The sequence below is a fragment of the Schistocerca americana genome, chromosome 5 (assembly GCF_021461395.2).
Source record: "Schistocerca americana isolate TAMUIC-IGC-003095 chromosome 5, iqSchAmer2.1, whole genome shotgun sequence".
In the NCBI taxonomy this organism is placed as follows: domain Eukaryota; kingdom Metazoa; phylum Arthropoda; class Insecta; order Orthoptera; family Acrididae; genus Schistocerca; species Schistocerca americana.
In genome coordinates this window covers 611,940,968-612,013,056 of record NC_060123.1, presented here as the reverse complement: position 1 = coordinate 612,013,056, position 72,089 = coordinate 611,940,968, and the positions used below count along the sequence as shown (strand labels likewise).

At 39.4% G+C, this 72,089-nt stretch overlaps 1 protein-coding gene across 4 annotated transcripts; it reads right to left on the bottom strand.

Annotated features, from left to right (window-relative positions):
- Window positions 1–29,571: 29,571 nt before the first annotated feature.
- On the bottom strand, window positions 29,572–62,040 carry LOC124615350 (stathmin-4). Of its 4 annotated transcripts, none has more exons than XM_047143160.1 (8): window positions 61,904–62,040; window positions 59,899–59,996; window positions 39,693–39,856; window positions 38,693–38,884; window positions 38,429–38,569; window positions 36,246–36,386; window positions 35,433–35,576; window positions 29,572–31,053 (listed from the first exon to the last, which is right to left on the bottom strand). In XM_047143160.1, exons 2-8 carry the CDS (start codon window positions 59,918–59,920, stop codon window positions 30,970–30,972), a joined length of 888 nt encoding a protein of 295 aa, XP_046999116.1. In that variant the 5' UTR covers window positions 59,921–59,996; window positions 61,904–62,040; the 3' UTR covers window positions 29,572–30,969. The 4 variants fall into 4 exon arrangements, with proteins under 4 accessions (XP_046999116.1, XP_046999115.1, XP_046999117.1 ...); XM_047143159.1 differs by lacking the exons at window positions 59,899–59,996; window positions 61,904–62,040 and adding exons at window positions 47,984–48,061; window positions 48,168–48,308; XM_047143161.1 differs by lacking the exons at window positions 35,433–35,576; window positions 59,899–59,996; window positions 61,904–62,040 and adding exons at window positions 47,984–48,061; window positions 48,168–48,308.
- Between the last annotated feature and the right edge of the window lie 10,049 nt (window positions 62,041–72,089).

The window sequence follows — 72,089 nt, the reverse complement described above, 5'->3', positions numbered from 1 at the left end:
GATGCCCAGTCCTCTGTAATATCTCTTCTCGATGAAAAAAAGCCCCTTTCAACCTCAGCATTCCTATTAAACAGAGCTGCAGCTGCTTTAACCACTCCGCTTTTCTTGGGATATTTTGATTCCTATTTATGCATTCCCCAGCCCGCCCCCCTCCCCCCCCCCCCCCCTCACAATGAACCATGGACCTTCCCGTTGGTGGGGGAGGCTTGCGTGCCTCAACGATACAGATAGGTGTACCATAGGTGCAATGGAGGGGTATCTGTTGAGAGGCCAGACAAACATGTGGTTCCTGAAGAGGGGCAGCAGCCTTTTCAGTAGTTGCAGGGGCAACAGTCTGGATGATTGACTGATCTGGACTTGTAACATTAACCAAAACGGCCTTGCTGTGCTGGTACTGCGAACGGCTGAAAGCAAGGGGAAACTACAGCCGTAACTTTTCCCGAGGACATGCAGCTTTACTGTATGATTAAATGATGATGGCGTCCTCTTGGGTAAAATATTCCGGAGGTAAAATAGTTCCCCATTCGGATCTCTCGGCGGGGACTACTCAAGAGGACATCGTTATCAGGAGAAATAAAATTGGCGTTCTATGGATCGGAGCGTGGAATGTCAGATCCCTTAATTGGGCAGGTAGGTTAGAAAATTTAAAAAGGGAAATGGATAGGTTAAAGTTAGATATAGTGGGAATTAGTGAAGTTCTGTGGCAGGAGGAACAAGACTTTTGGTCAGGTGAATACAGGGTTATAAATACAAAATCAAAAAGGGGTAATGCAGGAGTGGGTTTAATAATGAATAAAAAAAATAGGAGTGCAGGTAAGCTATTACAAACAGCATAGTGAACACATTATTGTGGCCAAGATAGACATGAAGCCCATGCCTACTACAGTAGTACAGTTTATATGCCAACTAGCTCTGCAGATGATGAAGAAATTGATGAAATGAATGATGAGATAAAAGAACTTATTCAGGTAGTGAAGGGTGATGAAAATTTAATAGTCATGGGTGACTGGAATTCGACAGTAGGAAAAGGACGAGAAAGAAACATAGTAGGTGAATATGGATTGGGGCTAAGAAATGAAAGAGGAAGCCGCCTCGTAGAATTTTGCACAGAGCATAACTTAATCATAGCTAACACATGGTTCAAGAATCATGAAAGAAGGTTGTATACATGGAAGAACCCTGGAGATACTAGAAGGTTTCAGATAGATTATATAATGGTAAGACAGAGATTTAAGAAACAAGTTTTTAATTTGTAAGACATTTCCAGGGGCAGATGTGGATTCTGACCACAATATATTGGTTATGAACTGTACATTAAAACTGAAGAAACTGCAAAAAGGTGGGAATTTAAGGAGATGGGACCTGGATAAACTGACTAAACCAGAGGTTGTACAGAGTTTCACAGAGAGCATAAGGGAACAATTGACAGGAATGGGGGAAAGAAATACAGTAGAAGAAGAATGGGTAGCTTTGAGGTATGAAATAGTGAAGGCAGCAGAGGATCAAGTAGGTAAAAAGACGAGGGCTAGTAGAAATCCTTGGGTAACAGAAGAGATACTGAATTTAATTGATGAAAGGAGAAAATACAAAAATGCAGCAAGTGAAGCAGGCAAAAAGGAATACAAACGTCTCAAAAATGAGATCGACAGGAAGTGCAGAATGGCTAAGCAGGGATGGCTAGAGGGCAAATGTAAGGATGTAGAGGCTTATCTCATGAGGGGTAAGATAGATACTGCCTACAGGAAACTTAAAGAGACCTTTGGAGAAAAGAGAACCACTTGTATGAATATCAAGAGCTCAGATGGAAACCCAGTTCTAAGCAAAGAAGGGAAAGCAGAAAGGTGGAAGGAGTATATAGAGGGTCGATACAGGGGTGATGTTCTTGAGGACAATATTATGAAAATGGAAGAGGAGGTAGATGAAGATGAAATGGGAAATATGATACTGCATGAAGAGTTTGACAGAGCACTGAAAGACCTAAGTCGAAACAAGGCCCCGGGAGTAGACAACATTCCATTAGAACTATTGACAGCCTTGGGAGAGCCAGACCTGACAAAATTCTACCATCTGGTGAGCAAGATGCATGAGACAGGTGAAATACCCTCAGACTTCAAGAAGAATATACTAATTCCAATCCCAAAGAAAGCAGATGTTGACAGGTGTGAAAATTACCCAACTATCAGTTTCATAAGTCACAGCTGCAAAATACTAACGCGAATTCTTTACAGACGAATGGAAAAACTGGTAGAAGCGGACCTAGGGGACGATCAGTTTGGATTCCGTAGAAATATTGGAATACGTTTGTCAATACTGACCCTACGACTTATCTCAGAAGAAAGATTAAGGAAAGGCAAACCTACATTCCTAGCATTTGTAGACTTAGAGAAAGCTTTTGATAATGTTTATTGGAATACTCTCTTTCAAATTCCGAAGGTGGCAGGGGTAAAATACAGGGAGCGAAAGGCTGTTTGCAATTTGTACAGAGAGCAGATGGCAGTTATAAGAGTCGAGGGGCATGAAAGGCATGCAGTGGTTGGGAAGGGAGTGAGACAGAGTTGTAGCCTCTCCCCAATGCTATTCAATCTGATATTGAGCAAGCAGTAAAGGAAATGAAAGAAAAGTTTGGAGCAGGTATTAAAATCCATGGAGAAGAAATGAGGCTCGCCGATGACATTGTAATTCTGTCAGAGACAGCAAAGGACTTGGAAGAGCAGTTGAATGGAATGGACAGTGTCTTGAAAGGAGGGTATAATATGAACATCAACAAAAGCAAAACGAGGATAATGGAATGTAGTCGAATTAAGTCGGGTGATGCTGAAGGAATTAGATTAGGAAATGAGACACTTAAAGTAGTAAAGGAGGTTTGCTATTTGGGGAGCAAAATAACAGATGATGGTTGAAGTAGAGAGGATATGAAATGTAGACTGGCAATGGCAAAGAAACCGTTTCTGAAGAAGAGAAATTTGTTAACATTGAGTATAGATTTAAGTGTCAGGAAGTCGTTTCTGAAAGTATTTGTATGGAGTTTAGCCATGTATGGAAGTGAAACATGGACGATAAATAGTTTAGACAAGAAGAGAACAGAAGCTTTCGAAATGTGGTGCTACAGAATAATGCTGAAGATTAGATGGGTGGATCACATAACTAATGAGGAGGTATTGAATAGAATTGGGGAGAAGAGGATTTTGTGGCACAACTTGACTAGAAGAAGGGATCGGTTGGTAGGACATGTTCTGAGGCATCAAGGGATCACACATTTAGTATTGGAGGGCAGCGTGGAGGGTAAAAATCGTAGAGGGAGACCAAGAGATGAATACACTAAGCAGATTCAGAAGGATGTAGGCTGCAGTAGGTGCTGGGAGATGAAGAGGCTTGCACAGGATAGAGTAGCATGGAGACCTGCATCAAACCAGTCTCAGGACTGAAGACCATAACAACAACATTATGCATTCCATACTGATGAATTGGTTCCAGTAACTGTCAGTTGGAGTTTGTGTTCAACTTATTCTGGTTTCCAACTGAAGAAGCTTCTATTCATCCACTAGCTGAACACAGTCAATATCCAGTGGTAATACTTTTCCATTACAATATTACTGACAGTTTCGGCTGATGTTCTATTATGTGGGTGAAGTTATGAAAATGCTGCAGATTCCCTCACCCTGCCAGGTTTGCTTTAAGAAGAATGTATTTACAGGTGTCTATGAAATACCTCTTAATATGGGCGAATAATTGAAGGACTTCTTAATGTGGGTCAAGAATTGAAGGCAGCCCTTTTCAGAAACCTGCTGTAACATCATCCCCACAAAACATATATTCCAGAGGCAATAAACTGGAGTTCTGTAAAATATCCTCTGATAGTTCACAAATCTTCAATACAAATAGTTTACAAATTATTTCTAGCAATACCAGAAGTAGTCTCTTTATTTCACTGTGAAGCAAATGTATCAGCGGCTCCTTTTTCTGGAATGTTCCAGTGAAATGGGTAAAAATGTGTGCAGTGGAACAAACCTACATCAGTTTCGTCTTCATTGTGGGTTTCTTCAGAAGCTGAACAACGCGACTGTATCCACTGTTGGAAGTTACAGCAGACTTGTTTGCTGGAATAATTTGTACGAAACATTTTTGACACCATCCCACTGCTGAACCATTCTCTCTGCAGCTGTTTCCACAGTTAACCATCTGGATTGGCTATGCTTTATGAAATGAAGCCTAGGAAATACCAATTTCTCCTGTATGTCTGAGAAGTCTTACTTCTTGATGGCCAACCACTGAAAAACTAAACAATTAGATGAGAAGCACACTCTTCTAGATAATGCAGTACCTTTAAGAGAGCATTATGTAGGAGATAAATATTACACAAGTCTATTACAATAAGTTTTTTTCTTACAAGACAAACTTGTTCATTAAGCAGTTTCATAACTCCAATATCTCGCATTTTGCTTTACCAATGATGGGTCACAATATTATTCTGAGCCACTGACCAATAATGAATGACCCACAGTTTCTAACTCCTGTGTGCCAGCACAGTTTGCTGTTTCATCAAAACAGTCAATAATCCACATTATCCATGTCATTCAGCAGCTGCTTTTTAAAGTAAGGTTCTAGGGCTTCAGTTAGAATTTACTGAAATTTAGTTCTACTCACACTGAAACCTTAAGGAACATCTCCCGGAAATATAGCCTCAAGAAGATCACAAATACCTTGATATGAAGCAGCTGATCGACTGGAACAAACACTTTCTAATATCCATATTGTTTCAGCAATATTGGCACTATCCTTGAAATTATATAACTTTACACATGGAAGAGATGATGACAGACTGCCACTGTGAACATGATGCAGAAGTAAGACGAACTGCTGTGGTGCAATTTTTGTACGAAAAAAGTGTTTGTGGCTTGAAGTCACTTGTCAGAGCCTAAAATCTTTCTATTCCACATTAATAACAGTACAAGTGACCTGTTGGCAGCACTGTCAGACTGGAAATGAATCATCTCTGCACAGAACAAACACACTTTGTAACTTTTCCCTATTTGGACATCTAATCTATTACTGCAGCTTATAACATATTTGCAGGCCATGCCCATGCTAGTGCTGGTCACTGTTGTGGACTGTAGCACTGATTTTTGCTGGATGAGGGCTATTCTTCAGCCTGGAAATAAAAGAGCTAGTTTTCTTTTAATCCAGCAAAATGTTGGTGGTCTGGTTCAACCTGGATGAGTGATTTCTTAAGAATGGCTGGTGTTTCCTAATAACCTTTGGGAACAAACTTGCAGCACCTAACAGCAACACTACATCTATTAACACGAAATGGCTGATCGATGTGACTACACTGTCGCCAGATGCTACAGAAGGTCTAAGGATAGGAATGTTTCAACCTCAACCTCAGAAAAGAAAACCTCCCTGCCTCCCCCTCCCTCCCCCCCCCCCCACTACAAAATAGTGAATCTGCATCCTGTTAAGTAACAGCTCAGACCACTCTTGTCCTGGAAGAATTAAAACTAAGGTTATTTTTAACAAACCTGTCTCAGAATTCAAGCAATATGATTTAGCAGCCTTTCAGCTTTCATATGGGTCACAATTGAAAAATATCTTGAAATTTCTCTGGACATTGTGCTAATATATCAAACGTGGTATGTGTCTTGCACAATACTGCCTTTAAATTGTTCAAATGTGTTACATAATCATGTACAGTGAATAGTATTTGTACTGATGATGTACAACTTATTCACAAAATAATATTTCCACTCTGCATCGGCTTAAAACTGTGTCACTTGACAACTTAAAAGGTATTTGTACTTCTTGGTCAGAGTGCAGGGTGTTTAATCCGAAGCTGTCTTTACATGCATCCCCTCTATCATTTGTATGTGGGGGTAGGAAGGAGAGTGTTACTGTGAATTTAATTTCACATTGAGCTACAAGTCTGCCAGTAACAGGCACTAAAACAGTGTCTAGAGTGGTGATTGCACTCATCTTTACTTAAAACTTTATGCTAAATAATTTTCATTTCCTCTCAGAACCATTAGTGCTTAAATTACTTCACGCATTAAATGCAATAAAGGGATCAATCACAAAAATGTTTTTTTTTTTTTTTTTTTAGTACGCTTTCTTCTTTAAATGCTGTACGTGTTGTATTTAGCTCAATTTCTACCAGTTTTAATTTAGTCCCCAAAAATATTTTGAAAAGCTTTTTGCAAATTGTTCTTAGAAAAAGGAAGGAAAAAATGTATTTTGAACTTGTCTGTAGTTCCACAGATTATATTCCTAGCTGGCTATCACTGTACCATAGGCAGTTGGCTGCTTAGCACAGTGATCTCAGGAACAATATACATCATATTTCTTGTGACAACATGAACAGGTAGAGCTTCACAGCACTTATTTTTATTTTCAATAATTTTAATACTTTTCACATGTTTTACTGTCCAAAGGTAATGAGATATTATTAGGTGATGGTTTTAATATAAATTTTGATAACATTTCATGTACATTGAGTAATGTCATTAACCTTCTAGCCACACGAAATACCTAAAACACAGCAAAGGATTCAACTTGAATAACATCTTATTCAATAAGCTGTATAGGTGAAAATATCTTCCTTTTATTAAGATCCTGAATGGGTCGAATGGACAATTTGAACATAAGGATTTCTTGTTCTGGCTTAGTTTAGGACAAATAGAAGACAAGCCATCACCTAAGTTCATCTTCAGAACACAGATGAAAAACCTGAGCAATACCACCATTTTTAAAAATCTACTTCAAGGAAGATAATGCAGTGAAGATAACTTCAGTATTCCTTGAGATACTGGATCATCATTTCAATATGGCCTTTCCAGAAAAACAAATCAAGGTCAAAATTCAGCCTCAATGTGAACAATGAAGAGTAAGAGAATGTCATGTAAGGTCAAGAGGTCACTCTATGAACAAAATATAAAAACAGACAATCTTAACTTCCACAGTTATTTCAAACTAACAGGACCTTTCAAACTGACAAGAAGATCCTTCATAAAGTAATATCTAAAGAAAAGCAACTAGAAAATAAAGCCTACATAAACTATTCTAATAACAAATGTAAAGCTATGTGGGATATTGTCATAAAAACTTTACCAATTGATGTCAAGCAGAAAACACAATAATATCTTCAATATAATGTCCAACAAATAACGGACACCAATGGGTATTTGTGATACATTCAGATAAAAACTTTTCTGCAACTGCTAGAATCCTTTCAGTCGCTTGCTCTCCACCAACAAATTCTTTCCCTCCAAATGGTAAAAGATCTCACAAATCAATTTTTCTAATACCTGCAACTTTGAAGGACATCCTGCTAATTATTTTGAGTATGAAACATTCCCTCTCATGTAGTCTTGATGGTTACCTAGCTATGTAATAAAACAGGATGCTGAGGCAATGATACAACCACTACACAACACAACCAACTACTCCATGGGTACTGGCACTTTCCCTCAACCACCGAATATCTCCAAGATAGTTCCATTACACAAGAAAGGAGGCAAAGCATCAACTACTTACCTGTATCCCTACTCCTGACTGTATTCTAAGAATTAGAAAAAATTGTATATAATCGAGTTATGTCCTTTCTCGAAAAAAACTTCCTATTAACAGCCCAACAGTTCAGCTATCGTACAAATAAATCCATCAATGGGCCTCTCTTTTCATTTACTGACCAGATAATAGATACTTTTATTGAATAACTCTGTGCTGGACTTTTCAATGATCCAACAAAGGCATCTGATCTAGACAATCACACACAGCTAATGCATAAAATGGATGCTTACTGTACAAGAGAAGCATGTAATGAATTGTTTCAATCATATCTGTCAAACAGAGGGCTCCTGGTGGAAATAACAACACATAATGGAAGAACAAGATGTTCAGATATAATACTAGTCACATAAGGAGTCTCACAGAGCTCAAATTTAGGTCCCCTCCTCTTCCTTCTCGCCTCTCAGAACACTTACCCCTAGCAATATCTATGTTATTTGCCAATGACACAAACCACCTCTCTTGTAGCCTTTCTCAAGAGCAGATGAAAGCCCACTGGGCGGAAAAAACCAGCTCATATGGTATCCTGTCCATCAAAGATCCATAACAACACATATACAATTGTCAGTCCCAGACAAAAAGTTATCGAACACATCAATGAGACTAAGTCCCTGGGCAACACACTACAGTGGAACATCCACAGTTGTAAACTACTGTGTAAAGCTAGTGGCATCTGACTGCCTCTTAAAGTTCTCAATCAAAGGTGTGACTTGACCACCATTAAAAACATGTGCTTTGCAGTAGTTAACTCAGGCATCTCATGTTGCATTCTTTTCTGGGGGTCAGTACATAAGCAAATATTTATTATTCAAAAATGAATTGTCAAGATCATGATCAAATACCACCACATACACCTACCAAGCCAATCTTTACATAACTTGGGATGTTACCTGTCCCATCCATTTACACCTTACAGATGGTTTTCCTTACAAATTACAATATCCATCTTTCTAAAACAAATAATACCTGCATGACCATCACACCCGTGGTGATGGTAACATTTATCTGATTGTCATGCAGTCGAACATAGCCATTCCCATTCAGTGATTGGTTCAGTCGGACCAAACACAGCCCACACCATTGTGGAGTCAATACCAGCTTGCACAGAGCCTTTTTGACAGCTGGAGTCTATGGCTTCATGGAGTCCTTGACACACTCCAACCCCACCATCAGCTCTTACCAACTGATATTGGGATGCATCTGACCAGGCCACAGTTTTCCAGTAGTCTAGGGTCCAACTGATACAGCCACAAACCCAGGACAGGCGCTGCAGGCGGTAAGGTGCTGCAGGTGGTATCACGCTGTTAGCAAAGGCATTCGCGTTGGTCATCTGCTGCCATAACCCATTAACACCAAATTTCACCGCACTATCCTAATGTATATGTTCACATTGATTTATATGGTTATTTCACATAGTGTTGCTTGTCTGTTAGCACTGACAATTCTAAGCAAAGGCCACAGCACTCGGTCATTAGCCGCACAGGGTAGCCGTGGGGTCTGCGGCGCCTTGCCACGGTTTGTGCCGTTTAGGCTGGGCAACCTACTGCCTATATGGAAAGTAATGGGAAACTACTACATTACATACCCAAACAGTACACGGTTTCTCTCCAAGCTAAAGATTCTGAAGTTAAAACCTCCCCACATTTGGATCTCTGGGAGGGAAACACATTGAGAGTAGACATATTTGAAAGGAAGAAAGGGACAATGAAGGAAGGAAAGATGAGGATTGGAACATGGAATGTTAGGATACTACTGCAAGCAGGAAAGCTAGAGAATGCAAAACAGGGGATGAAAAGGAACAGATTAGATGCGCTTGGTTTATGTGAAATGAGATGGGCAGATAGAAAGGAAGATTATAAGCTCTTTTACTCGGGGGAAATCTAGAGTGGTGAAAACAGAGTAGGAATATTGATAGGGCAAAAGCTGAAAAATAAGGTAATGAAGGTACAATATATTGATGGAAGACTGATGACGATACAACTGAAGGGTAGTTCAAAAGATTTGGTGTTAATCAGGTATATATGCCAACCAGCCAGCATAGAGATGAGGAAGTGGAAGAATATTATGAGAAAATACAAGAACTCATCAAGAAATAAAATAGAAATGCCTGCATTATCATCATGGGGGACTGGAATGCAGTGATGTGTGAAGGAAGAGATGAAGATACAGTAGGAAAAATTGGATTAGGAATAAGAAATGAGAGAGGTGAAAGACTAATTAGTTTCTGTAAAGAAAATTCATTAGCAGTGGGTAACACATTATTTTAACACCACAAAAGGAGACGTTGCACATGGATATAAAATTTGAATAGGGAAAGATATCAGTTGGACTACATCCTGATACAAAAAAGATTTAGGAACTGTTTGGAGATGCCAAAGCTTATCCAGGAGTGGATATAAATTCAGACCACAACCTAGCAGTGGGAGAAATATGAGTGAAGTTGAAAAAAGTCTGGAGAGGTAAAGCAAAAGAAAGACTAAACATGGAAAGACTCAAAGAGGTAGGAAAGGCATCAGATTTATGGAAAAATGGGAAAGAGGTAGTACTGATGAAAGTGTTAATGACAAATGGATAAAAATGAGGAAAGGACTCATGGACTCTGTATCCCAAAGTACCAGGAAAGAATGGATAATAGAAAACATGTTGTAAAAGATGGAAGAGCAGAGAAAGTGGGAAAACGTAGAAACTGAAGAAGGCAAAAAGAGGTACAGAAAACTGAATAATGAATTAAGAAGAGGAACTGAAGAAGCAAGTGAAAAATGGATGAAACAGAAATGCGATGAAATAGAGAAAATGGAGCAAGAGGGAAAGTATGAAATGATGTATAGACTGGCTAGTGAGATAATTCTTGAGCATAAAAGAAAGAGGAATAACATGGAAATAGATAGAGCAGATGGTACTCTAGCAGAAGAACCACAGGAGATTTTGAACAGATGGCAAGAATATATTGAACGTCTGTATAAGGGGGATGAAACACAAAGTGAAATTAAGATTGAAGAGGAGCAATATGTGCCAGAAGATGGAAGGGGCTTCACTATCTTGGAAGCAGAAGTAGAAAAGGTGCTGAAGGAGATGAAGAATAGGAAAGCATGTGGAAATGATGATTTGCCAGCAGAACTGTTGAAGAGTCTGGGAAACAAGGCAAGAAAAGAAATAGTATACCTCTGTAACGAGATAATGACAAAGGGGAATGGCCTGAGGACTTCCTTGCAACAGTTACGATACCAATACAGAAAAAGAGAAACACTAAAAAAGGAGCATAGGAGCATAGGAGCATAGGATCATCAGTCTAATTTCTCATGCAGCTAAAGTCTTGCTGAGAGCATTGAATAGAAGGCTATATGGCAAGCTGGATAGAGCGATTGCAGAGGAGCAGCTTGGATTTAGAAGAGAAAAAGAAACGAGATGCTATTGGCCTGTTAAAAACTATAGAGGAAAGATATAAGGAAAAAGGCAGAGAAATCTTTGCTGTTTTTATAGATTTAGAAAAGGCTTTTGACAGAGTTCAGTGGAACAAGCTGATGCATATTTTGAAGAGGACAGGAGTAGATTGGAAAGAAAGACGACTGACACAGAATCTATATTTGCACCAGAAAGTAAGGACATGGATTGCAAATGAAATGTCAGAAGGAAGCACCATTGGACGAGGTGTTAGGCAAGGTTGTTGCCTTTCCCTACTGTTGTTTAACACATACCTTGAAGTGATTATTGCGAAAGACTTAAATGGGAAAAGAGAATTGAATGTAAAAGATTTGCTGATGTCATGGTACTAGTGGCAGAAAGTGAGTGGACAGTGAATAACATGCTGAAAGATCTGAATGAAGCTTGTGTGGAATGTGGGATGCAAATTAACGCAATAAAAACAAAGGATATGGTCATCAGTACAAGACACAGACTGTACAATATTAAAACAGGACCATCTACCATTAGCCAAGTAAGTACATTTACATATCTGGGAAGCACAATAACTGAAGACTTGAGATGTCACCAGGAGGCGAAAACTTGAATTGCCATAGTGAAGGAGGCATTCAACAGAAAGAGGAGACTCTTATGTGGCAAATTATACAAAGGTCTAAGGAAAAGGCTTGGTAAATATTTTGTCTTGAGTGTGGCACTGAAAGAGTACTGGAAAGGGTTGGTAAGAGAAGATGTCTGTTGAAGGTTGTAAGAGAAAGGAAAAAGAACTGGTTGAGACATTCATTGAGAAGGGAGTGCTTGCTAGCAGATGCTTTAGAAGGATTAGTTTGTGGGAGAAGACTGAGAGGAAGGAGATACAAGATGATGAACGACATAAAGGGAAGAGGAAATTATGCAGACCTGAAGAGGATGGCAGAAGACCGGACAGCCTGGAGAACTACCATGTGAAAACCTGCCTTTTGGTAGAACACTGATGATGATGAATCTCTTCCCACCCCTCACCCCCTCCACACACCAAAAAGACAAGCTATCAGTTTATGTAAACGCAGTCAACAATATAAAACAGGAATCAGCTATAGGGGGTGGGGGGGGGGGATACACAAACACACACACACAAAATTCAAGCTTTCGCAACCAACGGTTGCTTCGTCAGGAAAGAGGGAAGGAGAGGGAAAGACGAAAGGATGTGGGTTTTAAGGGAAAGGGTCCTTCCCTCTTTCCTGACGAAGCAACCGTTGGTTGCGAAAGCTTGAATTGTGTGTGTGTGTTTGTTTGTGTGTCTATCAACATGCCAACGCTTTTGTTTGGTAAGTTACATCATCTTTGTTTTTAGATATATTTTTCCCACGTGGAATGTTTCCCTCTATTGTATTCACATCATTAATTTGAGCCCAACAATTACGTTTGTTATTGTCACTGTTGCATTTCGAAATCTTTTCTGTCATCTTACTTTCTCTTTCTGTTTTTGCAGGTAGTTTCACTTTGTATTCGCCTTCTCCTTTTTACCGTAATCTACCATACAATTTTATCCCGCCTATATATACTCAATAATACGTAACCCACTTCCAAACCATAACCAAAATTTTTTTTTCCGCTTTCAACACTACCGCTGCTATAAAATCCACCGTTTCCAGTTCACAAACAGTTCCTTTCACCTATTAAAGAACCATTTCGGCTGGTTCTAACAACTTTCGCTTTATTTCCATTTCCGTTTTTCCCAAATCACTGATCATTTTTAGCCGCTTCCCACAGGTTTTAACGTCATTATTTCTTCGTCAGACAATTGTTAGCCTCATTTTCATAATCTGCCACCACAAAACCACTCCTTTTAATACATTTACACGCAGTTTTTTCGAAATTTTCCCAAATTTCTCCACCCTTTAATGCGTTTTGGCGGCAACACAACCACCTAACTTTTGTGTTCATCGTTGGTTGTTTACCAACCCAAGTTCACCACAGGATAGGGGTGTGTGTGTGTGTGTGTGTGTGTGTGCGCACGAGTGTATACCTGTCCTTTTTTCCCCCCTAAGGTAAGTCTTTCCACTCCAGGGATTGGAATGACCCCTTACCCTCTCCCTTAAAACCCACATCCTTTCGTCTTTCCCTCTCCGTCCCTCTTTCCTGACGAAGCAACTGTTGGTTGCGAAAGTTTGAATTTTGTGTGTGTGTTTGTGTGTCTATCAACATGCCAATGTTTTCGTTTGGTAAGTTACATCATCTTTGTTTTTAGATATATTTTTTCCACGTGGAATGTTTCTCTCTCTCAGCGAGAGGAGGGGGGGGGGGCACTGTCAGAATGCCCAGTCTAATAACCAGTGGTTGACAAGAGGTTCGCAAACTTACATCACTTACTGCCCAAATTGCAAGTTTGAGCCAAAAATTCCCTTGAGAATGGGGAGAGTTACCCCTAAATATATCATTCACCATAAGTGAATGAAAACAAGTAAAGTAGACTACTTTTCATGTCGAACTACACTTACTTCAGATTCCATTCTAATAGTAAAAATAACAGCATTAAGTCTTTGAACAAGATCCTGAACATGGGCTTTCCACAACAGTTACTATCTATCTGGTTAGAAACTATAAAAACTGACTCTTACTGTGATTTAGCATTAGTTTATTTTCTACAAGCAATGAACTTATGTCTTCAACTGCACTATTTGAAACAGTACGAACATTGCACACATCGTCGTTTACTACCAAGCTAGTGTCATCAGCAAACAGAAATATTTTAGGATAACCTGTAATACTCGAGGGCAAATCATTTATATGAATAAGGAACACGAGAGGCCTCAGCACTGATCTCTGGGGTACACCCCATTTAACCCCACCCCAATTGGAGCCCATCATAGCCATTCTCAGTAATAATGGTCCAACTTCTGGAGAAATATTTTGTGATCAACACAATCAAATGCCTGAATTAAATCAAAAAAGATGCCTAGTATTTGAATCCTTTTGTTTAATCCATCCATTACCTCACAGAGGAAAGACAGTATAGCATTTTCACTTGCTAAACCACTTCTGAAGCCGAACTGACTGACTGACACACACACACACACACCCCACACACACACACACACACACACACACACACACACACACAAAATAGGGCTAAAATTGTCTACATTATCCCTTCCACCTTTTTTATAAAGAAGCTTTACTACTGAGTAACTGTTCAGGAAACTGACCATTGCTAAATGATAAATTGTAAATATGGCTAAGTACAAGGCTAACATGTGCAGCACAGTACTTCAGTATTCCACTAGATACTCCATCAGATCCATTAGAGTCTTTGAAATCATTGTCCTTCACTCTCACATTGAGGATCTTTAGTTTAACTGTTCAATAATTTTAGCAGCCTGAATGAAATGTTGATGTGGCTGTTGTTTATAAGCTTAGTTTCTGTTACTTCACTCCTATTTCCTATTGTAGTGTCTCCCTCTGTTATCAAAATCTCTTGGTGGTCCCTCTTCTGGATTTCTATGATTATCATCATTCATTCTAGATGGCGGCGAGTATAGATGTATATGACGTTACTGCTAAATTAAATTACAGTGATGTAGTTAAAAGAGATCATTTGTGTGAAGTGCAAAGATGAACTTAAAATGTATAGTGAACGTATTTCAAGTTTACAATCAGTAATCGTAGGATTAAGAAGAGAAAATGGCAGCCTAAAGCATGAAAATATGGAGCTTAGGTCGAAACAAAACATGGGTGTACTGCCGAAAGTTAGCAACTATAAGTCAATGGAATGGAAGACAGTGAACGGCAAATGTAAAGCACAAGGCAAAAAAATGTCACCTACAGTGAGTTTAGAGTGTGAAAACAATTATAATATCCTTTAATCCAAAAACTGTAGTCAAGTGACTGGATGGAAATATGAGGTAAATTGGAGTGTATCTACGGAAAACATTACAAGTAATCTTCATAGCAAAAAGTGAAAACTCTCGCAAAACAGTTAGATTTGCCCTACCTGTGCCTCAGCTCTTACCAGAAACCAATAGTGATAAATGTGAAAGTGTGAAATGTGGCGAAAACGAATTTCATAAACTATGAAGTGGAGGGGGGAAAAAAAGGTAAAAAATACCCATTCTCTTATTAACAGACAGCCATGGAAGAAATTTGGCATGTGTTTTACAGGACCATTACAAAGATATCCAAGCAATAGGAATAGAGAAACCAGGTGCAAGTACGAAATCTGTTACTGATGTCGACCTGCAGGGAAACAAGAAAGAAGAGAATGAATATGTAGTGTGTATAGCTGGTGCCAATGACATCGCAAGAAATGAAGAACGAAACTGCCTAGCAAGCCTGGAAAACTTCCTAGAAGCAAATAAATCACGAAACACCATTATTACAACGCTGCCTCACAGGTGTGATTGCATGTACAATTTGTGTGTAAATAAGTTGATTCGTAAAACAAACATTAAAATGAAACAAATGTGTGCTCGTTTTGGCAAATGTAAAATATTAGATATAGCTAAACTGAACAGAAGCCTACATACCAGACATGGTACGCACCTAAATTTTGAAGGCAAAAAATTCTTGTGTGACAAAATATGGGAAATTATCAAAGAAAAAGACGAATTAAACAGAATTCTCAGTCACAAAGTAAACAATGATGTTTTTTTAGAGGAAAGCATAATAAATTAACCCTTGCATATCAGAATAAAAATAAGCAGCTGAGTGTTTACCTAAATGAAACTAAGCCACACCTCTTCCTAGCGAGTGAATTGGGATGCAAGAAAGAGGAAGCATATGGTTACAGGCTAAAAAATTACAAACTTATAAACTTGTACTGCAGAAAGACACACAAAAGTGGTGGGGTAGGCATTTATAGTAGAAATGATGTAAAATGTGAAATGGATAGATGATCTGAGTACTGAAATGGTATTTGAGGTTGCAGCAGTAAACCTAAAGTATGGAAACAACAGCCTTATTGTAGCAGCACTGATAGGTCACCTGGAAGTAACACAGAAGAGTTTCAAAATTGCCTAGAGGACTTGCTGGAGGGGACAGCAGTGTATAAAAAACATTTGTTGCTTGTTGGAGACATGAACATAGACTCATTAAATAATAGTGTTAATTATTTGCACTATATGGATGTATTACAGTGTTATAACTTTAAACAAATGAACTCAGAACCTACAAGAGTCCCTGAAATAGGAAAACATGTATTGACCATGTTCTCACAAATGTAGGAAAAGAGAAAATAAATGTAAACACCATAGAAAACTACATTTGTGATCACAGAGCTCTTACTATGGAAATTGATGTAGGGAACATAGATGTAACTGAAAATGGTAGTTATATATAAAAGAAAATTTAATTATTCTAAACTTAAGATAGCACTAGGGAATGAAAAATGGGAACCAGTGTACAATGCAACTGAAGTGAATGAAAAATGGGAATATTTCTACAAGTTACTCAGTAACACTTTAAATGAAACCTGTCCTTTAGTTAAAAAAAGTAAATAAAGCTGTAAACCATAAAGCCGAGAATCTCCCTTCTGAAATTATTGAACTGAGGGAGAAAATGAAAGATTGCTGTATAGTTTTTAGAGATACTAAACTACAATATTTCTCAACAAAATATAAACTGCTCAGAAAAACATAGTGTGTCCTTGAATAACCTAAAAGCACAGAAATATACCTCTGAAATAATGAACTCTAGCTGTATCAGTAAAACTGCCTGGAAAATAATGCATAAAGAAAGTGGGAAACAGAATTCCTGTGAACACAGTGACATAACATTAAAAGAAAATGATGAAGAAATAAATGACTCAAAAGAAGTGTGTGAGAAATTTATACAAAAGTTCAGTACAATTGGTACAAATGAAGTCCATGTCAAGCCACAAAATTTTAGTCTTGGAAAATCTATCCAGTCCTTTTCTATCCACGACATTACTGAGAGGGATGTCCTAGCAATCATATCAGCACTTTGACCAATGATGTCTTGTGGCTGGGATGACATTTCACCTAAACTGCTAAAGGAATGCAGGGATGAATTAGTGAAACCCCTGACTCAATTGATAAATACCTCCCTCAGAAATGGTATACTCCCTGACCTTTTGAAAATTACTGAAATTATACCAGTGCATAAAAAGGGATTAAAAACTTACACTAAAAACTACAGGCAAACATCACTAACCTAAGAACTAGGCAAATTGTTAGAGAGAGAAATCAAGTTGAATCATATTCCACCAAACACAATCTGTTAAACAACCTACAACATGGATTTAGAAAAGGGAGATCTACTACAACAGCAGTAGCATCTTTTATACATGAAATATTAAATAAGTTGGACAAAAAGTGACACGGTAATAGGCACTTTCCTAGATATGAGTAAAGCCTTTGATACTGTGAATCATACCATTCTTCTGTGTAAGCTAGAGGAGTACAGGTTGAGAGGACTGGCCTTGAAACTACTTACCCCCTACTTGAAAGACAGAAAACAGTGTGTAAAGCTAACTTGTAAAAATGATGAGCAGCTCCTAACAACCAAATCAACCTTCCCAGGACACTTCAATGTGGCGTGCCTCAAGGAAGCATACTAGGGCTTTTTCTGTTCCTTGTATATGTAAATAACTTATTTGAACCCCAAAATTGCATGGTTGTAAGCTATGCCGATGACATATCCTTCATCAGCTGTGGCAGTGATATGCAGTCTGCAGCTAACAGTACCGAGATCAGTTACGATTCTCTGTCCGCATACCTTACAGCAAACAAGCTTCTTGTAAATAAAGACAAAACGGTAATAAGGAAGTTCATCCTCAGTTATAATGCTGCAATAACTGATACTGTGTTTACATCCCCATTGGGTCTTGCATATGCAAATTTACATAAATTTTTTGGCATCGTTGATGATGAACACTTATCATGGAAAGAACATGTAGATAATATTTGCAAGAAAATCAGTAGAAATGTGTATCTACTGAAACAGGTCTCAGCCCTCTTGGGCCACGATACTTTAAGGCAAATACATTTTGGGTAGATTCATCCGCACCTTCAGTATGGTATTGAGATATGAGGTGGGGCATCAGCAGTTCATATAGATAGACTTTTTAGATTACAAGAAAAGGCAGTAAGAATGGTAGCCAAGGTAAAGAAGAGAGAGCCTTGTAGAGACATCTTTATAAAATATAAAATTCTTACGGTGTACTCCATGTATATACTGCAGGCAGTCATGTCCTGAATTTAATATGACAAACAGTAATGCACACAGCTATGATACAGGGGGGAAGGGAAAATTTTCATAGAATTGTGACCAATAAAAAGGCAACGGACAACAGCCCACATAGAATGGGAGCAATTTTCTACAATGAAGTACCCTGTGAACTCAAGAAAGCAAATCTAAATATGCTAAAGAGTAGACTGAAGCAATTATTAACAGAAAAGTGTTGTTCCTCTATAGAGGACTAAGTTGTAGTGCCATCTTAGAAAACAGTGTATATACACAATGTCTCCGATCTATCAGTGGTATGAAAGAATGTAATTATTCACTATATAATGTGTACTGTACTATAATAAAATAAGCTAAATTATGTTACACTATAGAGGAATCTACTTGTAGTGCCCTTTTGAAAAATAGTGTGTACAGACATGTGTCTGATCCATATGATGTTATGAAAGAATGTAAATATTTTACTGTATATGTGTAAAGTAAGCTAAATTTTCCTGACAATGTCCGAAAACTTTTGTTATATGGACAGAAAATAAATAAATAAAAAACTTAGTCTTCAGTGATTTAGTTACTAACTCAATCTCCCCCGTCAGCATCACAGTCATTGCCTGGGTGTTCATTTTGCAAATTTTGTATTAAAACAATTAACTGCATTTCTAGTGAAGTATCAAAAGAATTGCATTTCCATGTGTGAGAGCACCTTTGAAATTATGAAACTGCCATACAAAAAGACACAAGTGTATAAGTATAGTATCCAAATTAAGAAACATTATACCAGACAATTTCTGTACGTGGGGGCAGCTACTTCATATGTCTACAACATGATTTTGTAAATGTCTCTATGACAACATCTCTTCACAGCTCTATAGATCGCTATCGTTTTCATCTTCGAAGGAATGTATCAAAACTTCATGCATGATATAGTTTTTTTTCCCCACATATCTCATTGTTTATGACTTATCACTTGAACTGTGTGTTATATAACGATATATTTGTGTATCTAAATGGACACAGGCAGACAGTGTTTGTTGGTAATGAGGATCACCCTGTGGCTAAACACGCCTTGGTGCACGGCCAGCACATCTTGGCACAGTGTTACACCGTCCGGGTTATCTGGATACTTCCTACTAACACCAACCTGTCAGAACTCCGGAGATGGGAACTTGCCCTTCAGTATATCCTCTCTTCTCGTTATCCACCAGGCCTCAACCTCCGCTAATTTCAAGTTGCCGCCGCTCATACCACACCTGTCTTTCAACAATATCTTTGCCCCTTTACTTCCGCCTCGACTGACATCTCTGCCCAAACTCTTTGCCTTTACAAATGTTTGCTTGTGTCTGTGTATGTGCGGATGGATATGTGCGAGTGTATACCTGTCCTTTTTGCCCCCTAACGTAAGTCTTTCTGCTCCCGGGATTGGAATGACTCCTTACCCTCTCCCTTAAAACCCACATCCTTTCGTCTTTCCCTCTGCTTTCCTCCTTCCTGATTTATTTTTTATTGTTCCGTGGGACCAAATTAAGGAGAAGTCTCCATGGTCATGGAACGAGTCAATACATGAAATTATAACACAATATTAGAAACAGATAAAATGAAATACAAAAAAACATATTCAGGTGACAAGTCGTAAGTTTAAATGAAGAAAATCAACAATGTAACACTGGAATTTGCTTAATTTTTTAGCTCTTCCAGGAGCTCCTCGACAGAATAGAAGGAGTGAGCCATGAGGAAACTCTTCAGTTTAGACTTAAAAGAATTTGGGCTACTGCTAAGATTTTTGAGTTCTTGTGGTAGCTTATTGAAAATGGATGCAGCAGAAAACTGCACTCCTTTCTGCACAAGAGTCAAGGAAGTGCATTCTACATGCAGATTTGATTTCTGCCTAGTATTAACTGAGTGAAAGCTGCTAACTCTTGGGAATAGGCTAATATTGCTAACAACAAATGACATTAAAGAAAATATATACTGTGAGGGCAATGTCAGAATTCCCAGATTTTTGAATAAGGGTCGACAAGAGGTTCTCGAACTTACACCACATATAGCTCGAACAGCCCGTTTTGAACCAAAAATACCCTTTTTGAATCAGAAGAATTACCCCCAAAAGTAATACCATATGACATAAGCGTATGAAAATATGGGAAGTAGACTACTTTTCGTGTTGAAGTGTCACTTATTTCAGATACTGTTCTAATGGTAAATAAAGCAGCATTTAGCTTCTGAACAGCTTACTATCTATCTGAACGCCTAGGAACTTGAACTGTTCTGTCTCGCTTATAATATGCCTATTCAAAATATCAGTTCTTGTTGAATTGTGAGTTAGAAACTGTAAAAACTGAGTCTTACTGTGATTTAGCATCAAATTATTTTGCACAAGCCACGAACTTATTTCATGAACTACATTATTTGTTACTGTTTCAATATTACACACAAGATCCTTCACTATCAAGCTGGTGTCATCAGCAAACAGAAATATTTTTGAATCACCTGTAATACTAGAAGGCATATCATTTATATAAATAAGAAACAGCAGTGGCCCCAGCACCGACCCTTGGGGAACGCCCCACTTAACAGTGCCCCATTGGGACTGAACATCACTACCACTCTCAATATTGTGGAGAATTACCCTCTGCTTTCTGTTCTTTAAGTAAGAGGCGAACCAATTGTAAGCTACTCCCCTTACTCCATAATGGTCCAACTTCTGCAGTAATATTTTGTGGTCAACACAGTCAAAAGCCTTCGTTAAATCAAACACCTAGCGTTCGCAACCTTTTATTTAATCCGTCCAAAACCTCACAGAGAAAAGAGAATATAGCATTTTCAGTTATTAAACCATTTCTAAAACCAAACTGAACATTTGACAGCAAATTATGTGAATTTAAATGCTCCAGTAACCTTGTAGATACAACCTTCTCGATAACTTTAGCAAACACCGATGGCATAGAAATAGGTCTAAAATTGTCAACATTATCAATGTCTCCCTTTTTATAAAGTGGCTTCACTACCAAGTACTTTAATCGGTCAGGAAACCGACCACTCCTAAAGGAAAAGTTACAGATATGGCTGAGAACTGGGCTAACATACATAGAACAATACTTCAGTATTCTGCTAGATACCCCTTCATATCCATGAGAGTTCTTGGTCTTTAGTGATTTAATTATTAACTCAATCTCCCTCTTGTCAGTATTATGGAGGAGCATTTCAGGTAACAGTCTCGGAAAACTTTTTTCTAAGAGCGCTATATGATTCCCTGTTGGGACTAGGTTTCTATTTAGTTCACCTGCTATATTCAGAAAGTGATGATTAAATACTGTACATATATGCGACTTATCAGTAACACGGACATTCCCACTACGCACCAATTCTATATCCTCGACCTGTCTCTGCAGACCAGCCACTTCCTTTACGACTGACCATATGGTTTTAATTTTATCCTGAGACTTAGCTATTCTATCTGCATACCACATACTTTTTGCCTTCCTAATAACATTTTTAAGCACCTTACAATACTGTTTGTAATGGGCTGCTGCATTTAGATTTTGACTGTTTCTAACGTTTTGATATAATTGCCACTTTGTTCTACAAGATATTCTTATCCCTCTAGTCAGCCACCCAGGCTGCCTGTTTGTGCTAGTACCCTGTTTTAAACGTTCTAACGGAAAGCAACTTTCAAAGAGCATGAGAAAAGTCTTGAGAAAAGCATTATATTTATCGTCTACTGTATCAGCGCTATAAACATCTTGCCACTCTTGTTCCTTTATAAGGTTTACAAAGGTCTCTACAGCAACTGGATCAGCTTTCCTGAACAGCTGATGACTATATTTAACACGTGTTGCAGCACAAACATCTTTTAAAGTTAAAATTTGTGCATCATGATCTGAAAGGCCATTCACCTTTTTGCTAACAGAATGCCCTTCTAGTAATGAGGAATGAACAAAAATGTTATCTATGGTTGTTCTAATGTTCCCTTGCACTCTCGTTGGAAAGAATACGGTTTGCACAAGATTATATGAATTAAAGAGGTCTACCAGCATCCTCTTCCTTGCACAATCACTTATACAATTAATATTGAAGTCACCACATATAACTAACTTTTTGTATTTCCTATAAAGTGAACCAAGAACCTCCTCTAGCTTTAGCAAAAATGTTGTGAAATCCGAGTCTGGGGATCTATAAATAACAACAGTTAGAAGTTTAGCTCCGTTAAATTTAACCACACCTGCACAACATTCAAACACCTTTTCAGTGCAGTACTTTGAAACATCAATTGACTCAAATGGGATGCCATTTTTCACATACATGGCTAATCCCCCACACCGCAAAGAGCTCCTCGAAAAGCTGCCAGCGACCGTTTGTTGCGAAAGCTAGAATTTTGTGTGTATGTTTGTGTGTCTATCGACCTGCCAGCGCGTTTGTTTGGTAAGTCTCACCATCTTTGATTTTAGATATATTTTTCCAACGTGGAATGTTTCCCTCTATTATATTCATATCAGATATATTTGTGTAAGTACATTCAGCAGCATATGTGGATACTGTCCGCAAAATATATTGCAAATAGTAGCAAAGACGTCAAAAATTTTAACATCATGCACGATATGGCAGGTTTTCAACTATCTCATTGTTTATGAAGACGTATCTCGTGAGCATCAAAAGTTTCATTCCTCATAACAACATTTTAATCATTCAATACGCCACCAGTTTGGTTTTTTACAGAATCTGGAGGGCGGGGGGCAGTTAAAGAGTAAAAGGAAGCACATAGAACACACAAGCTGCAATTATCAAAGAACTTTCTTTGTCTCAATGTCCTAGCCAGAGTTAAATTTCTGGAAAAGAGAGAGAGAGAGAGAGAGAGAGAGAGAGAGAGAGAGAGAGAGAGAGAGAGAGCACGCACGCACGCTTGCGTTTTGGGGCTTACAGTCACTCAACGTTGAGGTCATCAGCACCCTGACACAAACGAATGTGGACAGACTTAGCAAAATCTAAGCATACACACAAAGAAAGAAGGAAAATGCTGTAAAAGAAAGTAAAACATAAGGAAAGTAAAAACAGGGCATCAATAATGCCACAGGAAATTGTCATTGGCTGGCCACTTAAATAAAATAAGGGTGTGCGTGTCACCCTGAGAACCAATTAACACCAACTCCCTAAAATCTTGGTAAAACATTGGACAAGCCACAAACTTTAACCACATTCGTGTGAGTATTTCCTAAGAGATATGGCAGATCAGTCAGCAAGTCAGCCGCAGTCCACTGGTCAGAAAATTAAACGCAATCCAATAAAATGTGGCGCACAGTGATCGGGACGTCACAAGCACCACACATTGGAGGGTCCTCTCGCCAGAGCAGCAACCCATGTGTCATAGGACTGTGGTCTATCCGAAGCCAAGTGAGGAGAAACTCGTCCCATCTTCGGGGTTGGAAGGAAGTACACCACACACATGTTGTGGGGTTGACTAAAAGGAGCTTATTGCCAGTCCTTTCCAGCCACTCATCTTCCCACTGATGCATGACTCATGAGCTCAACGGCAAGGTCACTGCATACAGGGGGATGGCACAATGAAATAGTTGTGAATCTAAACATGCCGTCTTGGCTGCGAGATCTGCCCTATCGTTCCCAGCAATGCCGATATGCCCTGGAACCCAGCACAAAGCCATCACCTTCCCCAGTCGTCGTCGTAGGAGGAGAAGGGCATCTTGGATGGTCTGGATTATTTGATCTGGTGGATACAAACGTCGCAATGAGTGAAGGGCACTTAGGAAGCCAGAACAGACAAGAAATTTATGACTGGAAGAACGTCTCATCTGCTCCAGTGCCCGTAAGATCGCAGACAATTCTGCATCAAAGACAGTAAAACGCCTGAGGCAGTCAGACCTTGAGGACACGATCCGGAAAAACAACAGAGCAACCAACGGAATCTGTAAAACATTTATCCGACAACACAATGAGTAGCAATCTATTTTAATTCATGTCATTCCACTTCAGACCTTCCATTGTTTGAAAGAGTTAAGATTTTCATTTGAACCTGAAGGGAGAAGCTGTGACAAAACTGAAGCATTACTCCCAACTAAACTATAGTATGCAGAGTAAATAAAATAAATTTAATGATCATCATAGCTCACCTCCGATTCAATCATTGACTTCCTGCTTGCAAATGTACCAAGAGACAACATTACTACTACGACTAGTCACAGCCCACATAAACTTACCTGTGAATGTGAAAATCTTGCTCAAGACTACTGACCTATGAGTATATTTGTCTTAGTTTCTAATAGGACATAAGTTCAGATTTGTTAACAAGGGACCAGAAATAATTTTTTACCTAATATTAAGTTAAATGTTAAGCATCATTTATACAATTTATACCACTGATAAAACGTTCATCACTGTTCTCCTCAGTTATGAAATACATACTTGACTTCAGTAATACCTAAAAGGCAACTTCAATTTAACTACCAATGTCAAAGTAATATCTTTGCTCACAGTAGGAATATTAATGAGGTGAGCATTCAGGATTTTTATTGCCAACATACATTGCACCGGATTTCACCTGGCTGATATTTATGTATGAAAAATAACTACACCCCATTTCACACATTTTGATTTGCATTTGTAGCAGTATCAATTATTCACTATTACAGGAACTAATAAATGTTTACAAACAGGACAAATGTGTAATATTAAGTTTCAGTCTCAGTGTGCAATGTCAAGACCCCACATTGTACCAATCCAATGCAGCATCAGGAATCTAAGGGCAAATGTTCTCAATTTTCAGGACGGAGTAATGCAAATTCTATGAATTATTCATAAATTGGACATCAGCAGTAATTTTACTGTAGAAGTATGAAGAGAGTGCTAAGATGACTGTTTCCAAGTGCAAAGAGACACCAGGGACTTTCAGCAGAAATGGTCCTTTTTTTGTGTGAACTGGGCTGGAGAGTTCCATTTTGGAGTTTACAACTGTGGAAATATACCCACACAATTCAAATACGTGCAGGGAAGGGGGAGGGGGGGGGATATTTACATATGCTAGATGACCATATGCTCTTTGATCCTTTACTGCCCATCTGCAAGTGAAATGTTATATGGTGAAAGTTATCTTCTCGACCAAGAAAGAAACTCCTAAACTGCATCATGTGTTGAACACATTTCTGAGAAAGCAGCAGAGGTCATGGAGAAATATCTTCAAGACAATCTGAGTAGACTGCACTTAGCAGCAGGGTGATCACACATAATGGAATTATAACACCAACCGGTGATGACACTATGAAGGTCGTAGCTGCCTCAATAAAGTTTAAGCACTGCAGACATCTTAAGGGACTCAACGGTAAACACACGGAACTACCAAAAGAATTACAGTGGATCTAGTGGGACAATTGAAGTAGCAGGCATGACAGGTAAGGTATATAATTTACCCTGCTGCCGTACATTTACTGACATCATACTGGAATTACACTGTCTTCAGTAAGCAGTAATACATAGGACTGAAGGGAAGGAGAAAAAGGAAGGATTCAAGACTGCAATGGTGAAAACCATCATAAAATGAGACTGACAAATGCAAAAACATGTAAGAACTGCTAAGAGATTTAATAGGCTGCAGAGAGGCAGTTAACAATAAGAAAAAATGCCAGCAGTATTGACATGTTTCTTCTTCCACAATATTAACAGAATGTTATCTTTTGCCTGGATTATGCCCAGACTGGCACTTTGTGCAAATACAATACAGTGAAACCTCTTTATAAAGTTCCTTCGTACGATGATTTCTTGCATTTTTTTGCAGTCCCAAGAACAACCTAGTGGTGCACGAACAACAAACTCAAGGTAACTGAAAACAAAACAACCTACACACCGCTGAAGTATATCCTGCACAGGAACCAAACAATCAAAATCGGGGACACAAACCAGTACTTACACGCTACCTTGGAGTATACATAGACAAATGATTGAACTTTCATGAACACATACGAATATGCACAGACAAAGCATAAAAAATACTTCATAAACTGACAAGGTTAAACTCTGAGCAATTCAGACTACCCCTGTCAGTTACACGGACATACCATTGTGCTCTCTTTGAGTCAGTACTATGCTTTGCTGCCAGCACATGGGCCTACAAACTAAGCCTTTCCAACAATAGAACTGTCTTATGTCATGGGCAAAGAAGCGTCCTGCTTCGATTAACGGGGGCTTGCAGCACGTCGGTCGATGCACTATGCGTTGTGATGGGAATCTTCCCGATAGATATAAGCATCAGATACCGTGCAGCAATGTACTGGCTTAAGATGAGGAGACCAGGTTCAGCAGATCAATGGTGTACCGTATGAGACAACATACCAACTCTGAGCATGGCAAGCGGATACCTGGCAGAGCGAATGGGACAATAGAGATAAGGGCCACCGAGTCTACAACTTCCTGGATATCAGTGAAAGACTAAAACTAAAGCATATCGATCCCAGCCATGGTATGATACACTTCCTCACAGGCCATGGCCCTTATCCCACACACCTGAGCCGCGTGAGTCTGCGACAGACTACTAGATGCACATGCGGGGAAGAATGTTCCCCAGAACACATTGTCCTCTTCTGTGGGATGCGCACTAACATAAGACACACGTCTAACGTCAACCACCTGAACATACAAAACGAACTGTACCACCGTACTACGCGACCCGGACCAGTGTACTGAACTAAACACACTGACCAATGAAACCTCCAAGATCCTACATATACAATACCTAGGTAATAGACCCTACAGAAGATAAGTCTGTTTACTAAGTCAGCTAAGTGCCCATGGGATGGATGACAGCACTAACACCCTTAGTCAAGAAGATACAGACACTGACTTTGGCAACGACACAGATACTTAGAGGTGTCTCACGCTGATGACCCATAGTGGCAACCTGCGTGACAGTACAAATGGTCCAGAAAAGCTGATACGAGGTGCACATGATCAAACACATTTAAACAACACAAACAGCACTACAACTGTTCATATGTAAATATTCAGCAGCATCTCCATGTCCAACGAAAGGTCAGTAGCAATCGAAACGGAGCTTAAAGTTAGACAACTCTTCCAGGGACCTACACCACCTTGTGAGCGGCGACACATGGCCTGGACTGAAGGAACACAATAGTGGTCCCCCTTAGTTGAGCCCAACCCGACGGATACATTAATGTAGATTGGGGAAAACCACTGACCAGGTTGGGTTGTTTGCGTAGCTGGGAGGTGCTAACAATCACTGGACTGTTGACCAGAATGAGCTAAGTAGGCTAGACATGGAGTACTTATCTGTTTTCTTTTTGTTCTCATGTTAGCTTAACGATGGAATCTTGAGTGAAGGCCAGCGATTAAGTTCATTCCACGAGCCTCGCCGCCACCCACAACCAGGTGGTGGGAACCTCTCACGGTATACTCTTTCCTATCTTCTTTTTACACTCTTAATTACCATTTTCTGTATTTTATCTTCCAACTTCTATTATATTAATTCTAAGGTTCCTTAACAATGCTATGCAACATAAAAAACAAATATTATATATAAAAAACAAAGATGAGGTGACTTACCGAACAAAAGCGCTGGCAGGTCGATAGACACACAAACAAACACAAACACACACACAAAATTCAAGCTTTCGCAACAAACTGTTGCCTCATCAGGAAAGAGGGAAGGAGAGGGGAAGACGAAAGGAAGTGGGTTTTAAGGGAGAGGGTAAGGAGTCATTCCAATCCCGGGAGCGGAAAGACTTACCTTAGGGGGAAAAAAGGACAGGTATATGTATTCCATTATATAAAAAACAAATATACAGATATAAAAACAAATGGAGCCTGCCTCGATGTGGTGGGAAACGGTGTGAGTGGGGACAGGAGTCAGGGTGGTATTATCAACCACTTCGTGCCCCGAACCCAGTAACAGCAGCCAAGTGGCACATACAGACCCACTTTAAGAAATAAGAGGGTGGGTCATTAAAAATAGCAGCAAGTGAATAAAAATCCCCAACCAAAAGCACATATACACAGTGCTACATTTTCCTCTGTACTACATTCCATCTATGCCAACAGTTCCTCAACTGTATTTTTGAAACCCTACTCAATTATTTCCCTCTTTATAACAGTTAAGCCACTGGATGTAGATGCTTTATTTTCCGTCCTGTTGATTTGCACAGGCACCGAAAGACCGTGTCCAGGGAGGTTAACATTCGTGTCATTCCCTTAGTTTAAGCACACTGTGCTCGTCTTGTTCGTACAATTCTATTTTTTAGTTTGAGCAAATGCCTGTAGTGATAGTTTAGTGCAGGAAGTTAGAGGTTGGCAATGTAATGCTTCTGGTAGAGTTTTCATTGAGTAGTGGACATTGCTGATAAGTGAAGATGATTTCTGTTTATCATGAAACAAGTAGAGGCCAATTCTAGGTATGTACAAGTTTTGTCAGTTCATAGATTTTTGGGAAAGTTTGACAAAAGGTGTGTTTTACTGTTTAATTATTTAAATATTTTTTGCTACTTTTTTAATTTGTACCCTTTACTGTGTTTACTGTAACATATCCTTGGTAAAATTTTGTTAGATCCTAATTATCAACTGGAAGTCTTTCTCTGTATGGTGTCCAGAATTCGTGGCGACTTAAAAACCATTATCTAGAGGTTTCACTGTATACATAAACCAATGATCAGAGCCTGTATATACATACCAGTTTACCATGGACAATATAAAGGAAATTTTCAGACATGCGCCTGACACTGAGTACACGTCTCCATGGTTGAACATAGAATCAGGACTGCATGAATAATTTAATTTTGTTCAGAATTACAAACAGTGTCTGTAATACTCGGGTATGTGATGTTATTGCAGATACAAGGAAAATATTGTCACACGATGGAGAAAATAGGACCAACACCAACCAGAAACACGCATGACTGGTGCAACATGGGTTGCAGATGGAGGAAAAGGAATGTTGAGAAAATACAGCTGCTAAAAAGACAAATAAGACAAGTTTTCTAGTGGTAAAGAACTTCACTAAACTTATATAAATGTCGAACAATCAGCTGCAAATGAGCCTTTGTGCCGTGTTAACATTTTTTAGTTAACTACTGAAGACCTAAAATTTTCAATGTTTCTACAGTGCATTAATTACACATTTTGTCATTGCCTTTTTACAATACACCAAAAAGATAGGTCAGTACCATCAGAAGTTCATAAAAAGTTACACATTTATTCCAGTTATAAAAAACCTAATTAATTACCACTGTATCTAAATCCCTTGATAAAACATGCCAAACATACCTGCCATTCTACACAAAAAGTTTTTTTGTATCTCACATGTGGTACAAGAGACAGTTCGTTAAACTCAACAAGTATGTTAGAGAAAGGTCTAAGCCCCTTTTATGAACAACAGGAATGGGTTAATACAAAATAAGACATTCAAAATAATGTTTTTAACTTTTTATTGAGTTTTACTAACTACAATACCTAATGCTCAGGCTTTTAATAGTTGTTTCTAAGACTAAGCACAAAATGTATCATAATAGAAAAACCAAATATTCAAACTAGGCAAAATTACAAAACAGTATGCAAAAATAGACATTTGAAGAAATCACACAAAAACAGACTCCATGAGAATGACCTCCTCCTCACTCATACAGAAAGGACAAGAACTCTCAAGGCAGCTAGTAATGGCCAATATTAGAAGGTGATAATTTTTGTCAGTAAAGATTAAACTAATGTACAAAGGATGGATTAGTTGACAGGTTTTGAAGATTGAAAAACCATCAGTCTCCTTGAATCTTTACTACAATGTGTGTTTTCAAAAATTCTAGACACTACATCCAATGGAAAACTTGGAGGCCTTCCCAAGACATTAATGGCACTTAAAAGCAGCAGTGGTCTCTGTGCATTTACTAGTATCAATCTGTAATGGTGTTATGACTACTAACATTTTCTCTTTGGAGTCAGATTTTGAAAAATTTAACATAGTACACGCACATAAATTATACTGCTGAATAGTCAAAATAATTACAGAAAAATTATTTTCAATAGGGCTAAGAGAATAAAATCTCCATGATTGTTTAGTTATTTGTCAAATGCTTTTCCTTCAGCATAAAATCATCACAGAAGCTAGCTCGTGCTTTACTTATTTTATTACTCTCTCTCACTCTCGTATGTGGCTTTGAATATAAATTTTCGCAGATTTAAGCAATACAACACTTATTTGCAATGATGCTAGGTGAGTAAATATTTATAAACAGAAAAACTGTACGAATTCACAGTTACGCAAATGTAGGCCACTCACTGATTATCTTGGGACCTTACAGGTTAACCTCAAAAGCGGGAGTTCAACATTTAATCTCACTAAACTCCAAATATGCTTTATCATCTGCTGCTCTGGAATGGCCCCTTTTCATTATACAAGGAGGTGAAAAAAGGCAGTGAATTTTCAACATTTAATCCGCAGGACCAGCAATTTGATTGCCACCATCTTCTCCCTATATGAGATCGCTCATGGTGCCGCTTGTTGCCTTTTTCATAAAAACAAGGAAAGCAACAATGTATTTTCATTACCATTACACATGAAGCTAAGTTTAGATTATTACACTGCTATTTTGAAATTTTTGAACAATGAACTACACATAAAAGTAGACAAACATTTAGAGGGAAGTTATGGCTGGAAATCGACATTTTTATCACCATTTAACTATATCATTTTAAATGAAGTGTCCACAACGTATTTATTTCTTATATGAAGCGGCTCAATGAACGAGACGAAAGCTTGTCTGTTGCTGATTCGGCGGGGAAGAGGGAGCTGGGCAGGCTGTGTGTGAAGGCCAACTAGCCAGAGGAAGCAGTGTGCTGTTCCTCAGACTGGCTGCTCAGTCGCTCCTTATTCTGCCGAACCATTTCTGCTCTGCGTTCCTGGAAAAGACGACACCATCAACTTAGTGCAAAATGTTTAAGAAGTTAAGATCTGGCAGTGTCTGCTGACAAAAAGAGTCAAGTGCCCAAGAGCCAAGAGACAATACAAACAAATCCTGTGCATTTATGAATATTATCAGACACCTTAAAGTCATTTCAGACTGAATTGTCTACTAAGAAGTGGAAAGACCACGATATATATATCATGCTCGAATTTTATGGATGTCTAAATCCAAATTGTGTTAATATACTGCACTGGCCACTAAAGAAATACATTGTATTTATGATCTCAAATTAACTTTTTTTTAAATTCATGTAAATATGTAGTAACTGTCATTAACTATTAAATGTTAAAGCCGAATTTTCCGTATCTTACACCTGAACATTAAATGTTTTTGTCAATGACTGCTGATAGATCTACTGGTATGACGTGCAGTGCATGAACTTGTGAAAATACAGTTTATTTGTTCTGACTAATTGTGGAAATAATTTAGTAACATTAAAACAGCGCAATGTCACTGACAAGTGGTCTGATAAGACAGATTTTAAGTATGTCTAAGACTATATTTGTGAAATTATTAACTGACAAAGCCTTCACATTGCAATAAAAAGATTTAATACATGCAAGGACAGTTAGAGAGGCATGCAGTATGAATAAGCATAGAAACAATTAGCACTGTTATTGCAGAAATAATAAATGTGGTCACTTAAGTTTCCTCAGTAATTTGAACTCTGATAAATTCTATGCAATCTGATACTTCAGGAATTACCTTCCATTGTGTAGTGCAGTTATGGCAACTTCAAATCAGCACATCCTTGTTTAGAGTATATAGATTTCAGGAATTTTCCCCTTTTACAAAAGTTTTGCAAGGGAGTAGTATACCCTGACATAAGTACCCAACAATAGAGAAAATTGAAGAGAAACAGAACTGCAGAATTTACATTAAGCTCACAATGTTTGATATTTCATTATAATTGGATCTTTCACAATTCCAAAACTAGCATTACATTAACATTTTCTTCGTGTAATAAGCATGTTGTGAAGTTTGAATTTCAGACAAAATTAAAGGCATTTAAAAGTATATTGTGCCCTACCTTTCTGTTTTTCTGTACAAATAAATGCTTGAAAAATTTAATCTATCTTAATATTTTCTGTCAGCACTAGTTTAACCCTTTCACTGTCAAGGTAACGATCTATTGTCACCCCCTACTGACACTAATACTGTCAGGGAGCCGATTAGTCTTCACTAGATGGTGTTAGCGTGCTGATTACAGATGCTCTTTGCCTCGAGCTACGTGTTAAGTTGATAGCTATCAATAACTGAGCATCATTTCGGTGAAATACTAGCATTCAATTATTCCATTTTTGCATAGTTTGTTTATTGATGCCGTGTTTCGCAGCACATGTTTACATTCTGTTATTGCATTCTACGTTCTTGTTTTTGCACGGTACTGTTATTCATCATTGTTTCTGCGCGTTTTTCTTCACATTACGCGTTTACAGTTTGTTTATTTTCTCCACTTTTTGTGAAAAATGCGACCTACACCAAGCCACACCAGAGGACTTACTGATGAAGAAATTTGTGAACTTTAAGAATGTAATAGTGATACGGAGTGTTTTAGCAAAAGTAGCAACAGTTCAGAAAGTGACAGTGATCTACTTGACGATAATGTGAACGAAAGTGAAGACGAAATGGAAGATGTACAATACACTGAAGTAATTGCACCTGAAACACTACAGCCATTACCACATCCATTTCAAGGGCTGCCAGGACCAAAACATGCCGCCAGCAGGATCTCCTGTGATTGAAATATTCTATCTATTCTTTACTACAACGTTGCTGCAGCTTATTGTAACTGAAACAAATCACTCAACTAAACAGTTTATAACTGAACATGCTACATTGTCCAAACCGTATAAGAAATGGAAGAATGTGACAAGCACCAAGGTAAGAGGTTTTATTGCTTGCTTACTAAATATGGGACTCAATAAAAGGCCCACAATGCTCTCATACTGGAGCACAAAACCATCACAGGCATTTCCATGGTTTGGTAAAAGGTTTTCTGCCCACCAATTTAGGCATCTTATGAAATTCAGTCTTGTGGATAGTAAGAAATGTCCAGCACCAGGCTATCCTGATTATGATCCATGTATCAGGTACCAGCCCTTGGTAGATCATGCTAATATATTTAGACATCATTACACCCCTCATGAACAACTTTGTATTGATGAGAGTCTAGTTGGCACTAAATGTCACTTCCCTGTTACAGTATTTGCCAAACAAACGTCACCAACATCACCACCGATGGGCAATCAAATTCTGGATGCTGTGTGACTAAAACGCATTGTTGTTGTGGGTTTTATACTTACAGAGGTGCCAAAAGCCAAGAAGATAAGGCTGAGATTGCAAGACATGGCTTAGGTTACTGTGTTGTCCAGAAGTTACTGTGTGCAATTATTTGAACAAGGGATATATCTTTGTGGACAACTTTTCATGTCAGTACCACTTTTAAAAGTCTTTATAAACTAGGTACATACATCACTGGCACTATAAGAAAGAAAGAAAGGAAATATTTGCCAGAGCAATTTAGAAAAAAATTTGGAATTGGGAAAAAAAAAAAAAAAAAAAAAAAAAAAGTATGTCTTGTGTACCTCTTCTCTCTTACTGTCAAGTGAAGTTGGTGCTGGTGACATTGAAGTCCAAAATAAAAATAAAACGGTAAAAAAGCCAGAAATAATACACCAGTAGAGCCAGTATATGGGTGGAATACACACATCCGACAATGCTGTACGTGTATTTGGATGAAAGGCGAACTCACTGTTACTGGAAGAAGGCAGCTCTTAACATAATGTCAAGAACGGTGCTCAACTCTTACATATTATACAAAGAGCATAATGAAGGAAGGCAAGTTGTTTACAGATATGTATATACTGTAAAGGTAATTGAAGCCTTTTCAGATGGCTGCAAGAAAAACATCCAATTCGTGGTTCTCCGGGTTTGAGGAAACTTCCAGAGAAGAAAGTCAAGATGCTGTGTGTGTGTGTGTGTGTGTGTGTGTGTGTGTGTGTGTGTGTGTGTGTGTGTACTAGTGAGGGAAGGAAAAGAAGGTCAAGAACTGTTTGTAATAGATGTAATAAGGGGTTGCATGGTGAATGTTTTCCTAAACACAAATGCTAAGTCATACTGTACCCATGGAAATTCTGTAATAAATAATTATCTTTCTAAATAATAACACAAAATTCATATCCCTCATGTCATTTTACTCGGAAATGTGTGTAGATCCTATGGACTGTAGTTAGCCTTCTTAAATTGAAGCATAGTGTTGGATATATAGAATCAAAGTCAAATTTATAATATTAAAAAAAATATTTTACTTGGACTGTCACAATCAAATCCATTTGAAACATCATCATAATCTGTGTAAGCCATAATATTCTACATACTTTTATGGATAAGTGGTATTTTTTTCATATTTTTAAAGTGAATACTGTGTGAAATATACCAATTTAAATGGAATGTAGCATAACGGTATAAATACGCATGACATTTTTAGCACACACCACTCCAAATCAGCTGACTGCAGAAGGGTTGAACATATGCAAACCTCACCTTTACTGGAAGATTTATTCCCCACATTCAAATGCAAAGTTTTGCTACCTATTATCAGGACAAACGAGACCTCCACATAAGTTTTAATAAATATTCATTCAATCCTCCTCATCTCAATCGAGCAGCCACACACATGGATGCTAACAAAGACAGACTGATGGGGTTCAATCTACACACTAACATTCTCATGAATGTTTGACTTTTTACACAAAATACATTAGCTCAAGTCCTGTGAAAAGTAACACACATCTTAATAGCTAGTATTTAAGCAAAGATTTTTATTTATTTTTTTTTTTAATATCAGCATCAATACAATTTCCTACTCTTGTCACCAATAACTTTTTTTTAAATCTTCAATTACAGTATTATATGGATTCTGTGCCCTCTTCTGGTCAAATAAGAGTTCACCTCAGAAAATGTTTCCAAATACGAAACCATTCCATTTAAGATTATTAGGAAATTTGCAAATACAGGTTTTCTTAAGAAATATGCATAAATTATGGTTTCTGGTATTATAGGAACCTGTGCTATGTCACTGAAGTTGTTAACGGTGTCTTTTCCCACCACCACCACCACCACCACCACCACCACCACCACCACCACCACCACCACCACCACCAAACATACACACTCACAAATACACCAGATTTTATCATGCAGACACAGAATAATAAAAGTTGTTAAGAAATAACACAGTAAAGCTGAACATTAAAAGCATGCAAACTGTACATGCAAGCTAATGAAAATTCAATATACATCATGACGTACATTTTCTCTGACGATTTCAAGCTTCTTTTGTATCTCCTTTTCACGGTTTAACTCTGCTATTTCTAGACGTTCCTTTAGTCTCTCCTGCACCTTCTTGCCTTGATTCTCGTTTACTTGTTGAACCTCCGCAAGCTTCACAAGATTCTGTTACAGATTTGAGAACATGCAAAGTCCATACATGGTGCAGAGGTGCAAAACACATTACCAAATGAAAGATCACAACTTTCAACTAATTTCAAAACAGAATTAGTTAGGAACATGCATAAGAAAATACCTGGTGTAAGGTAAAGTTAGTATACATTAAAGTTACAAGGGGGGGCATATACTAGAAGAATAATTCACAAAGACAAAGATCTGTAACAAATCAAATCCCCTACAAAATACTTTTGTAAACAATTTGCAAGCTGTTTTCAATGATAGTGCATGCCCTTTCACAGGTTATATTTTTAAGTAGATTTAATTGTCTACATAATAGATTAGTCACCTAAATAACACTGTACTGAATTCTATGCTATCCAAAAACTACACCCAATATTAAGTAAGGGGAGTGATTCAGCCCAAACAAATCTATAACACCTAAGTTAATGGTACAATTATCACACAGGCAGTTTGCCAGAACATTCTACGTATTACACCACTAGACTTTCCAAGAACCCTAAAATATATTGAAGTATTGACAATAGAAAGTAAGACATTTTCATTTGCCTCAAACGGAATTTATGTACAGTTCTTTCCACAGAAATGCCACTAACATATATACATCATTAAGAACAAATAATTACTTTTTGAGACATATACCAATGAATTACTTACGTGATTACGCAGTTTCTCCAGCTGTTCTCTTTCCATTTCCTCACGTCTCTGTTGTGCCAGATCTAACTTTTGCTGGATCTGACTTTCAAGCTGAGTTATTTTCTCCTGCATACCATTGCGCACTCGTTCTACATGGTCCTCCTGGTTACATCAGACTCAATACTAAGTCCACAAATAACATGCAACATTCATTCAGTAATGTTCAAATGCTAAGACAGCTTGCTTCAGCAATAAGGAAACCAAAAAGCAGTTTTCACCAAACAAGAATATAATTCCATTATCTAGAAACATTTTATTTGCGGGAAAATTTTCTACAGCAGAGCCCAGATTTTTTCCATTTAAACATTTCTTATCTGACTGATATTTATGGAAATAGTGGCAATTCACTAATTACTTTTCACATTCTATTATATTCATAATTTTATATTTGATCATTTATTTACTGCTCTTCTGACAGTAAAATTTTAACAAGTGTTAGAAATACTGTATACTCTATATTGTACTTCATGGAAACAATACGACACTGAACTGCAGAACAAGAAGCAGCCCTTACCAACTGCTCAGCAGGTACCTTGCGAAAAATACTGCAGTTTACTAAAAATGATATAGACTGGATGTAAGGCAAGGCAAGTAATGTAACGCTCACTTTCAGAGCAGGGGACAAATCTGACAAGCTCCTATTCATATCGAAATTACTGTATCAGTGTCATTATTTTCGAACAAACTGTAGCATACTGGCCCGTATTCACTAATCACCAACTACATTGACCACCATTTAGATTAGTGAACTCTAGACTTAAAAATTTCAGCCTTCCATTACAAGGGGGTATCTAGAAGTTTTAATTATCACTCTGAAATTATTATGTTATAATCATGAAATTTTCAGTTAATTTTTTTCCTCTTTTCTTCATAGAGTGCCAGAACTAAGATCGACAATGAGATGTCTACTGGTTATGGAAATGACTGCCCATCTTATGACACTACTGTGACGTGGCGAAGTGTCTCCAAACTGGAGGTATGTCCCTGACAGATGAGCCAAGGGCACAAGTTGGCTGTGAAGATCACACTTTCAGATTTTTATGGCTGCTGTGTAGTCACCCACGCACATTACCTTGCTAAGGATCACACTATCACTGGCAGATACTACAACATTCTTCTGGAAAAACTACGATTAATAGACTCTGGAGAGATGAACATCTTGTGGCTTACAATGCAACAGCTCACTCATGTTGCAGATGACAAAATCTCATGTGGCTTCAAGATCCTGCGGCATCCAATTTAGTCTCCCACTCTCACATCCAGCTACTTTTCTTGTTCCCAGAAATGAATCCGTTGCATAGTCACCAGTTTGAAAACAGAACAAGTTATTAGTGAAGTGTAAGGGCACATCAATGCAAAATCTGCAGACTTCTACAAATATATTTGCAATGTCAAGAAATGCTAGGAAAATGTATTAATCTGGATGGTGATTATGCAGAGAAGGATTAATAATAGTAAATCAACACAAACTATTACATTCTTTGTAGGTTGATAATCAGAACTTAGCAATAACCCCTTGTACAGCTGTAAGCTTATGTAAACAGGCCATCATTGGCATTTGATAATAGAAGGGCAAAATTACAAAGGGAAGTAGAACTATTTTTATGCACAATTATTTATAACCCCCACAAAAAATTTTCAAATAACTTCGCAATTGCAAATAACTATCCTTCAGTTCACAGTTTATATTACTTCATCTGGAACTGACCTTACAGTTTATTTTAGTTTTCATTAAAAATGAAATTTACTCCTTGAAAATCACAAGCACTTGACAATCTGTGTTACTTGTTGTTAACAATACTTTTCCCAAACTATTACTAAGCAGCTGAGCACTGGTGTTTAGAATTTTACAAACAATCACAAATTGCAGGACTGTATCTGAAGTGGAACCGTAATTCGTGTTTTATCCAGTGACTTGTGAAATTATTACCACCAAGAAACTAAACATTTTAACAGATAAACATTACTTTGCTGAAACAAGATGCCTAACATTATTATTTTTAACATAAACATTTAGCAATAATTTTGTTTTTGAAAATTTGTGCACGATATCTAGGCATGCTCCTGAACAAGCATCAACATTGATAACGACACAGCCAAAACACTGAAAAATTTATAGCTGACATTCAGCAGTGTTAACTCACATGCTCCCTAAGCCTCTCCAACATTTTCTTGATGTTCTCATCCCTCTGTGCTGCTGCAGTCTTTAGTTTCTCTTCTACAGCTGACTTAACTTCGTTTGTCTGTTGCTCCAGACTCAGTCTTGTTTTCTCCACACTCTCCAACTACACAGAAAAATAAAAAATACATGAAAATAATGTACTCAGAAAAATGCTTTCAAATATTAAGCTTGTAAGCTGTGAAACATTATGTACAGCTTCTTTGTGTATGGCAATCATTGCACTTACATGATCTTTAAGCTTTGCTTTGAGATCGTTTATGTAAGCCTCTCTCTTTTCAACGTGAGTTTCCATTTTCTGTTCCAGTGCTTCCCGTGTCTGTAGAATGAATGTGTTTGCTTGTTCATCTTTCTTCCTTGATGCTTCTTCAATCTTCGACATTTTAGCTGCCAAGGCAGCCATTTTATTTGCTTCTAAAGACTAAAAGAACACAGATATGGAAACATTAGAATATATATCATATATAACTGTAACACATGTGCACCACACATACTCCAGCAACAGGATACTACACCCTACCAGTCCAAAAAGTTTAGAGAATGGATAAGAAAAAAAAATTAATATGGTGGTTAATGCTTCAGTTGTTGTTCTGTCTCCAGCCATTTGAGTAAAATGCACAGAATGGTCATACAACCATAAGAAACAATTAGTAGAGTCATTTAGCACATTCTTCAGCTGACATCACATGGTCCAAATGTCTTCCATCATCAAATGACTGATCCTTCATGTGAAGTTCTGCACTTTGTCCTTTTGTGGTACATTCGTAATAATGACACAAAGTCTCATCACCCATAATGATTTTTGTCTGTATTTTTTACTTCCAAGTGCAGCAGGTGTCCACACAGTCAGTTTTGTACAGGATTCAAGACAAGTACGACAAACTTCACACACACCTTTCTGTTCTTCAAAAGATTCTCGAGACTATCTTTAATACTTCATTTATTGAAAATTCATTGCACTATGGTTGTACATTGTCTGTTCACAGCTGAATGGTCGACTGCACGCTTGTTCAGTAGTTAATGCCCTGGCATCACTTATACAACAGAGTTAAAAATCAGTCTCTGAACTTTTTGGACAGTGTGGTGTTAAGTCTCTCACTCACTCACACACACAGTTACCCCATCAGAGATTCACAATTATTTTGGCTCTCATGCTTAAGTTTATCTCACAAAAAGTGTTTACTTATATTTTGCGGCTTTCACATTAACTTCAGATAAACATAGCTTACCATTCTCCTTTCCTCAGCTGCTTTTAACTTCTCCTCTATGTTTTCAGCAGATGTGCTCTTGGGAGAAGTTGGTCTTTTTGGGGGTGTATCCGTAACAGGGTCAGCTAATATAACTTCATAAGCCAAACCACCCTTCGACCTCTCTTGGCACCTGATTTCTGTAGCTGTGGAATGAAAAAATTCATGGAGTATTTAAATATATTTGTAGTTCTACAAAAACAACACTTCAGTGTCACATGTCCTGCTCACACATGACATCCATTATTTTTGTACAACTAGTCACAAAGTAAAAATAAAATTTTCTGAGTGTGACTATGGAGTAAATCCTCTCATGCACAGACTATCTATGAAGCTAACAAAAAATGTTAAGCTTTGCTATTCATGTTCCCACATGGGAAACAGTCTTACAAGGTCTTGCAAGAGAAGCTAATGTTGTAGTAGTATCAAATATCTAATAATGTATGAAAAAGGTGGAAGTATAACATCTGTAGAAATTAACTGTTTTCTCCACTTTTCATCCTGAGACAATAGTGTTACAACAGAACTGTGGTATCTACTCTACACTACTCTTATGCAAAATTCCCCATTTTCCAAGGAATTTTAATAACTGCTGTTAAAATTATTTTAACAGATAAAAGGAAACACAGAAAACAGGCGAACAGTTTGTTTTTCACTTTTAACACACAAGAAATTAATAAAACTAGTTTACATAAAAAAAAAACCTGTGTCTCTCAGTTCTTCTTGGCATGATTATTAATGGTGTGCTTCCAGGTGTTCTGCTGATTTGTTTCAATTTTATGCACAATAAAAACTATTAAAGAGGATCAACAAATTTATCTAATAATATTGTGATAGAGAATAACACTAACAACTTCTTAATCACAATCAACAGCAATTAAGTTCATTTGTCATCACGAATAATTCAATTTGACATTTAGTTTCTTAAAATGGCCAGTTCAATTTGGGGCTCTGTTGGTGTTCCAAAATTAACTGGAGTTTACAAGTTGGTAAGTACAAATCCATTGATGCAATGGGGTATTTACTGGGCCTTACATAGAAGTACTTTTATTAAACAGACCATGTCATCCTCACAGCATTATCTGACATAACCCCTCCACAACACTATGTTTGAAATGGAAATGAAGTCCCATGCTTCTTTACAGAGCATAGTGGAACGATGCGGGAGACCCGCACCGCCTTACTAGGCAAGGTTCTAATGGAGGTGGTTTGCCGTTGCCTTCCTCCGACCGTAATGGGGATGAATGATGATGAAGACGACACAACAACACCCAGTCATCTCGAGGCAGGAAAAATCCCTGACCCCGCCGGGAATCAAACCTGGGACCCCGCTCGGGAAGCGAGAACGCTACCACTACCTTCAAGCTCACACGATTCTCCTCCTACCCCTCTCCTATACACAGATTGGTAATGACTTAATTTGTAAGTCATTCTAGCTGCAATTTCCTGCAGATGGAATTCATAGTCCTCTAACTTACTTCATGACAAACTGTCTGAGCAACTATCGGATATGCATTATGTTCATTAAATTTATACATTAAGCCAACTTTGAAACGGTCCAGGAAATTAATAGTAAACAATGTAAAGGAATTTTGACGAAATAACTTTCCTAAAACAGAGAATTATCATACCTTTCAACTAATTCTTTCCTAACAAATACAAACGAAGACGCCATTCACCTACAACTGACACAGACCTTGGCTGTGTGCAAACCATAGGTTGACTCCTTCAAAAGAGTAAGACAGCAAACAGCCACTATTGAAAATGCTACTCATTCACACAAATTCGCACTATAACCAGTTTCAAATTGAGAGGTTTATTTTCAGATAGTTGTTCACATTTACCCAAATGGCGAAAACTTACATGTGTGCATTGCTTTCCACAATGTGGTTATATACAAAGCAAACAAGTGCTGCATACACTGCACATTATTTCATGAATACAAACAAAATGACACAGGATTTTTGGAGGTACCACCATCCCAAGAACCTCTCACCACCAGAGAAAAACAAAGGGCCAAAAGCTTGTGTACACAACAATTGTGTATCTTGATGTGAACAGCCATCTGGAGATGGACTTGTCTGTTCTAAAATAGTTACAACAAAATTTGTGTAAATAAATAGCATTATCAGTAGTGGTTGATATCTGTGGTCCATTTCAAAAGAATCAATCAATATAACTAATTAAAATTGTGCCACAGAAGATGTAGATTATGCATCATATGGGCAATGTCTTACACAATGGCTGCAAGAGAGCTTTCATATATGGAAAACCAATATAATTCCTCCATATTCCACAAAACTCCACATTATAAAACTTCAATCAGTACAAGTTACGCATGTTAACCATACTTTGAAATATAGGCTGATGTCAGAACAACGTTTAGATTTGCAATTGTTCCAACTTAATTACTTCTCACAAGTAACCAGCATCAAAGCAAGAAACACTGGCAATTTAACAATTACCAGTACATCCTGGCAACTTCAAATTAACTGAGGGCTTCATTCTCAGCAGGTCAGTACAGCAAAGAAAAATCTTTACTGATATCTGTGTAAATCAAGTAATGCCTGGGAAGAAATTTTGACTGCATGTACAACACAATAGTTGAAGTATGTCTATTTGTGCAGCAGTTCTAGGTAGAAAATGAATAACTTACTAAAGGCTACAGTTGGAGCTAGGTGCTGTATCACTATATTTTACTATGCCTTTGCAATTAAAAAAAAAAGAGCATATATAGGCCTATGTGTATTTTATCTTTAATATTCACTTTGTGGTGAATCTCTGCGCAACACATCCAAAGCACTAAACTTTGGACAGTGCATTTAATCACAGATATCACAGATGACACAATGACACCAGGCACAAGTTTTCTGTCATATCAGTGGAGAATACAACTGGGACAGGGACCCCACAAGTGCTGGCACTGACAGGGCTGCATGCCACTCCTAGTTATGTACTTCCCTTAAGTTATTACAGAAATTGCATGCACCAGCTGAAGCAGAAATCAGCAATTTTTTTATGGATTGGTCAGTAATGCATTTGCCTGGAAGTCACCAATGAGAACTGTGCTATTACAAGCCTGTCACCAGTGGGGAGCCACAGTACAAAATCTGGCTATCAGATGAGTTCTGATGATTTATCTGATAGTAGGCTAACTGCATTTACACCTCGAGATAAACAGCACTCAAAATTTTATTTTCTACTACGCATACCTGAAGGTAAGATGGTAGAGAGAATTATCAAAACTGCCTCATATACCGACTTGACTCGACGCACAATGAACCTAAAACTAGTAATAAATAGATTCCACCTACAGTACAGCAGAATTACATGAAGATTAAAGTAATTACTTCGAAAAAAAGTGCATAAATAATGAGAAAGATTACTTTAGCGAACCAAGTAGTTCACTGCACTGACCTGAAGACAGGAAGTCCTCGGGGTGAACAGTAGCAGCCATGTGGCAGTTCAATTTAAAAAAAAGCAACAGCTATTCACAATGACTTGGGAAAACTAAATAATTCCCCATCATAAGTGCACCAAAAATACTTTCTCAAAGAGGAACTAATATGATTTAACTTTAGCAAAATGAGGTCTTGTGTGTACAGTTATCTACCCACAGAAAAGTATGCAGGCTTCTGACAAGTGTAAATTAAAATGTAAGGGTGACCATTACTTCTGCTTCAATATATAATACTGCAGGGCTTCAGATATCATCTACCATGTTGTTTTGGCAGTTTGTGATGGACACGACTACTGTTACACATACTAAATTTATTATGAAATGTTTGGGAGGAGTGTCCTTTCTGGAGCATTATATTGGTTTTCCTTATATGAAAGCTCTCTTGCAGCCATTGTGCAAGACATTGCCCATATGATGCATAATCTACACCTTCTGTGGCACAATTTTAATTAGTCATATTGACTGATTCTTTCGAAATGGACCACAGATATCTACCACTACTGATAATGCTATTTACACAAATATTGTTGTAGCACGTTAAAGCTCTGCTTCTGGGATACTGGCTGGCGAGCCTGCCCCAAACCGAAATCACTTCTGATTAATGACAAGGGCCGGTGAACCAGCCTGCCTAGAAAAGGTTTTTAGTTGGTTTCCCACATCCAACTAGGCAAATACTAGGCTATCCCACCTCACACACATGCTCCGCAAACAATTAGAATACCTTCTCACCCTTTTCCATCAATCTACTCCAGATACACACATCAAGTATACAGTTTACATCCCAGGGAGAATGGTCATTCCTGGAAGGGCATACAACCACAAAATGCTGCTGACTGTCTCAAGCATATAATGACGCTTACTACTTAAAAGAAATGATATCAAAACAAAAAAACTGGAGAAGATGATTTGGGGGAAGACCCCTAGTTCATCAAGATTTTAGGATTCCTGTTTCTCTAAACCACCTATGGCCAGTGCCAGACTGGTAACTAAATGACATTTTATCACCACATTATTTCAATTCCCCAACAATCGTTAATTCCTTTATCCAAAGGTGCTTATTGGCTGAAAGGTATTTTTAGTTCTCAGAAATTTCATGTAATGGAAGCTATACAAACATCGTAAGTACTTCGTTCTATAAGCATTAAAAGAGAAATCTGTTTCTGCACAAGGCTCACGCCTTTAAAGCAATTTGGAGCCACGGAAAGGGCATGGAAATATCTGTTTATAGTGGGCGTCTACGAGCCGCAGTAGGCTGTCCCCACACTTTGCCACTGTCGAGCACTGCGCCCTTGCCGTGGCGTGAGATGCGCCCCACTATCGATTGGGAGCCAGCGCAGGTGGTGCCGCTTCGTCTGTGGTGCGGCCATGACGTCACCGTGCGACGGCGACGGCGCGACGTTGCGTCGCCACCGGACACTTGTTTGGGAGGGGCAAGACGGCATGTCTGACTAAGCTTGTCTCCCTGAGACTTAGCGTACGCATGCGTACGTATTTAGCTATACGAGGCGAAAACTAGAAACAAAAAAAGTCTACTGAGACGGGCTTAACAAAATGTAAGCGTATTTGCACTATCTAGTGCAGGTTGCAAGCGGCCTGGATAGCCACAGTATATCAATGGATTTAACCGACAGGTGGGATCAATACATGTGGCGATGAAATCGCTCATAGGCCATCGACTTGACTCTTACGTAACGCTAGAATCAGGCGTGGCTTCTGAAGGTCATGTGTATTTGCACTACATCACAAATTGTGTGTTTCTTCTTGTGTAAGTTCGTGTTCGAGTTCAAACTCAGTTACCTCCAAACTGGTTATGGTGGAATATCACTGAGGACGGCGAGGCAAATAGCGCAGTGTTCGCAGAAAAGCAGAAGGATTTTGATGCACTACATTTCTCGTAATGGCTTGAAATACAAAGTGTGGGCCGGCAGCGAAGTCATTCCTACATCGTTCCACAGATACAAGGCAAGCCAATCCTTGCACAGTAGGACCAAGAGTATTCATGGACGTAAAATTCTTGAGAAGCCCATTCCGGGCAGTGAACATTAAGAAATCTTTCGGCACTAAGTGTTGGTAATTATCTCACAACTGCGACTTGAAACCATGATTGGTAAAAACACAGCACTAGCTGCCTCTTTCACGGCAAAGACGGTTATAAATGAGTGCTATTGAACGCATTCTGAGAAGTAACATCAAAGACTTCAGCGGTCAAGAAATGGTCAAGGAAAAGACGACGGATGTTGGCGGCAACACACAACCGGCAATTCGAATATCAACACGATTAATTTCTTCATATGGACTAGTAAACAAGTCTTTACCCGTTTTCTCCTGCAATGGCGAACAAGGAATGGTGCAGTGCCCAAATCAGAACTATTTTTACAAGAATTGTGCTTGCGCAACAATATAAGATCTAGCGATATAGACAACGAACGGACAAGTGCCCTCATAGGACACATTTTAGATGCTAACAACACTATACTTCATGACAACTGAAACTTGGCTTCCCATGGAAAGAGCTTAATAGAGATGCTGTCACTGAAAACGATACCAGAAGCTAGTCTTATCTGAACAACAGTTTCTAGCATCGCTGTTTAACTTCATGCATGTCATCCACTTATCCTAAAGTGCTACTATTAACACAAAGTATTCTTACTGCTCGAGGATCTTCAGATTATCTTGGTCGTACGCCATTCGATGACAGAAGGAATAAAGTTTATTGTCCCATTAAAACTGACATGACAGTGTCATATTTTCTAGCTAAGCATTCCTTGCAATGATGCTGTGCGGATCAACTTCTTAAAGGTCGCTGTATCAAGAAACCACCCTCTCCCCTTCCAGAAACAGATTTTCTTCCTCATATGCCATCATCTTAAATTTCATCACATAGCCTTCCGAAATTTTAGAACATCTTGGGGCGATGCATTCGTCGGATGCAGTGGCGGTACACTTCACGACTAACAGTTGAGTTATATGTGGACAACGATGGACCGCGGCCAAACCTTAACAGCGTTTCAAGATATGTCAAATGCGGCACGTCAATCCTTAAAAGCTACACACCCAATTTTCGTAGTGCAATGTTTTATCTACAAGGGATTAGGACGGGGGGGGGGGGGGGGGGGGGGGGGGGGGGGGGGGGGGGGGGGGGGGGGGGGGGGGGGGGAGAGAGAGAGAGAGAGAGAGAGAGAGAGAGAGAGAGAGAGAGAGAGAGAGAGAGAGAGAGAGAGATTCGTGCAACCACTGGAAGCAATGTGGTGCCGACACATATCAAATTATCCCTCTCGAGCTGAGTGATTGCGATAAAGTCTCTCTGTTGTCAGAAATTCACACAGCATGTAATCATCTCACAACACGTTTGATGAGGTCTTCAGCGACATAACAGTATTTTTATTAGCCTTGGGAAAAAGTCACTTCCCTTGTACCTGCCTCCGTGGTTAGCATCACTGGCTACAAACGCCTTAGTCCTGGGTTAGATTCCCATGGTAATCAGAGTTTTGTGCGTTAGATGGGTCTAAAATGGGGGCCATTCTACCTATTGAAGGCAAATTAACCGCCGTATGATCAAAGTAAGCAGCGAAAATTAACACGCAAGCCACCGAAGTTGCGTCAAAAAGTAAGGCCTGCACCAAGTTGGATATTTACTTCTTTATATTTCGCTGATAGTATCACATTTGCCCTTCAGATTTTTACTGATCCACACTAAAAAGAGCACCCTATGATCTCAAAGATATGCGAAAAAGAGACTGCACAGATCCTGACCACTTTAGTTCGAACTGTACCCTGTGGATTTTTTAGGCCTTCTTCAGGCTCTTAGTATTGTTGCGAGACCTGTCACTGCTGCCATGACAAGACATTCGGGCCAAAAGTGGGCGTCTACGCGGTGTTTTGTTGAAGCTCAGCCAACCAAGTATGCGACCACATCGTTGGGAAGCTTTACCCTCTTGGGTATGTTTTCCTCGATCGACAATTTTGTCCTTTGCCAAATACAATCTTCTTCGGCGGCAGACTACTTTCCTATAAGAGCCTAACTCTAATGCCCAATGTGACACGAGTTATCGGATTTTGTGAGCTGTGGTTTCAGTTAAGTTATTTCTGCAGCCCTAGGCGTTATTTTACTGTAGGTTAAGACAAAAATGTAAGGATTACAGATTGAAGAAACGGAAACAGACAAAGTTTGGCTACATTTTTCTTTACATCACATTTATCTACACAAAGTTGAATTTCAACACGCGCATCGGCATTATGTCCATTCTTTCAAAAGAAGGCATCGCTCAATGCCCGAAAGTTGAGGAACGGTTAACACAATCTGATGGCAATTTAAAAAGCTCGAATGAGTGCCATTTATGCTTTTCGCATACGCCAGTAACCAGCGGGGGTCATTAGCTCGATACTGCAGTAATGCGGTTTGGCTCATGAATTTCACATTACCTTCACCTGAATCGATAATGGGGGAAGGAAAGATACACGACGTTGCTGGAGATTTTTCCTTTCCAAGATCGTTCTACGACATAACATTTATGTTTCCTCCACGATTCCGAACGCTAACGAGCATTCTTAATCACGACCAAGAAATAGCAAAACCCCTGTTCACGTAAAAATCAAGCTCTTATTTTGTCGAACAACATACGAATATATGCTCGTGGCAAGTCTGATAACAATAGGCAGGAAAAAAAAAAAGCTGCGAGCGCCTAGATATCTAGACATGGACTAAATCCATGACCAACCCACCACCCACTCTTTCAGAACAACCAACAGCCTATGAAGCAAAGCGTAAACGGGGTAAGAAAGGTGAAACAGGCAAGTAGTAGCCAATACTTACTGATAAATTTCACTTTCTTGGGTTGCTTGGAACGAGGTTTGTTCTTCGCCTTCTTGATAGGCGCTGACCGACGATGGGCTAGAACAACCATCGAGCAAGTTAGACGTCGCCCCGGAGGATATTAGCAAAATTCCAGTAAAAGCGAAATGGAGCACCAAAGACGAGAATTAGAGGCGACTGATACCTGCTGCTGGAAGCGGAGCCCGACAAGTGTGGCAGAAACACTGGAGCACAGAATCCTTGACTAAGTTTATCAGCATGGCTGTGGCTGCTGCTGTTGTCGATGTGCACTGCCCGGTCTCCAGTCACACTATGACGCTGCGCCTCTGCCGAAACTGGCTAAGGGCGTTAGGCCAACCCTCCCCCTCCACACCCCCACCCCGTCGTCAACCCCTACGCGCTGCTAATCGATACGCTCAATACGGGGAGCAGCCCGCCGCCATCTTTGCTCCGTCTGAAGCAAAAGCGACACGCCTCCCCTCTACAATAGCACCCCCTGCCCTCTTGGGTAATTACATCCGACACTCGCTAAACAAACCAAACTATTAGGGATTGATCCCGCTGCTGATTCATGGAAGTGGAACTCCTCCCTCAGCTGACAATTTGCATAAAGCGTCGGCCAAAACGCCTGCCATTCTGCTACTGTTACTTAAAAAAACAAAAAAAAAAAGCACGAAAACGCTGTTTCGTTTAGGAGTGTGTGTGGCTTTCCATTCATAACTGTTCGTTGCTAGTTATGCTAGAAGATACTGTATGCGAGATTCTTTACTGCCGGGGAGAAAACGCCGTGAAGAGAACGTCACCACGAACGCCATTTCTTGTTGCAATGTTCAATCAGTTGCTACGAGACTTTGCACATGAATATTCAACACATAAATAGCATCTAAATTCAAAACAAACCATCACTTTCAAGCTCATCCAGAAGAATTTTCAGAAACTGTAGTAGATTTTTTTTGTTTTAGAAATAGTGTATTCGAAAAAAATTACAGGATATTGTTGATACAATTGTTGACTATTTTTCCACATAATCTGTATCTCGTTCAATGCATGTGGTGAGCAGTCGCACAAGCTTCTTTGTACCAATCACCTCCCCCTCCCCCCAGTTCCTTCCGCACTAACCTCTTTCTGCACCTGCTCGTCGGGTGATCATTTAATACCACTCAGGGAGGTGAAAAGATGACAATATGAAGACGCCAAATCTTGGGAATAAATGGAGAGGGTGGGTTGCCGAAACATGCTAATAGAGTCCAAGAGCTAAGGCTATGGGAGGGCGGGCGCTGTACTGCGACAAGCACACTTCTCTCGTCAGTATTCCTCTCCTTTCGTTCTGAATTGTGCTTTTGAGTTTTTAGAAACTCTCAATATCGGTGCGAATTGATGTCTCACCCTGACGCGTAAATTCGACAAATGATGCCTTTACGGTCCCAAAACACTAAGGCTATGATTTTTACTAGAAATTGTATTTTTGAATTTTTTGGACGATGGAAATTCGTGTGGTGGCACCGTGACGACGATATAATGAGCCATCCACGTTTCATCTCTAGTCACAACAACGCTCAGAAAACCCTCACCTTCTCACTCAATTAGCCCAAGAAACTTGCGGGCGCTGATGACGTTTCTTGTGCTGCTCTATCGGCGGTTTTGGGATTCATCTTGCGCGCCGTTTCCGGTATCCCTGCGTTTCTGAAAGAGAGTGTCATCAGAAAGTTGAGGAGAGTTGTGCAAGTATTGCAGAAATTTCTTCCAATGTCAATCGGTGGTCTTCATGAAGTTTCCTCGATTTTTGTACCAACAGTTAGAATGGTAGTGCCACTCCTCAGTTCGTTATGAACATTTGTTCTTTCTTAAGAACACACATTCTGTAACACCTTCGCCGTAAACAGTTTCGATCCGCGTAAAAATTTCGGTGTTATTCCTTCCGCGAGTAGACAGCGTATCACAGCGCGTGACTCGCACTAGGCGGGATTTCTTACCCGTCTTTCACGCAACTGGACACAACTTCTGCTGCTTGCTTACTAGCGTATTGCTGCTATGCTCGCTCTGGTCAGGGGATCCCATCCACCACCGTGTAGGCAATTCTCAAAACAAAACCACAATCCGTTATGGTCACAACACATTTACTTTTATATGCCTTTTATAAGACACCCCCCCCCCCCTACAAAGCAGACATCACGCTAACATATACTGTAGCCTTGACAATGGTCTCAATACGGAAGCTAGTTCGTAAATTTATTTAGGTACATCTTACCCAGACGAAGCCATCCACTGATAATTAGTTCCCGTTGGGCTACCAAACTACAGGTGATATTTACTACCACGTTCCATCCGCTCTTTCAAATAGTTCTAGGTATTTTCTACTGGATAAAATTGGGTGATTTAGCGGGCTTGTCGAGGAGCGATACGGTGTCCGAGTGTTGGTACAATGAAAGTATACGTTTTGTCCAATGAACATTGCTGTTATCTTTGAAGACAAGAGCGTTCACAGCAAATTACTCAAGACGTGAAAGAACGGGCGACATATTCTCACCGACGTCCTGGTTTATCTTCACATTATCCTCTATAAGTGGATCACGTAATGATACGAAAAAAGCTAAGACATCAAGAGCCATCTCCAATCTAAACTAAATCCTCCACACGCCGCGTATTAGTCGTGTTATTTGGCAGTCTGGACACTCTGCGGCTTGCATCATTCGCAGAGGCAAAATTGCGACTAGTCAGATCATACTTCACGCCTCCAGGCAGCTACTCTATAGTCCTGTTTCTGTGTTGATTGGTCCATCAAAGACATACAGCTTTGTGGTGGCGTGAGCCAATGGCCTTCTGCGAGATACCCAACAGCAAATATCTGTGTGGTGTTTCCTTGGCAATGAAACCGTTGGGTCTGCATTCACAGAGCAGCAATTCCTGTAATCTGTGAAATCTATGTCACTGACGATGTGTGACTGTCCTGTTATCTTCTTGCAGCCACTGTTCTCACGCCATTCCTCGTAGACACACTGGGTAGTCCGCATTAACACAGCAACAAATCTGGCATATTCATTCGCGGTTTGGTCATGGGCACAACGGAACATAATTGTTACTTTCTGCCATTTATCAAGTCGAATCTTTTATTTTGCTGTTTCTATACAAGCAACTGGCACATACCATTTCACTGCCATGAATTTATGTCTACGGTGTAGGGTCACACGACCGCGTGGTGCTGGATATACGTTTACAACGCTCGAAAGCTGAAAGCTACCTATGCGTTCCTTTACAAAGGCGACTAATATTTTGTCAGATGACCTTTATTAAAAGTAACTGCTCTGAGCTGAACACTTTACGTGGTATTTAGGGCACATTAACAAAACTGGTGATCAACAGTTTAAGTGCGAAGGACCATTTGGAGGAGACGGCCGCTGTGGCCGGGCGGTTCTAGGTGCTTCAGTCCTGGACCGCGCTGCTGTTAAAGTTGCAGGTTAGAATCCTGCCTTGGGCATGGCTGTGTGTGATGTCCTTAGGTTAGTTACGTTTAAGTAGTTCTAAGTCTAGGGGACTGATGACCTCAGATGTTAAGTCCCATAGTGCTTAGAACCATTTGAACCATCATCTGAAGGTGAAAATAAATATGTTACTTAAATATAATTCAAGACTGATTCGGAACACTTGCATCCAAAAGCTGACAACGAAAAGGTAAGGAGAAATTAACTGCAAATTTCCACTCACATTAAAGAGTATTCGGTAGTTACACAACGATACGGAATAAACATTACATAAAACGTTTCGCATTAGTGCAAGGCTACCAGCAACAGTATGCAAATGCAGTGTGTTTTTTTTTTAATCTTCCTGAACATTTTCAGCTTTTGAAAATGCACACGTCGCGTAAGTAGGAACTGCTGATGAGCAATGCATCCTGGTGAACTTGTGCAAGGAAGAACGTTAGAAGGATAAGTATTTAACGTCCATTGGAGAGCAGGTTTATTTCAACTGGAGCACAAGCTTCACTGGGTAATCATAGGGCCTTTGAGAGTGTTGAATCCATCGTAATAATAGCGTATGTATGGATATGTTTGGTTCTCTTTGAAAATTGCAGCAGTATCAACAGTCCCAACACTACAATGGCTGGAACAAGGCACTGTACAGGAGGATTTAATTAGTCACGGGATAGGACCACCCAGCCAATGCCACAGACTTGATTTGTTGCCCGTTTTTTAAGCACGGGGGCACAAAACAAGCCATGATGTTTTCGATGAAACCAGTCCGATTGGCCTCACGTGATCTGCAGATATCTAAATTCTCATCGGCCATCCACTTTTTAAAAGTTAAACAACTCGAGACCAGACCCATCTGCACTCATGGCACTGTTGGGTGGGATATCCAGACATAGGTTCACGCGTTTAACCAGAAACATCTCTGTACACAGGCAACTTCCCAACAACAGTTGGCCTATAGTGGAACATCTGTTGAGTTCACGTGATGGTGTGGGTGAAATGGCGCAATTTTTCGTGACCCGTCCGCTGCTTGCGTCCAATATGTCTTCATTAAGAAACTTACATGAATTTGTTACGGAAAGCGGGCATGGATGGAGATTCTGTAGTGTTATACATAGTCTTTTTATGGCTACTGGGAGAAATGAAAAACCTTAACTGGTGAGAAGAAATTGTGCTATGTACTCGTGACCGTAAACATAAATTGTGTTTAAGTGCGGGTGAAACATACTCATCGACCGAAGAGCTACTCTGAACACAACACTGACGAGATGCAGATCCATTGGCGGATGACTTGTGATCAGTTATTTAGTTTTTTTGGCAAAATGGGATTTCTGCCGAAAAATTCTTCATGGTACGTAATAAGTAAGATCTTTAATAAACACCTGAAAATACTATCATATTTTATTTCCACGGGTAGATCGTAGTAGTTTTATAGCTGTATATTTCCATCCCTTTTCATGCCCAAGTTAGATTCATTAACTAGTTCACGTCACAATCACAGTGGGCAAGGGAACTGTCTTCCGTATTGCAAGTCTTGTCCTCCTCCATACACTTTTCTTGAAGCCAAGTTACTTGAAACTACTAGAATTGGCTGTGGGGGCAACTTTCGCACCAATATTTATAATCTTATGACCCAACTGGCACTAGACCAATTGCAGCTATCTTTCTTTCGCAGCTATGACAGGATGTAGGCATTATGCATTCAGAACAACAGGTCAAGTACTGAAATGGACTATTGCAATGGTTGCAGGCAGCAGTTACTAAGATGGTGGTTATGTAACGTTAACAAAGAATATTCATTACCTACAGCTTATAGTTTAACAACACAGAAAAATCAAGCACGTGCAGTGAAGTATAGGCCTTTATGGAAAAACGGTTGTCTTTAGTCTTTGCTTAGAACCATAATTTAAAAAAAGAACCCAGTGAACTTTGCTTTGTTACTATAGCAAGCATGTAAATTTGGATGTGTCAGCGGCTAATGACCGTTTTCTGATGGACTCACAGTAGGCAATTTGATTGCTTTCTTTCGAAATTGGATCTTGTTTTCGACGAACCGCTACAGGATTTCGGTGCAACAATATACTTAGCGTTCCAGTTTCTTTGTAGCTTCACCCAAGGCCTAGTAATACACAAACTTCTCGAGTTGGATAGTTGGTTGGTAGCAAAATTCGTCTCGGTTCTCATGGCGAGTTCAACTTCCGCCAACGACGAGGATTTCGTAACAGATGTAGCACAAGCTACGAATGGGGAGAGATAGGAACTGAACTGGGCTGTGCCATTTCGTACGAACCATCCTGGTATATGCATATGCGATTTAGGGGCGGGGGGAAATCCTGAATTTGGACGGCCGAACGCAGATTTTAACCACCGTCCTCCAGAATACGATACCAGCGTGTAAACTACTGCGTTATCTTGTTGCTGTGATTTTCATATTTGTGCGAAAACGCCGTGATGACCATCATTCTTGCACGCGCAGACCTCGTTTAAGGATGCAAGAATGGAAACGCTTACCATGATACTTTCAGCAGGGCAGTACTGGTTAATGTGCTGTCGCGGTTCAGTCAACAATTGGTGTAGTGGTAGCTGCAGCTGCAACGGAAGACCTGCAGAGCCACTCACGAGTCAACGTGCAAGGGCGTCTCACGTGTTGCTAAAAGAGGCATTGCATAATCCCATATGCATAATCGCCGCTTCCCTATAGTGATGACCAACGGCATTCGCTACTACTTCATTTGGCTTGGAACATAAGGCAATAGCTTGTATATACCTTCATTCGTGAATTTTGTTGATAAGTATCTTCGTATGCGTAATCCGAAATGTGAGCGCCTCAACGGTTGGTAATTTCAAGCTTGAAAAATATGTTGTTGCTCGAAACGTACGCGGGTAGGTACTTCAGCTACTTCGAGTTTATGTGGTTGGGCGGCAAAAAAAATTGGCCGCAGATTCGTTCAGGGAGTCATTGAAATTGAAGCATTCTCCCAGAGATTTCAAACCATATCCTGTCAATCACTGAGAAGGAACTTTATGGACGGCAAATTCTAAGCAATTCCAACTGAAACCTTCTGAGGACCTTAACTTCCCATCTTTTTTGTTTTACAATCGCCAATATAAATTAAACAGCCTGTATCTCTAACCAGAGCGGAATTATATGAAAGGCATGAATTAAAAAAGTTGAAGGCGACATACTCGCCATCACGTGAAGGTACTATGTACACTACACAGTGGACGTTGTGTTGCCCAAGTTTGGAAGTAAACAGCTGTGCTCTAATAATCTTCGTGAAATTTTGATTGTTTTGAAGTCTTCTGTAATTGTTCCGCGTTTCCAAGTCAACATGTGTGGCTGCACTACTAATAACTAATTCTACTTTCCGCTCTAAGGTTTCGTTTCGTAACCTCTAAATGGCGTACCTACTTATCAGATCCGTCTGATTTTCACTTACTGAAATATAGAAACAACCGTTATCACCCCATACCTGAAAATTTTAGCGCTGCTGATATAACTTGTGCAACAATACAGAAAAAGATTTCAATTTTTGTGGGGGCCTGAAGTTGCTTTGCAACCGTTTCTTGGTTATCTTGTAGAGGCCTTAGTTCACAGTACGAATTTTCCCCTAAAAAAAATTCATGATTTATTATTCACACAGCTGTCAAGTCGGTATTTTTTATTCCAGCACTGTTTATTACACTGGGGGCCGTCCTCAAATATCTGCATAAGAACGAGTAAGACTAATTAAGAAAGCCCAAAACCACAGATTCAGTTTTGTATGCAGTACGGTAGAGGGTCAGCTTTTTTTACGTAACGAGCATGTTAGGAGGCATGACTCCCTTTAGCAGTTACCCTTGTGTTCAGTTCACAGGAGGCTTGATACAGTCTTACGCCATTATAGTAATGTTTCCATTAATTATTGCCTTAATTGTACAATGCAAGATAAAAAATGCCTTCTAGTTAAAAAATTTAATAAGGGTCAAATAACAGCGGAATCAGTACAGTTCACAACTTTTACACTCCTCTAAACAACATTACCGTTCAACAGTCCCCATGCATTTGTGCACACTTGTGCCACGGTTAAACCCAGGCATGAAAACCATCACTGTAAAATCTGGGTTTTGTTTCTGGACCCTCCATTTTCCGTTTTAACCTATCCATAAAGATGAATGGGAGCATCGCAGGTAGACTACGCAGCGGCTGGCAGCCACATGTCGCAGATGCCAATCGAGGACGTGCTGTGACAGACGCGTTCTGGTTCACAATCAAAGGCGAAAGTTGTGTTTTTGAAATCTTGGGTCAAGAACCGGAACCCTGCATTTTTCCAAATTGGTTCATAATCTTTGATTTAACGATGGCGCAAATGTGTACAAAAGCAAGGCGACTTTGTTGAGCAATGGTAGTGTGTATAGCACAGTTCACGTTATTATTACAGGTACTAATTCCGCTGTTATACGCATCATTACAAATTTCTCTATGACCCACGAGCCATTACCTTGAGCCACCCTTGTATATGCAGATATCAAGAGGTCAGTCCGGTATATGACAAATCTATAGTTCCTGTGGTAATGGAATTAGATAATTAAATTCACATGTTCATGTCTAATCTTGAACATCATTAACTATATTAGGTTTCCATGGAAAGGAATATTAGGTTGCCACGGAAAGGATCATCAGAAATTGGCGCAGTCAGCACTACTTCATTTACAAAAAATTTGAATCCCATTTCTCGCCCAACTTAACACCCGTTGATTATTCGTATTTGAAGCCGACGTGTATGATAGAATCTTAGCCCTGTTTGATGTGGTCTTTAGCCGAAAGACCAGTTTGATCAGTTCTTTATGCTAGTTTAGAAAGAAATAACTTTTTTCTTCACTGAAATTTCTGATTGGCGAATGCATGCACTCCCACATCCCTTATTGGTCACAAGACTGTCAATTTCTTCAAACACTCCACAAACGTCTGCGCTACTTCAGTTGAGTACTTTGCTAATTCAATTCAGCACCACCAAAGATTTTTTTTTACTGGTTCAGCAATATCTCCAGTCAGTACAGAGGATTCCATAGCAAACGAAACAACTGGGCTCACAGGTAAAAGCTGGAAAATAAATAAATAGCCACGATGCTGATTACCGAATGTCCAGCACACGCTTTGATTCATTGGCCGACCGACAAATTTGTACTTGTGAAGGATTGTTCTTAAAGCCGACACCCCCCCCCCCCCCCCCCCCCACGCACAAGATGTCTAACTTCGCAAATTCTTGAGTGTTTCGCATTGTCGCACCAACCGCCGGCAGAATTCGTTGCTGCCGGCGGGCGGGCGGGAGGGAGAGAGAACCGTTTAGTGCTAGGCGGACACGCTGACATTTTTCCGGAAAATGTTTGAAACCACAGCTGTTTTGAGGGGCACGCCGTACGAGGAACGTAGCAGTAGCAATGATGTTGCGTATTTCAGTTTTATCAGTTTGCATGGCAACTAACTGACATCGCCACGTTATTAGATGTTTAAGGCCTCTGAATAGCATTTATCGTACATGTCTAATTTTAGAAATCTTCGTTATCTCACTTCTTTCAGTAATAAACTGGATTAATTTCTTCCCCTGAAGACGCCATTTCTCTGTCCGTAGTTCTCTCTCACCTTTCCCTGGCTTTGCCAATTCTGAAACAGCCAAGCAAGACTAATTCTGCGTCTGTAACTAAAAGTGACAACTCGAGAAACGACCTCAGCTACTGTAAAATGACGAACAATCGCGAAGCTCTATGGGGCAAAAGGGACTGAACTTCTTGACAACTACAGCGATGCTGCACTCCAAGTGGCTGAAGAATCAACTAGGAAATCACTAATTTTTAATGCTGTTACTGCCGTATTTCCCATTTACTAAACTGGTGGTCAAACGTAACCGAAGTATTACCTCTTAGCTAATGTTAACATATAATAAAATGAGTGCAATGTTATATTGTTCACAGTAGCAGAGCCGAATGATTAGAAATGAATAGTGGAACCAAGCATGCCACATACTTTCTGATGATGTGTTCCGATTGTAGTTCGCTTCGCGAGTTTCTTTACGCATTTCAGATTCATTTTAAGAGATTCAAAAACAGCCACGATTTTTTACATTCTTGCGCATTACTCGCTATTTAGTCTAAACAAGGGCATTTTGAACTTCTTGTTGCTTCGTCTTGCGCGTACCTTTTTATTTCGTGTTTGTCTATTCTGCTTCCCAGACACCAAAAGGATATATCGCCTTCTTGATTCTTTCCCGGCTGTACATTTCGTCCTTCAGCATACCCACATGTGTACAATTTATCTTAGCCTACAGCTAGCACAGGCTCTTGCATTTAGTTCAAAGCTAATTCCTCTCCACTTTCGGCTATCATTGCTGCATCATAAATGAATTCTGCCCTGCACTGGCAATAAGTCTTTTCCTCATTCCCTTTTCAATGAACAAATAATCAGTTTTGTCATCGAATTTGCCTAGCAACTTCGCTGGTTTCGACTTCTTATGCAAATGTGTCAGTACATACCGGTTACATTAATTTGTATATTTTCTTCCTATCTGAGTTAACTTTGTCAAGATAATGGCTCGGTAGCAACTCTCTCTCTCTCTCTCTCTCTCTCTCTCTCTCTCTCTCTCTCTCTCGGTGCATTTCTATTAACTGGGTTAATGGTTTTAAAATTTTTATTGTAACAAGGCAAACCCTTTTGGGAGTTTGCGACCAAAACTAATACTGTACGAATACTTTGAGAATGCATACATGGAGACTTAAGTGATCATGAACACGTAGTTCGTGAGATTCCACACAGTTATGGAAGCGCAGAAATCAAGTGAAGGCTTCAGAAACCAATGTTGTCCCTCTTCTTGTTTCGGATGACAAGGTTGATTTGCCGCACCATAAAACTTTGCGGTTGACCAGTTATGCTCAGTAACTTTCAAAGAACATACTATAAGGTGCGTCATAGTTTTACACTACGCGCGCCTACAGCAGTTAGATCGAAACCAATGGTCGTGATACAGGAAGCGCATCAACTGCCTGCGCTGCGCTTTTTGTGAACACAGGGGGGGGACCGACCCGATGCCTCGGCTCCACACACAAAGGCGTCTGCGGCGTTGCCATGTGACGCCAGGGAGAGACTACCAGCGCCGTAGTTCAGATACCAATACAAGTTTCCTCTGTCTTTCGTGGCAGAATCGTCGAAATGTTTTCACGTATCACGAAATTAATCGTATCTGAAGGCAAAGGTTAAACAGCCAACCACCTATGTCTTACAACAGGAATGAAGGGATTCCTCCGTTGTCTTGTTAGCACGTTAGTAACTCAGCGAAGTAGTTTATTTATAGATGGTGGAAGTCATGGAGAAAGCAAACGAGGGGCGAATCCTAAACAGTGCTGTTAACTATATTTTGAGGCCAGTGTTATCTGTGTTAATATTACTAGACAAACACTAGTGTGAAGTTTTGTGAATACCAGTATTAGGTTATCAAATCTTACCAAAGTCTGTTACAAAGCTGAAAACCGACAAGTTTAAAAACGAGAACGGCTAATCAGGGTTTCAAGTTCCTTTAGCAACGCAACATACTAAAAACACGATCCTCTGGGCAAGGAGGGTGTGCCCCGCGATTTTGGAACCATCTTTCCATTCTCCTCTAGCGATTTGCAAAAACTATAAAAATATCTGATTACAAAAATTCAAGTTGACAGCTGACTGTTAGTGCGGCGACGGTGACTTAGCTCCGAAAGATGTACACAATTTAAGATTGCCTACGCACTTAAAATCTATTGCGCCAAAGAACTAATATCTACCAACACTCGCTTTGCTATATGAAGCGCCGACCTCAATTTAATTTTCATTAGCCATAATTATGATTTACACTCAAGTCTCTTTCCTGATATTCGGTATGTATTTTCGCGTTTAGCTACATAACATGTGCAAAACTGTACGAAATAGTGAAAATAGACTGTCATGCACGACTGGTGCTAGCCCTATATTTTGAAGGGCAATGATGATGCCGCAAGTTGTAAAATGGATGCAAGTTTGCTTGATTGGTGTCAATTGCTTTGCCACTACTGCGACAACATACAGTCGGTTTACAAACGCGCTTCCAGGCAGTACTTCACAGCACAAGTCATTGACCTCACAGCACGGAACAAGTGAAAACGCAGTACGCTCTACCTACACAATCGATTCATCGAAGGTCACGAGGTACACTCCCTTTTGTTTCTGCTACACAAGGCGCCAATCTCAAACGCGTTTTGTTTCAAACTGCGATATATACTGATGTCACGACACTTCCTCAATTACTTCAGCCAAGCTGGCACAGCAATGCAGCAAGCGTGTAATACTTATCATACATGCATCTCGCTGTCAGAATGTCCAACAAAGCATAGTCAGAAAAAAATAAGCAGAAAGTCTAATTATAGAGATACCATGCTAAATGAGTACTTAAATATTGCTGTACTTACATTCGTTGTCTGCTGATGCCATTTTGTCCGACGGTGGTGATTTGGTGCTGGAATCTGCTCCGGTCGGTAGCGGCTGCTCTGCGTCTGCGAGAGGAATGCTGCCGGCAGAAAGGATCGATTCATCGCTAGACCAGGCCAGCCGGCAGCCGTCGAGGGGGGGGGAGGTGTCCGCACTATACCTGCAATACGTCTAGCCTCTGCCTTCCTACAGCCCGCCCCCCCCCCCCCCCTCTGATTTCCGGCCCCTTCTCCAATTTACAAACCTGCAATGCTGCGTTAACACTTCACAATTTTGCAGGCAACAGCATGTGCAGTATTGCACAGTCATTGCATTTTTTTTTAATATCTGGTTGCAGTTTACTAAGCTACTGATATTGACGTGTAGCTTTGCAGCTTACACATTTCGTTGTTGTACATAATTCTCATCCCTAGCCTATTTATACATTATTTCTGAAAACTTTCACAGGCACCTAAACAATGATCTACCACAGCTTCAATGCACACAGTTGTGCTGTTACTTCCTACAGGTACATACCAACATGAAGAAACTTTTTCTTTACACAGAAACAAAGAGTTTTTAATACTGAAGAAATACAATATTGCTGCAATTTCTAGCAACATCTATGAGAACATTCAAAAATTCTGGCTTCTTAACATTGCATTTGAGAACAGTTTCCCTGCTTAAACACTTTGAATCTATTCTCTTGTATGATTTTTGGATCTGCATCAACTAACCTGTATCATCGGGGGAAAAAAAAAACCTACATACTTCTGTTTCTTATTACCAAAAAAGACCAGTGTTAATCATATTATAGTATCATAACTGCCGAGGAATCACTGACAATTTTGCATATGAAATTAAACACTATATCTGTAACAATAATTACCCCCCGTGAAATAGCACATATTTCAACAATATCTCGATTGTTCTATCAACATCACTACTGTACACTGGCAGTCCACAACATTTAACACAAAGAAAGTTCACCTGTTAGATTTATGTACTGTAGATTGGGCAGGTTTATCATGTACTGAATATTCGTTCAATGAACATACTTCAACTCATCACTGATGCCTAATGGTGCAGCATAGTTATTGAAATATCTACAAAATTTTTCTTGCACGTTACTTTGTAACATGAAGTGACATAATGCATTACGTATGGAAACAAAGTAACTAATAACCAGCCGTACTGGGCATCTCGCAGAATATCTGGACAGTAAACTCTAAACAAAAACACAAGCACAGGTCGACATAATAATGCTCGTTATCATAGTACGAAGTGTAAGTCACATGCTAATTTTCCGTAAGGAAAGAAAATAGATCTGTCTGAACATTTTACTGTTCGGAAACATTTTTGGCTCTTCCATCCAATGGAAACGAACTGGAAGCCATAAATACAAACATTGCTACAAGACTAGAATGTACAGTAACGACGCAATGACACTCGTTTTGTTCTTCACGCGTTAAGACATTACAGCAAAGATATACACCGCACATGCAATGTTTTAGTAATTAGCTCTATGGATGATTGCAACCACTAATCATGCGTTACGGATTTTAACAAACGACACCAAAACACAAAAAATCCTCGTGTAACAAGTAACGTGGTTCTTTCATGGCAAGGAGAGAAGTACTGTCAACCAGAAAAGCTTTACAAGATTTACTACCATAAATTCAAATCCATTAATGTTATTTCAAATCGCGTAGCATAGAGAGTGAATTAATGTTAACATGTTGAGATTATAAGAAATCATGAATGCGAAAGTTCAATCAGTTTTTAAACTCACGCCTCGAAAGAGATGAAGGAATCCAAGTAAATACGTAACACGATAAGCCATATGTACTTACTAGTCCCTTACGTTCATTAACTTATAAATGTTTCTTTGGATAAAAACTACGATGTAAACAAACTATGCTTAGCCAGGAGAAGACAAAAAGCAAGCACAGCGACAGATACAACACGATACGGAAAGGCCGTGGTAATAACATTAAACTACTATACCTGACAGAACCCAAACAAAGTGCGAACGCCACAACAGCTTCTCACACAGTACTCGCCGCCACACTTCACGCTCAGACCGCTATCCTTCGCTTATATTGTCCACCATAGCTGCTCACCTACACTGAAGCCAAGGCACATCCCCATTGGCTAGTTCAAAACTCAAACCGCGCTCTCAGCTGTGATTGGCTGCAGCCCGCGTGGCAGCTTAACTGTCAAACCAGTTGCGTGTGCATTTCCACAGCTAGCCTAAGCAGGCTTAAACGTGTTTGAAAGAAAGGAATTCTATTTATAATAAATGAATTGTATGATAAACCGTATCAACAACAAACATAACCCACTCTATGTAACCGCACAGTACGTATTTTATGCTTATTTCTCACGCGCAGGGAGCAAAAATTTTCTCGTGTGAGACAGACGTCGTTGATTTCTTCCATGCGCAATATTTAAACTGTCGGACAAATTAAAAAAGACAGAATTTAACTCAAATCTATTTTCAGCTCTTTCGTACCCACCAGTTGCGAGGCAATCACGAATGCAGCGAGCAACGTCCTGAATATCGTGTCTTCGCAACTGTACTCACTCGGAGCAGCAGCTGTTTATTTGTACATACTGTTGCTAGGGCGATAAACAAAACAAGTTTGAAGTTAAGTGAATTACCTACTGCTTGAATATAATCGGCAGTTTCACGTTTTCTGGAATTTTGTTTATACGGCGAAATTACTTGACCGCCTGTTTCCTTTCAGTTGTCACGAATAATCTCAGGCTGTTATCTGATATCCGAAGATTTCCCAATATTTCTAAAGATTATATGATGACCACAAAGTACAGAGATCAATCAGCGCTTTGCTTATAGTGAATAACTTCCAGGAAGGCTGTTCGATACCTCATATAATACTGTACAATGTCGAATCCTCGCCAAAGCATCGATGTATTGATTCTACATCAGAGGAAAGAATGTTGGTACTTAAGGTAAGGTATATCGACGCATCAAATGAGTTCGAACTTTAGTATTCGACTAATAAAAATCAATCTTTCGTGAAGCGATTGTTATATGATATGTCACAAAATTGCAGCATTTGTGGCGTTGAGAAATATCTTATGCCTTTGTAGTCTTGGTATCTATGACAATTTCTTATCCATAAGAAGAATAAACTTGTAACAATATACATTCTTATCGCTGTAAGTTACAGAAAGAACAAGTCTGATACCACAGATAAGGTATTTAAACAGTTTCCACTTTTTCGTAATTCATTTTAATTTCAGACTTCTTTTCTCCCACACGCTTATAGTGAATGTTGTCCAACTGCTGCAAGATTATATCGTACATGAAACGGAAAAGTAGAATGTCATGGGACATCCGGCTGTGACATTACGAAAAACAACTCGAGAGGGTAAACGGTGTTAGGTTCCGTTACTGTGTCATCGGTATTAACAAGCAGCAACCGAACAGCATTTAGCTATAACATGAAGATTGCTTACTCAACTGCTAAATGCAGTCCGAGGAGACCAACTATTTTCCACGTATTGTCAAGTTTTTAGCAGTAGTTAGATGGTTAGGTGTTCTGTGAATATAAATACAGTTCTGATAGCGCAAACGCAACATGGTGTGATTAGTACCATATACGCTGAAGTTCACTAACCTTCTTTGTCATGCTGCTACTAGCTGAGGTGAAACGGAGGAAATTTATTTTATTTGGGTTAGTGTTTTATGTCCTCTCAGCACAGAGATCTCTGTAAACAGTGTGCTAGCTCTTCTGGCAATAAAAGGGTACAGATGTGCGTCTACAGAAGGTATGCGCTATTTGCTTAGTGATTTCGGGAGACGTAACATTCAAAACTAAGTAGCTGGTGGACGCACAAGCCCGCTTCGTTCTCTTTAGGAGTGTACAGCATCAAAGCTACACTCCCCCGCTTGCTTTTCCAATCTTATCTGTAAGACGAGCCACACACATACAGGCTGAAATCAGGCGCTTTATCCACATACACAGCACGTGCTACGGGCCACGTGTTGTGAGGGAAGCTGCAACCAGACTCCACAATTATTCCGAGAAAAATTAATAATAGATCTCTAACATAATATGTATTTTCGAAAGTTTGACGAATATATTTCTCGCTATGTCACTTCATTAAATCAGTTTTACGTATTACAAATTGACACACGAATTTTATATACGTATTCCATTGTGGTTTGCTGTTCATTATTACGAACTTGCAACATATCATTGTCGTCAATTACTATTTGCTTTCCAATGTTTTATTTTTTGCTGTATATTGTTCTTGTCCCCGTGAGCCACAGATTTTGCCGAGGTGCGGTGGTTTGCCTGCCTCAACGATTATGATTCGAGATGGGCAGAAACTAAAACTTTCTGGGAATCGAGAACCAAAAAGAATCGAATACACACAACATTTTTTTGTAGAAATCCACTTGAATACTTGCGCGCTTTTATACTGTTGAAAGAAGGATGTATATCTTTGGACTGTGCACTACGGTAATATAAAAATTGTGAAATGCACTGTCAGTTATACAGGGTGTTACAAAAAGGTACGGCCAAACTTACAGGAAAGAAAATATGTTATGTGGACATGTGTCCGGAAACGCTTACTTTCCATGTTAGAGCTCATTTTATTACTTCTCTTCAAATCACATTAATCATGGAATGGAAACACACAGCAACAGAACGTACCAGCGTGACTTCAAACACTTTGTTACAGGAAATGTTCAAAATGTCCTCCGTTAGCGAGGATACATGCATCCACCCTCCGTCGCATGGAATCCCTGATACGCTGATGCAGCCCTGGAGAATGGCGTATTGTATCACAGCCGTCCACAATACGAGCACGAAGAGTCTCTACATTTGGTACCGGGGTTGCATAGACAAGAGCTTTCAAATGCCCCCATAAATGAAAGTCAGGAGGGTTGAGGTCAGGAGAGCGTGGAGGCCATGGACTTGGTCCGCCTCTACCAATCCATCGGTCACCGAATCTGTTGTTGAGAAGCGTACGAACACTTCGACTGAAATGTGCAGGAGCTCCATCGTGCATGAACCACATGTTGTGTCGTACTTGTAAAGGCACATGTTCTAGCAGCACAGGTAGAGTATCCCGTATGAAATCATGATAACGTGCTCCATTGAGCGTAGGTGGAAGAACATGTGGCCCAATCAACACATCACCAACAATGCCTGCCAAAACGTTCACAGAAAATCTATGTTGATGACGTGATTGCACAATTGCGTGCGGATTCTCGTCAGCCCACACATGTTGATTGTGAAAATTTACAATTTGAGCACGTTAGAATGGAGCTTCATCCGTAAAGAGAACATTTGCACTGAAATGAGGATTGACACATTGTTGGATGAACCATTCGCAGAAGTCTACCCGTGGAGGCCAATCAGCTGCTATAGTGCCTGCACACGCTGTACGTGGTACGGAAACAACTGGATCTCCCGTAGCACTCTCCATACAGTGACGTGGTCAACGTTACCTTGCACAGCAGCAACTTCTCTGACGCTGACATTAGGATTATCGTCAACTGCACGAAGAATTGCCTCGTCCATTGCAGGTGTCCTCATCGTTCTAGGTCTTCCCCAGTCGCGAGTCATAGGCTGGAATGTTCCGTGCTCCCTAAGACGCCGATCAATTGCTTCGAACGTCTTCCTGTCGGGACACCTTCGTTCTGGAAATCTGTCTCGATACAAACGTACCGCGCCACGGCTATTGCCCCGTGCTAATCCATACATCAAATGGGCATCTGCCAACTCCGCATTTGTAAACATTGCACTAACTGCAAAACCACGTTCGTGATGAACACTAACCTGTTGATGCTACGTACTGATGTGCTTGATGCTAGTGCTGTAGACCAATGAGTCGCATGTCAACACAAGCACCGAAGTCAACATTACCTTCCTCCAATTGGGTCAACTGGCGGTGAATCGAGGAAGCACAGTACATACTGACGAAACTAAAATGAGCTCTAACATGCAAATTAAGCGTTTCCGGACACATGTCCACATAACATCTTTTCTTTATTTGTGCGTGAGGAATGTTTCCTGAAAGTTTGGCCGTACGTTTTTGTAAGACCCTGTGTACAGTACAGTGCAGATATTTTCCTGTATCACGCTGTGCCGACAAACTAAAGGTAATATCTCCGGATTAGTCGACAGGTTGAAGATGGTATTCGATAAATTCGGATGGAAAATGTTTCTATTTAACAAACGTAATTATTCACCTATATTTGTATGTGTAATGGGAAGATGGATAATGTCTTATAATCAGATTGCGTGCCTATGGAGTATCGTCTCAGTTGTACGACTGGGTTCGTAATTTCCTGTCAGAATTGTCACAGTTCGCAGTACTCGACGGACACCCACTGAGTAAAACAGAAGTGATGTGTGGCGTTCCCAAAGAAAGTGCTATAGGCCGTCTACTGTTACTGTTTGTATAAACGATCTAGGAGACTATTTGAGTAATCCTGTTTGCAGATGATGCTGTCATTTACCATCTAGCTAAGTCATCAATAGACCGAAACGAATTGCAATATGACTTAGACACGATGTCTGTAAGGTGCGAAAAGTGACTATAGTCTCTGAACAAGGAAAACTTTCAGATTATCCACAGGAGAATTAAAAGAAATCTGTTAAATTTCGGTTACGTGATAGATCACACAAATCTAAAGGCTGTCGATCCAATTAATGGTCTAGGGATTACAATTACGAACAACTTAAACTGGAACGATCACAGATAATGCTATGGGGAAGGCAATACTGTACAATGTCGAATCCTCGCCAAAGCATCGATGTATTGATTCTACATCAGAGGAACAACTTAAACTGGAACGATCACAGATAATGCTGTGGGGAAGGCAGACCAAAGACTGCGTTTTATTGGTAGAACACTTAGAACATCAACACGTTTGCTATACTCATAGAGTAAATATCTCTGGAGTGAGCATTGCGTTCTGCGCATGTTGTCAACATTAAACCAGGATTGTCAAGTGTTTTCGGGACTTTGCTGTGCGTGTGTGCTTTCCGCAGAGTTTGAAGTTTATAATGTCAAGAGTTTTTGTTGTGTTTTCACCGTTTGTTGATGGTGTAATAGCGATGGTGAATTACTGTTGTTGCTACGGATGCAAAGAAAAATATGTGAAAAGAGGGATAGTAACTTTTCATGGGTACTATGTTTAAAAATTTCGAGACGCACAATAATTAAGGCTTGATTCTGAAGACCTATTTTTCTACGATTTTATGACTATATAATAGATATTACGGCTCGTACAAAAGCTTACAAACAATCACTTCCTTTCGTAAATTTGCTAGTGGAACAGTAAAGGGAATGGTTAGTTGTTTCAGCAAATACTATCCTTCATACATTTATCAGTGACTTGTCGATTATGTATATAGATTTGAAAGACGGGAGACAGATAAATTCAATAGAGTGGGAGTCTGTAATTGTCTTCGTATAATATGTGTGTCCAAACCTTTTTCTTTACTATAAAATTACAGTAGGAGACCATGTTAAGTGTGTCTAGGACATGGAGAATGATTATATGTGATTTATATTTTAGTTTCCCGAAGGATGAACAACGAGCAAAGATGTGGTGGTGGTGGTGGTTAGTGTTTAACGTCCCGTCGACAACGAGGTCATTAGAGACGGAGCGCAAGCTCGGGTTAGGGAGGGATTGGGAAGGAAATCGGCCGTGCCCTTTCAAAGGAACCATCCCGGCATTTGCCTGAAACGATTTAGGGAAATCACGGAAAACCTAAATCAGGATGGCTGGAGACGGGATTGAACCGTCGTCCTCCCGAATGCGAGTCCAGTGTGCTAACTAACCACTGCGCCACCTCGCTCGGTGCAAAGATGTGGTTCCAGAAAATAAGGAGGAGTAATTTTGTCCCCACAAAATATTCCAAAGTATGTTCAAAACGCTTTGAAGAGGAATGTTTAGACAGAGAAAAATATGGACGTGTGTGGCTGAAGGTAGATGCCATACCAACTATTTTTACGGTCGCAGGTTCGAATCCTGTCTCGGGCATGGATGTGTGTGATGTCCTTAGGTTAGTTAGGTTTAATTAGTTCTAAGTTCTAAGCGACTGATGACCTCAGACGTTAAGTCGCATAGTGCTCAGAGCCATTTGAACAAACTATTTTTAATTTTCCACAGCATCTACTACCAATTTCTGCATTCAGCTTAAATACATTTTCTGCACAAATCAAATAAAAAACACAGTAGTGTAGCTAATCAAAGTACACATTCATCTTCTTTGGTGTATTTTGCCTTCAATTTATTTTCTTCACCATTTGATTAAGAAGCGTAAAATATTAGTAAACATGTCCCCAAACTCTTTCATTTGTGTCACTTTCCACTTCCCTTAATGGTGTTATATGGGTTGACTGTTACATGACCAACTGTATTTGCTTTACAGTACATTTATTCTCCGATCGCCTTTTTTCCCCTTACTCAGTCTACTATTTATTTAATAAACTGTGAGCAAGTACGTTTAAATAAACACTTCAAAGTGTCACCAGTAAGAAAAATTGTGCCTTAGGTCGCAAAAACGAGAAAATAATACGCAGAAACAGCAGAAAAAAAGGACGAATTAGCAGGGATATAATCGCTAATGTGTGGCAAATTCGATGTTTTTCGGACACTTGCTAAAGTACTAGAGTACTGTCAAGTCGTTTTGCAAGACTATCACGGCAAAAATGTACGCCAGGCTCTGTAATACTATAAAGTGCCGCATCATACCGAAAACTACCAAAAATCGAGTGCATCTGAACTGACACCTATCGCAAAGAAGCAGAAGAAGAAAGTTAGGTAGTTGGATTATTCCTGGTATCAAATGGATACTGTTAAAATATCTGCGCAACATATATAAATAATCCACGACACGTAGGAAAAGAATCCGTCTGTACTACGGATGTAGTGACATTCGAAATATACAGCGCGCTGTAAGGACAAACATACGACGTCCCGAGAACACGTGACGAGGCCGGCAATATATGTTGACAACACAAAATCTGTTCTGTGCATGTGAATGCTCACTCCAGAGATATTTATATTTACTCTATGACTATACTATACTTGCCCGTTCTCTGCTATACTCTTGCTGTCCATCGCGGAATCCTTACCGGTTAGGATTGATGAAGAACATCAAAAAAGTCCTAAGGGCAGCTCAGCTCGTTTTATACTGTCACGAAATAGGAGAGAGTCCCACGGATTACAAGCAAGCTGGGATGAGAATCATTGAAACAAAGGCGTTGCACGTTGCAGCGAGAGCTTTTCACGAAATTGCAATCACCTCTGGATACGACATGACTTTATTGTCGTGAGTCTGTAAGGGGCGATCAGAAAGGTCCCATTCGAAGGACTCTTCCTGTATGTCGGTGCTTATATACTCGCATCGGAGAGGCAGTGGGTTGTATATAAGCTGCATCAACACCCTAAAAACAGAAATTCTTGATCGCACCTTATACACAGGGAGAAATGGCCATTATAATAAAATAAGAAGAATCAGAGCTCGAATGGAAAGATTCAAGTGTTCATTTTTCCTACGCGCTATTGGTGTGTGGAACGGTAGACAAATAGTCTGAAGGTGATTCGAAGAACGCTCTGCCAGGCACATAAGTAAGGTGACCAACTCTCGTGTTTTCCGCGCTCCTCCGTACGTGAACATATTTTTTTTCATAATCTCCCAGCTCACGTACGTTCGGGCTCATTGGACGTTTTTCTCCAGTTTTTAACTGTTTTTTTTTCAAGCATTTAAAATTTGCGCGCACGGCCAGAATTCGTTGAAACGCTGGACAACTGATTCTATGTCGATATTGTGTCTATCGATTATCTTAGAAATGTTCAACCGACGCTTGGCAGTTAGACGTGACTTCGTTTCAGTGCCAGTGCTTAACTGTGAATCGTTGTTCAAGATTTTATGATGGCCACCGAGGACGAAGATAAAACGCCACCAAAAAAGAAAAAAAACGTATATGTGTACATATCTTACAGAGTGGGAAGCTTTAAATGCCTGGATAAGACCAACACGGTCAAATGCTTATAAAGGAAACTGCTCAATCTGCAAACGTGAGTTTAGCGTCGCACATGGCGGCAAGAACGATTCTGTACAGCACATGAATATTTCATGTGATAAATTATAACTATGTATTCTAAATATATATATATATATATATCTTACTGTTCGGCGCGTAGTAATTAGCAGTTTTCTGAGTTAGCTTCTTGTATTTGCTTGTAGGTCACAAAAGCAAAACAAATGACGTCAGTACTTCATCCAAGATAACTGCTTTCTTCAGCTATACCCCCCTGAGCTAAGGCCTAACAAACGACGATGGGAAAACCATTGCTGGTGAGCAACACACTACAATACAATCTAAGCTGTAGGAGCTTGGACTGCGCAATCAAATTTTCAAAAAAACATGTCCGTTGAATCTAAATATCATACGGGCGAACTAAAGCTGAAATGTACATTATGAACGCATTGGCCCCGAGAAGTGTGAACGATTTTTTGGAGGTTTTAAATGACCCCAAAAAGTGTAGCATGTTCTTTTCTTTATCAACAGATGCCTCCAATCACCTAAACAAGAAAATGTTTCCAGTTGTAATACGACATTTTGACCCCTTAAGTGGAATTCAAAACCAATTGTTAGATTTCTTAGAACAGGCAGATGAAACTGCAATGGATGTTCATAAGTTGTTAAAAAACTGACTGAAGTCAAATAATTTGAATGTCAGTAATATATCATCATACTGTGCTGATGGTGCCAATATAAATGATGGCAAGCACCATTCAGTCATGAAACTATTAAACAATGAGAATGAAAAAATCCTCAAAGCAAGTTGTTTTAACAATGTGCTTCATAATGCCATAAAACGTGCAGGCAATTGTTTACAATATGTAGATATTCAAGTGTTAGTACTGAAAATATATATAGTCGCTTTTCCTGTTGTGCCAAACGAAGGAAAACGTTAAAATAATTTTTTGAATTTGTTGATATTGAATGGGCTGAAATCCTGGGACATGTAAATACTAGATGGTTACCTCTCAAACCTGCTGTAGAAAGGCTTTCAAAAAATTGGGAGCCTGTATAAAGATATTTTAAAAATACTAATGATTCAGACTGTCCTAAAGCTTTGAAAAAGAATTTTTGCAATGAAAATACAGAATTAGACATAATTGTTCAGGCCTATATTAGTTTCTTTGTGAATATTGGAAAAAAGCAAAGTATCTGGAGGATTCCGATCTTAGTATTATGGAATCTCATGAAGCTGTACATTTACTAATTAGTACAGTTAGAAGAGAAAGGAAGATAGATTTTTTGGTAGTGGTACTCATAAATTCTTAGTCACTGTTCTTGATTCAAATCTGAAATCTACTATTGAGAACAACTTGATTGAATTCTATGATTCTTTAAATTCTTCCTTAGTTAACAAACGTGATGATAAACTTAAAGCTTTAGTCTCACTATGTCTAAAAAGGGAATTAACATTCAGTGACAGGCATGAAGGTGTGGAATGTGTCACGCTGGATTGTGTGAATGAAGATGAATTATATGAGGAATTTTGTAGTTCTAATGATGGAATTAAATGTGCTGTCTCTTTAGAGGGTAGCGTTAGCCAGAAATGGATAAAAGTTTTAACAACTTTAAAATAAAATAATGTGAATTTTGAAAACTTGAGTAAGCTGTTAGGTTATGTTATGAGTATACCAGGAGAAAGAGTATACCATACTGAGAGAGAATTTCTCTTATGAGTTATAAGTGGACAGTTGTACAGAATATAAGTAGTACAAATCTAATCAAATCTGAACTTCAAGTTGTCATGAATTTTCCTTTTTCATGCAGCTATCTTTTACAAATACTGGTTTGATTTTTAGTGAAATTTCGCCGTGCTCTTAAATCTCCCTTATTTTTGTCATGGATATAAGTGTCTCCCTTATTTTCTTTTAAAAAAGTTGGTCACCCTATACATAAGTGTGAATTGCATGTAAATGTAGAATGTTTCAGAACATAATGGGGCAAAAAAGTCTTCCTTTTGAGTTCCTTATGGAAGATTCTAAAGAGTTATATCCGTTTCTGATTGTTTCCAGAATTTTCTATTCAAATATTACCAGTCGGTCTAGACCTGAAGATAGAAGATTTGACACTAATATCGGTCGTTGTCGATAGATGTAAACCCTTC

Excerpts from the sequence above, each read along its gene's own strand:
- LOC124615350 (XM_047143159.1), bottom strand. The coding sequence starts at position 48,243 with ATGCTGATAAACTTAGTCAAGGATTCTGTGCTCCAGTGTTTCTGCCAC. Across the intron at positions 36,387-38,428 it reads TGGAGAGGCTTAGGGAGCAT|GAGGACCATGTAGAACGAGT; the intron begins GTGAGTTAACAC and ends TGATGTAACCAG. Across the intron at positions 35,577-36,245 it reads TGGAGAAACTGCGTAATCAC|AATCTTGTGAAGCTTGCGGA; the intron begins GTAAGTAATTCA and ends AATCTGTAACAG.